The 65,069-nt window shown below is 32.3% G+C and overlaps 10 protein-coding genes across 12 annotated transcripts; 4 read left to right on the top strand and 6 right to left on the bottom strand.

The window, feature by feature from the left end:
- Positions 1-789: 789 nt before the first annotated feature.
- Positions 790-1,383, top strand: LOC11425229 (two-component response regulator 24). Its single transcript, XM_003628648.1, has 2 exons — positions 790-1,008; positions 1,168-1,383. Exons 1-2 carry the CDS (start codon positions 790-792, stop codon positions 1,381-1,383), a joined length of 435 nt encoding a protein of 144 aa, XP_003628696.1.
- A 6,084-nt stretch (positions 1,384-7,467) lies between these two features.
- LOC11419490 (protein DETOXIFICATION 41) lies at positions 7,468-12,297 on the top strand. 2 transcript variants are annotated; one of them, XM_003628649.2, is made up of 8 exons: positions 7,468-7,943; positions 8,040-8,584; positions 8,838-8,927; positions 9,816-9,872; positions 9,981-10,219; positions 11,622-11,740; positions 11,850-11,936; positions 12,099-12,297. In XM_003628649.2, the coding sequence occupies exons 1-8, from the start codon at positions 7,617-7,619 to the stop codon at positions 12,162-12,164; spliced, it is 1,530 nt and encodes a 509-aa protein (XP_003628697.1). In that variant the 5' UTR covers positions 7,468-7,616; the 3' UTR covers positions 12,165-12,297. The 2 variants fall into 2 exon arrangements, with proteins under 2 accessions (XP_003628697.1, XP_039685342.1); XM_039829408.1 differs by lacking the exon at positions 8,838-8,927.
- Positions 12,298-12,741: 444 nt separating this feature from the next.
- LOC11437961 (transcription factor SRM1) lies at positions 12,742-17,209 on the top strand. The gene is made up of 3 exons (XM_003628650.3): positions 12,742-13,638; positions 13,769-14,123; positions 16,412-17,209. Exons 2-3 carry the CDS (start codon positions 13,783-13,785, stop codon positions 16,941-16,943), a joined length of 873 nt encoding a protein of 290 aa, XP_003628698.1. The 5' UTR covers positions 12,742-13,638; positions 13,769-13,782; the 3' UTR covers positions 16,944-17,209.
- A 1,642-nt stretch (positions 17,210-18,851) lies between these two features.
- LOC11410005 (F-box protein At2g21930) lies at positions 18,852-23,949 on the bottom strand. Its single transcript, XM_003628631.3, has 2 exons — positions 22,670-23,949; positions 18,852-19,218 (listed from the first exon to the last, which is right to left on the bottom strand). The coding sequence occupies exon 1, from the start codon at positions 23,871-23,873 to the stop codon at positions 22,677-22,679; it is 1,197 nt and encodes a 398-aa protein (XP_003628679.1). The 5' UTR covers positions 23,874-23,949; the 3' UTR covers positions 18,852-19,218; positions 22,670-22,676.
- A 5,443-nt stretch (positions 23,950-29,392) lies between these two features.
- Positions 29,393-30,529, bottom strand: LOC11407461 (F-box protein CPR1). Its single transcript, XM_024773029.1, has 2 exons — positions 30,408-30,529; positions 29,393-30,296 (listed from the first exon to the last, which is right to left on the bottom strand). The coding sequence occupies exons 1-2, from the start codon at positions 30,527-30,529 to the stop codon at positions 29,393-29,395; spliced, it is 1,026 nt and encodes a 341-aa protein (XP_024628797.1).
- Positions 30,530-34,793: 4,264 nt separating this feature from the next.
- On the bottom strand, positions 34,794-39,023 carry LOC11406393 (putative F-box protein At3g16210). Its single transcript, XM_024773028.1, has 4 exons — positions 37,994-39,023; positions 35,226-35,324; positions 35,052-35,118; positions 34,794-34,893 (listed from the first exon to the last, which is right to left on the bottom strand). Exons 1-4 carry the CDS (start codon positions 39,021-39,023, stop codon positions 34,794-34,796), a joined length of 1,296 nt encoding a protein of 431 aa, XP_024628796.1.
- Positions 39,024-45,978: 6,955 nt separating this feature from the next.
- LOC11411030 (putative F-box protein At3g16210) lies at positions 45,979-47,772 on the bottom strand. The gene is made up of 2 exons (XM_003628625.3): positions 46,524-47,772; positions 45,979-45,995 (listed from the first exon to the last, which is right to left on the bottom strand). Exons 1-2 carry the CDS (start codon positions 47,770-47,772, stop codon positions 45,979-45,981), a joined length of 1,266 nt encoding a protein of 421 aa, XP_003628673.3.
- A 4,517-nt stretch (positions 47,773-52,289) lies between these two features.
- LOC11410004 (probable serine/threonine-protein kinase PBL28) lies at positions 52,290-54,547 on the bottom strand. Its single transcript, XM_003628624.4, has 7 exons — positions 54,369-54,547; positions 54,069-54,256; positions 53,667-53,856; positions 53,143-53,306; positions 52,958-53,062; positions 52,747-52,869; positions 52,290-52,671 (listed from the first exon to the last, which is right to left on the bottom strand). Exons 1-7 carry the CDS (start codon positions 54,436-54,438, stop codon positions 52,435-52,437), a joined length of 1,077 nt encoding a protein of 358 aa, XP_003628672.1. The 5' UTR covers positions 54,439-54,547; the 3' UTR covers positions 52,290-52,434.
- A 2,339-nt stretch (positions 54,548-56,886) lies between these two features.
- On the top strand, positions 56,887-61,167 carry LOC11411029 (putative pentatricopeptide repeat-containing protein At3g49142). 2 transcript variants are annotated; one of them, XM_039828452.1, is made up of 3 exons: positions 56,887-59,192; positions 59,638-59,724; positions 60,727-61,167. In XM_039828452.1, the coding sequence occupies exon 1, from the start codon at positions 56,988-56,990 to the stop codon at positions 59,055-59,057; it is 2,070 nt and encodes a 689-aa protein (XP_039684386.1). In that variant the 5' UTR covers positions 56,887-56,987; the 3' UTR covers positions 59,058-59,192; positions 59,638-59,724; positions 60,727-61,167. The 2 variants fall into 2 exon arrangements, with proteins under 2 accessions (XP_039684386.1, XP_024628795.2); XM_024773027.2 differs by having other exon boundaries at positions 59,638-59,733.
- A 2,021-nt stretch (positions 61,168-63,188) lies between these two features.
- On the bottom strand, positions 63,189-64,853 carry LOC11416626 (cytochrome P450 89A2). The gene has a single exon (XM_003628622.4). It carries the CDS (start codon positions 64,809-64,811, stop codon positions 63,312-63,314), a length of 1,500 nt encoding a protein of 499 aa, XP_003628670.1. The 5' UTR covers positions 64,812-64,853; the 3' UTR covers positions 63,189-63,311.
- Between the last annotated feature and the right edge of the window lie 216 nt (positions 64,854-65,069).

Genomic DNA, 65,069 nt, shown 5'->3' with positions numbered 1-65,069 from the left:
GTTTCATATAATGACACACCAACAATCATGCTTGATATACCCATTAATCCAAGTTTTTTTTTTTTAAAATGACAAACATTACTCCCCCGTCCTAAAATAAGTGAGTCATTTGGAATAAAATATCATCTTAAAATAACTGATTCATTTCACTTTTCAATACAATATTAATTACTATTTTTTTTTCCGATTATATACCATATAGTTAATACTATTTTTATCATTCTCAATTCAACATCCTCCACTTTGCATTTATGATAATGACGAATGCATCAATACTTGACAAAATCACTCAAAATTATTTCTCTCTCTTATTCACTTATATTTTTATCTTAATATGTATGAAATGAATAAAAAAACTCACTTATTAGGAGACGAAGGGAGTAGTAGTTAGTTTATTAGGTTAATATATTACTCTTTGTACGGGTTAGAACTCAGAACCTCCAACTCTTTTAAAAATATATTCACTATGAATTGGATTTTTATTTTGTACAAACAAAGAATTAGAGTTATTTGCATTATATATATAGATGCTAATAATGCTATATCAAATGCTACAGCCTCAAAAAGTATTAGCAAGGACCACCCATCCAATTTAGAAACTCTTGTTGTAGATCATTACAATTCAGTATGAGAATCAAACAAAATGTTGAAAAAAAATTAGATTTGGTGCGTATAAATGGGAAAACACTCATCTGTTTGTACCTATGTATTTTACTACTTTTCATCACTAACTTTACCTATCTCCAAACCACCATCTCTTCCTCCTCCTCCTAAAGACCAAAACCGAATATGGCATCACCATCTCAAAACTTTGCATCCAAGTTAACAGCACTTGTTGTGGATGATGATGCAATGACCCGAAGAATTCATCAAATGACGTTGAGTAACTTAGGAGTTAACAACACTTGTGTGAAAAACGGAAAAGAAGCAGTGGAAATTCATCAGTATGGTAAAAAATTTGACCTAATCCTGATGGATAAGGATATGCCTGAGATGAATGGAACTGAGGTATACTTTATTTATATTACATCCCAATTTTTACATTTATATATAAGTATGCATGCACGAATTCATTCTTGTGTTTTATTTTTGTTATAGAAGAAAATATATGCATGCATGCATGCATGCATGAGTTCATTCTTGTCTTTTTATGTGTTTATTATATAGGCAACAAAGCAACTACGCTTGATGGGGATATCTAGCACCATTGTTGGTGTATCTTCACACTCTATGGAAGAGAAGGAAATAGTGGTAAAATTTATGGAAGCAGGACTCGACGAATATCTAGAGAAACCATTGGATAAGGCAAAACTCAATTCCATTCTTCATGCCGTTGAAAAAATAAAAGAAAAAGAAAATTCCATTCCTCACAAGATTGAATGAACAAAAGTACAATGAATGCAAGGAATTGAATAACATGTAGTTTCATATTCCTTGTATTTTTCCTTTCCCAATTTAATGGTTATAGTTTTAAATTCTTTGTTTACTTCTATTGGTGAAACATGATGTACTAGTATCTTAATGGTTGTAGTTTCAAATCCTTTGTGAGTGAAAAATATTATGCTGCTAAAGAATTAGTTTGACAATGCTTTCTACTCAGATGGATGCTTTTCTATTGAGTGTAACAATATCAAATTGTTCTCAAATTATCTATAAATAGTTTAATTATACGTAGGTATATTTTTGGCTAAAGAGTCTAAAATAAAAGGGTAATATATGCTTATATATTCATGTATGTAAACACAAGTTAATTACAACAGATGAGCTGTTGAGTGAAATGTTCTAGGAGGAATTCTAAGAGCACTCTAAATAAGACTTAGATGAAAATACACTATTCAAAATCATCCATCCCGAGGTGCCTCCTAAGTGCCCCTTTTATAGCCCTGGATTTGTTGACTTAATGGGCATTTCTTTGGTCACTCAGACCCATTAATTTGTGATCCAAAGCCTCCCATTGGTTGTCTGGTTTGAGTGCGGTTGCGCGTGATCTAGGCTGCAACTCGTCCATACAGAACATGTGAAGTTAAGACGCGCTTTCAAAGACGTTGATCGTTTGTACAAGACATGTGAAATCAAAGCATGCATATTATTGAGCTAGGACCACAAGTTTATCTCATAGAGTGCTTTATGGTGAGCTTAGTGTAGTTCATATAACTTGAATAGTCGAACCAGTGTCGAATGAATGCGAGTTGATCAGCTGGCATGACTTGAACTGTCAAAGCAGTGACGAGTGGAGACGAGCTGAGCTGGCATGACTTAAACAGTCAAACCAGTGTTGAGATGAGACGAGTTAAGCTGACGTGACTTGAACGGCAAACCAATGCTTATAGAGGAGACGAGCTAAGCTGGCATGACTTGAAAAGTCAAACTAGTGCTAAGAGGAGACGAGCTAAGCTGACATGACTTGAACAATCAAATTAGTGCTGAGAGGAGACGAGTTAAGCTGTCATGACTTGAACAGTCAGGTAAAATATTACAAGTTACATGGTATGGTCTGTCCATGCCAGTCCATAGTTTACCAAGCGTTAATCTTATTAAGGCGCAGACGTTTGTTCTATATTCGGTCGACCTATACAGTCCACCAAGCGCATACGTTAAGCCTGTACAATGCATGCAAGGAATTGAATAACATGTAGTTTCATATTCCTTGTATTTTTCCTTTCCCCATTTGGTACTTCCGTCTACTTAATGGTTATAGTTTCAAATTCTTTGTCTACTTCTATTGGTGAAACATGGTGTACTAGTATCTTAATGGTTGTAGTTTCAAATCCTCTGTGAGTGAAAAATATTATGCTGCTAAAGAATTAGTGCAACAATGCTTTCTACTGAGATGGATGCTTTTCTATTGAGTGTAACAATATCATATTGTTCTCAAATTATCTATAAGTAGTTTAATTATATGTATGTATATTTTTTGGCTAAAGAGTTTAAAATAAAAGGGTTATATATGCTTATCGAAAGAAAAAAAAAGGAGTAACATATGTTGATGTGTTTCCTCCCCTGTGATTAATTTGTAAATATGTAGCAATTTTTTCTGTTTGACCTCCTCTCCCATTCTTTTTCTCCATATATGCATCGTTCGTGTTCTTTTGTAACTTGTAAGTCTATGATAGAAGAAAGGCATCATTATCCCCGTGAGCTTAGCTCAGTTGATAGGGATATTGCATATTATATGCAGGAGTCGGGATTCGAACCCCGGACACTCAATTTCTCCACAATTAAATTGTGCGAGCTCTAGCCACTAGGCTACTTAACAAAAAAAAAGAAGAAGAAAGGCATCATTACTAACATTGTAAAGATTTTTTTATAGATTTGATTAGTTATAAATGAAAGGGATGAGTCATATACAAGATTCCATTCCAAAGAAATGGAGATTGGGATGAGTCAAAAAGTTTCAAACAAGTACGAGAGTACTTCTGCAAATTGTTACACATTAATTTCTTTTCATTCTTTTTGTGCTATTTTTATCTTATCATCTCTTTAAATTAAATGTTAAGAGAAAAATTCTCGAGGCTTAATTTCTTATTTGTTTGAGAGTTATTATTATTTTTTAGATAAGTACAAAGTGTACTAACCCCTAAACCGGAAAAAAAAGGACTCTATCAAATTATTTTGTTTGTATTTCTTAAATATGCAAACACCTTTACTAAACTTCGAGTAACACTTCCATGATTTCCTTATAGTTAAAAAAAAATCAAAAAAAGTTGTTGTCCTTCATGATCATCTCTATCAAATTCTAACCATGTGTCATCCCCCATCCCTCATACCATAAAGTTTACGGTACAAATTGATTTGGTGTTTCCCGCTAAAGATAAAAATTTCCTCCATTGCAATCAATTATTGATCCATTCAAACAAAGCAATCAATTATTGATGTATGATTAGATAGAATTTCCCTAGATAATAATAATAATATTGTATATGGGAACATGATTTTACACTTTTACCAAATAAAACCTGGTATCAAATTTGTAGAGCTTCAGAAAATGGGTCTACAGATTTTTAATGCATGAGTTAAAAAATCAACATAAGAATTAAAAAAACGTGCATTGTTAACAATTAGTAGAAAAGAAAAAAGTTAATGGCAACCTAAGGTTTTCTAATTATTATCTTAAATAAAATGCAGTGTTTTAATTGCTATGTATGGAAACTCTAGTATAAAATGTAGTGTTTTAATTGCTATGTATGGAAACTCTAGTTGGGGCATAACATTGGAGCACTTCAATCGGATTTCTTAAAAGATATTTGGTGGATGGGACTATGGACAGATGATAATATATTCAGAGAGGACTAAATGTAGGGATCTCTTACTCTTTGTTCCTTTTAATGACGGAAGGTTTTAGTGATTTGATGAGAAATACTTTGGATTTAATTTTTTGAAGGGTTTTAAGTTGATAAAAAAGGGTGCCTATTTCCCCATCTACTATATTCAGATAACACTTTGTGTATAGGTGAAGCATTTAGGGATAATCTTTGGATTTTAAAGTCTCTTTTGAAATGTATTAAGGGTTAAATGTTAACTTTTGGAAAGTTGTTTTGTGGGGGTTAGTGTATCGAGGGAATTTATGGAGATAATTTGTGATTTTTTGAATTGTAGCGAGGATTCTCTCCCTTTTATTTATTTGGGGCTTCCAATTGAACCCTAGAAAGCTAACGATTTGAGAACCTTTGTTGAATAAATTGAGGCAAAGACTGGATTCTTAGATAAATAGATATGCTAATCTTGGTGTCCACATTGTTTTGATCAATTCAATATTAAATTTATTTATGAAGATACCGACTTTCGTGTAGAGGAAGATAGTCTACATTTAAAAGTAGATTCTTTGGCGCAAAGTAAGATAAGACTGTAAAATTTGTTGGGTAAATTGGGATATGGTCTTACAACTTGGACCAAATGAGGGTTTTGGTGTGAGAGATGTTCGGATGGTTAATTTGAGTCTTTTAACGAAATGAATTTGGCGGTTGATTCAAAATGAACAATCCCTTTAAAAAGAGGCACTTGTTGGGAATTATGGGGAGAGGATTCAATCTTTTTGGCCTTATTTCATTTCAACTTGGTGGAAGGACTTAGCATCTTTGGAGGATACAGTGTGGTTTGATTGGTTCATGAGAGAGGTGATTTGAAATATGGGTAATGGTAGGTTGAAAAGATTTTAGAGGGATAGTTGGGTACCCCACTATATATATGATCAATTTCCTCGTTTGTACCCCACTAATAGCGTAACACACACTATTTGGGTGATACCGATCAAAATCAGTATAATAAACAATTTCAATTGTTTTTTTTTTTTTGAACTCGAATAAATTGTTTTCATTCATAAAAATAAGGCAATTTCTTATTTACTTATATTAATAAAAGGTGGATAGAGATTACTAGTAAGAGTTGACACCAATCAAAAAATTATTTGTATTTAGCCGCTATATTAACATAAATAGATAAATAAATGATTAGATTTGTGCCAACTTAGATGAGTGACCTCTGCTCACCTTTTATTAATGGGTAATGTAATTGTCACATAAAAGAGTTATGATATATTTACATCATTTTGTTGCAACTTTCTCAACAACATAGAAATACTAGTTGTCAAAATACCTCTATAATATATTGGCATAGTGTATAGAGGCTTTTTTTCCTTTTGTTTTTACGAAAGTACCCATGCATACATAGATTTGTCAAAATAATTATTGTAAAATAAATGTTAAAATATCATTTATCCACCTAAAATCTTATCAATATTTGCTTTTCATTTTTTTTTTACAACGGAAATCAATTACATATACCTCATACCTTGTTTTCCACAAAAAGGTAACTTTAATAACGCTTCTATTTCTTACACTTACTACTAAAAAAGAATGTAACTAATGATTAAGCATTGTATTTCTAGGATGAATGTTATTCCAGCAATCAAAATTTGATAACTTATTTTTAGGATGAAGTTATTTCATTTTGACCGTTTCAATAACATTGAACCTAACCTATTTGACAACCGTATAAAAATATACAATTTATTATAGCTATTGATTTGATTTAGGGAGAGAGAAAAAACTAATTAAAAAATGAAGTAGTATCTATACAGTTATATAAATACACTGTTAGACAACTAAATGATTATTCAAATAACATTTCACTATTTTTATAAACTTGTTTTGTAAGGTTGCATCTAAAAAAATAAACTTGTTTTGTAAGAAAAGTTGGACCGGAATCTCTAGAAGAGCTTTTCTTGACCTTATTTTTAATGTTATTTCTCACCTATTTGTACACTATTCATTTTGTAAATAAATAATAATAAGACCTTTTTGATAATTCTTTTGTTGCTTTTAATAATACTTTTACTTATTTTTTTTATTATTGTATCCATATTTATTATACACATTTTTTTTCGTAATCAACAGTAAATTGTAGTGATTTGTCTTCTGGATTTTGATGGGTTGATAGTCTTTGCTTCGAGACCGAAAGTTACTTTTTAGATTCAAGTTTTTGAGTTGGTTATGGTGTCTTCTCCGATGGATCAAGAGTTGAGAGTTGACTTTGTGATTTGTTTCTTGAAGGCTAGTAAGCTGATCGCTTTGCTTCGAGATCGGGAGTTAGTTTCTAGACTCAAGTTTTTGAGTTTGTTATGGTGTCTTATCTGACGGATCGAATATCGATGGTTGGTGAAATCCAAACAAGTGTTGGAACAGGTTTTGTACAAGTATTTATTCGGGTTCAGTTATGGAAAGATAAGGTAATGTGATATTATATGTGGCTTTGATCCAGTTTGAAGTTTTTTTTTAAATTTTTTTTTTTATGGGGTTTTGGTGTGAGTAGCGGGCAATGGGAGTTTGGAAGGTGTTTTTGAGGTCATTTACGATGGAGTTGAGGGTTTGACTCAAGTTTGGTTTCTATTGTTGTGTAGGGGTTTGATTTTGATTTTGGTGTTGGCTTGATTATTGATTTTTGTAGTATGAGATGTATTTTTATTTTTTTTTATTTTTTATATTTCGTCTATATACGACGTTATTTGTTATGTTGTTTCAATCTTGTTGGTTTCTTTTCATCTTCTGCAAGGACTTGATTATTTGTAAAATTTTGTCGTTTAAAAAACCAATAAATATTAATATAAAAATATAAACTAACTTAAGTAAAAATAAATAAATAAATATAAACTAACTTAAAAGTGAAATTGGTAAAATGATTAATTATTTTATTAACAAATTTAATTATACTACTAGCGAGTTTCTTAACTATCGCAACTTAGTCAAAAGAATCCAATATTTAAAGCCAAAAGTAATAAAGAGAGTAGTTTGGGCATTAACTAATGCCTTGAATTCTCCACACATTTATGCATCAATTGTACAAAAAATCGTTATGATTGTAATAATGATGATAATTTTGGTACACCACCAAACTTTATGAATCAATTTCACCAAAGAAAATCGTTATAATTATACTCCCAAATAGGCATTGTGATGATAACGTTAGTACACCCAAACCAACAAATTCTTATTACTGATAGCATCACTACACCAACAAACTCTTGAGTTTTCAAAATAAGTGACCCCCATAATGAATAAAGCATGGTTACCAAAATATAAAAAGAGAAGAAAACCTAGCATATAGCTTCATATTAATTTATCATGGCTTCTACAGAAAATTACCAGCCTTTGATCACTGCTGTTGAGGATGAAGAGTGGTCAAACCCTAATGTGGTTATGAGAGATTTATCTTCGGAGAGGGTGGAAGAGATTCTTGGAAGAAGAATTTCAGTAGTTGGGTGGTTGAAGCTTATAGCATGGGAGTCAAGGCTACTTTGGTATCTATCTGGAGCATCTATCGTTGTATCTGCATTTTGTTTCATGTTTTCCACTGTCACTCTTATGTTTACTGGCCATTTGGGTTCTTTACCTCTTGCTGGTGCTTCCATTGCTTGTATTGGTATTCAAGGTTTAGCCTTTGGAATTATGGTGCGTACATATACTTTTGTTTACTTAGCGTTTATTTATTCAAAGTTGAAAACCCTAATTAACACAATATAAAATATTTGTGATCCTTGTTGCCAGATAGGTATGGCTAGTGCTGTACAAACGTATTGTGGGCAAACATATGGAGCAAAGAGATACAATGCAATGGGTATTATATTTCAAAAAGCCCTAATATTGCACTTGGGAGCAGCAATGATCCTTTCATTTCTCTATTGGTATTGTGGTCCAATTCTCAAAGCTATGGGTCAGGCTGAAGAAATAGCACAAGAAGGTCAAATATTTGCTCATGGATTAATTCCTCAACTATATGCACTTGCATTGAGTTACCCTATGCAAAGATTCCTCCAAGCTCAAAACATAGTTAACCCTCTTGCATACATGGTGTTTGGAGTGTTTTGCTTGCACATATTACTCAATTGGGTTGTGATTTATGTTTTGGGCTATGGAGTTTTTGAAGCTGCTTTGACTCTCAGTTTTTCTTGGTGGGTTTTTGCATTAATGAATGGATTTTATATTCTTCTAAGTCCATCTTGTAAGGAAAGTTGGACAGGTTTCTCTAGGAGAGCTTTCATAGGGATATGGCCTTATTTCAAGATCACTATTGCTTCTGCTGTTATGTTGTGGTATGCATCTCTCTCTCTCACCAATTTGTCCACTATTCATTTTGTAAATAATAACAATATAATACACCGTCATTTTCTTTTTTATAAAAGATACATTTAGGTCCATAAAAATTAATGTATGTGATTCAAAATTTGGAGAATAAAAATAAAATCCTAATAATGGTAATGTTAATTTTAATTTTTCTCTATTATCAAATTTATTATTTTACCATCAACTTTTAATCTAGTCTAGCTATTATAAACGAGAATGTAGTTTGGAGATATGGTGTAGCCGAGCAATGATCCTTTTATCAGGACTTCTACCTGCAGATCCTACCATTTCTCTAGATTCTATTTCTATATGGTATGTTCAACCTTACTATCTTTTTTCTATTAAGACCTTTTTTATTTTTTTTGTTAAAGAGTCTATTGGTGAAAACTCACACCTAGAGATGATAATGGGTATCCTATGAGTAGGTACTACGGTGTCCTTCCTTATACCCACATTTGTAAAAAATACCCGTACATTTGTCCGTATTCTCGTGGGCAACAACTTTAGTGCCCTTCCCCATGCCCTATGAGTACCTAAGTGCCCATACCCACACCCATTACACGCACTTTAACTATGAAAAGACAATAAAAACATCACAATTGATATAAAACTATGGTCCAATTTTTTAAATTAACTCATAAAATAGTACAAATCGTAATATTTAGTCAAATAAAAATCATCCAAAATATCCCTAAAAAATTGTACATCGACAGGATGGAGCTGTTATTGTGTTAAGTACTTTTTTGATTTAGGTTTAGACTTAAATAACTAAATAAATTAATTAATTATACACAAAAAATAAATAAATTATTTATGATATTATACAAATATGTATATGCGGGGTTGCGGGCTGGGTAATATAGTACCTTTACCTGCGTCCATACCCATTTAAATTTGTGGGTATTACCCGGACCCGTCCCCAGATCCATGAAAGGGGGGTTTTACCCTACCTATTGTAGGTATTTTTTGCGGGTATCCATCAAGTCTGGGTCCAATTGACATCCCTATTCACACCAAGCATTGAGAATGTGGATTTGAATATGCACCCAACATATCAAATGTTTGTGTATCCTTTTATGGAGATATATTTTTTTTTTTATCTTTTAATTCAATTATTAGGTTGTAGACTAAATTACTTTTGAAAATTATAAGTATATCTATTAATTTAAATGCTCTCACCATATCAAAATAAACTTTCAGCATGAACTATTGGATTTGGGACATGAGCTTTATGTTGGGCCTATGTTCAGCCACCAGGTTTGTGACTCAAACATAACTCCATATATACAATTAATTTTAGATTGTATTTTTAAAAGAATAGATTACAAAAAATTTAACGTAAATGTGCGTCCCTTAAATTTGCAGTGTTAGAGTAAGTAATGAATTGGGAGCAGCACATCCAAGACTAGCAAGATTTTCAGTAATAGTTGTGAATGGGACTAGCCTTCTCATCAGCATAGTATTCTCTGCACTTATTCTAATATTTCGAGTTTCATTAAGCAAACTCTTCACAAATGATTCTACACTCATTGAGGCTGTATCCCATTTGATCCCATTGCTTGCCATATCTGTTCTCTTAAATGGAATTCAACCTATACTCTCAGGTAATTAATAATCAAACTCTTCAATATTATTTTCATTGATTTTGAAAATTCATTTTTACTAGACTCTCTTCTATCTATGACAATTGTTTAGTACATGAGTTTTTCATATCTTTTTTTACAATTCGATATGTAAATTTTTTAAAATTGAAGATGTTTTCTAAAAGTAAACGAGACCTAAGATGATTTTGCCTCAAGAACTGATTATACATAAAGCTAGAATTAATGGTTTTTGGCTCTAGAAGATATTTTTTACATACAAATTTATTGTTCAATTTACTTTTGGATGAATCTATCTGAATATAAATCACTTTATATTTACCCCACTTTTAGTTAGAATCAATTTTATCAAATCAATTCACTCAAAATCAATTCTTGTTATCGCAAGACTAAACACCACTAAGTGTGTGTACTTGTTGCGGAGTATATGAACAATACTTTAATGATTTTAGTTTATTTTGATGAAGAATAATAGATTAATGGTTAAAGTAAATTATTTTAATAAAAGAAAATGATTGATTACAAAAAGATAGAAACAAAATGAGTTGATTGGAATCCGGTGATATCTTGTCATCTCTCTTGACTCTTTACTTTTAAAAAAGAAAAAGGAAAAGAAAATAAGCTAAACTTGAACGGGATGAGTCTTTGAACACCTTCCATTTATAAACAACGTTCATGCTAACTTCTATTCTCACAATTCACAATACATTCCACTCTTCATTGCCTTAATCTACGGCTGCAAATTCGCCAATAAACACATTTCCGCTTCCCACAACAGAAACACCACCACCATATCATGGTTAAAGCCATGAGCAACTCATCTCATTGCCTTAATGCCATTGTGACGACAAGATCTTTGAACAAGTGTTTATAAGTGAGGGTCAGTCATCACTGCACAAGTCAGTTTTGTTGGATTGTGTTAGCTAGACTCACTCAGAAATTTTAAGATGGTGTCAAACTGCATCTAAGATTCGTTGGACCATTTATTGTCAATTTTTCACTGTATTTTAGTGAATAAAAACCTAAAGTAAAGTTTCATGTTATTGGGTGTTCCTAAGGAAATCAGAAAAGGAAAAAGAAGCCAAATTTAAATCTTCATGATTAAGAAAATGAAGAAGTGTAACAAATACGACGTATAAATATTATTTTTACATTTTTCTAGGCAAATGTATTGTCCAAAAGGCAGTGAAAGTGAATAAAAATGCAATGTAGCAAAGAATCAAAGTCTTTTTTTTTTAGGAATCAAAATTCACAAATCAATCAATCCAGTACCACAAAATTATGTATTTTTTTTATATAAAAAAAAAAGTAATATTAAAGATAATATAAGTAGTTATCTCCCTAAAGGGAGAAAATGAAAAAAAATTTAAATCAAAGTTTCTTATATTTTCTTTGGACATTGTAGGTGTGGCTATTGGAAGTGGATGGCAGGATTTGGTAGCTTATGTTAACTTGGCTGCTTATTATCTTGTTGGTCTCCCCATTGGTTGTGTCCTAGGTTTTAAAACAAGTTTGGGTGTAGCAGTAAGTTGAAAATACTTTAATATATTTAAAATAAAATGGAGACATTTTAATTTGTACCTTAACTTATGATTAATAGAGGGTACACATACTTGGCTTTATATTTTTGTAGGGCATGTGGTGGGGCATGATTGTTGGCATTTTACTTCAAACATTGATTCTTATCATTCTTACAGTAAGAACAGATTGGGACAAAGAGGTAACAGGTTTAATTGTTATTATCAAATAAACTTGCTTTCTGCATAGGTTAATTGCTTAGTTTAAATAGTTCTTTGTGAATAAATTTTTTTGGCAATAATATTTTTAATATTTTATTTGAAATCGGTTCTTTTTTTTGCATCTTCAATTTTTGTGATTATAGGTTGAAAAAGCTATTGCTCGTGTAAACTCTGAAGCTGGAAAACTAGACTTAGTTGACAATATCTAAATTAAGAGGCAACTTGTAAATGGAGACATTACCATTTTTTATGTAGGCAGTGAATTATGGGCTGTTCTTGTTTAATTTCCTCAACGTCAGTTATTATCTTCACTTATATCTTAATTAGTATATTTCACTTATATCTTAATTATCTTCTAAAAGTCAATGTTAGGTGAAAGATTGATTTAAAGCATAAATATAATCGAAGGATAAAAATAATAATTTGATTATCGACAATGGAGTATATTTTTCTTTTTGTTACTAGGTTACCTCTATAGGAGAGAGTCCTATTCGAAGTTTATTGGCACTACAAGAAATATTTTATTAATGAAAAAAAGAATGTTTGTTAAATAATTTTTATTTAATTATAAAAATGCATCCAAAATTATAATTTAATCATATTTAATATTTCTTAAAAAATTATTTAATTAAAAAGAAATTTTTATAAAAAAAGTTCCATAATAGTTTTAGAAAAATAAACAATCCTGCTCCATTACACCGTTAAATATGAAAATTTATTTATTTCATAAATAAAAAAATGTACAACCTTTTTTACATAAGCTAGCAAGTAGGTCATAACATAGTTTTAACATGAATGGCTCGCGTTCTTGGGAGAACAAAAGGGGTCTACATGAAAATAATGGAGAATAATATGGACAAAAATCCAGAACTTGCTTGCTATAATGGAGTCATGTGTTCTAAACGCAATACTAAAGTTTTAAAGTTCCACACAATGATGAAGAGAAAAAAACGTACGTTTTTAAAGTCTCACACCAATAAAATTACGGTTCTCAAAACATTTAATACATTATGAACTAAATGTAAATCTTTTTTCTTCACTTCGAAATTAAGTTGTTTGATTTTGAATTGATATGAATACTTTTGAGTGCAAGCTCATCATGGTATTTGCACTATTTCCTTAGTAAAGCAAACTTGAAATCCTTTGTTATTGCACTATTTCCCACAATTTCTCTCTTGGTGTTTTCATCCAATGTATATATTGTTCATTGACTAGCTGAGAATAATAGGATCACATTTTGACTAGGTTTTGAATATCCTATTCAAGTTTAATGTGGATTTAAAGAAGTCAGACCAGACGTGCATTTGAAGAAATTTACAGCTGTTCCAAACACAACATTAATAATCCGAAATTCGGTTGATTAACTAAGAGCGAAAATTGCTCTAAATTATTAAAATTACCATTACTATAAACCCAATTATGCAAAAATATTTGTTGAAACACCATATATAAAAAGGAGAGATGAAATGAAATTCTTCAAATCTAAACCGAATCCAATCCAATTATTAAAAAAACACATAAACCTAATCCATTTTATTTTGATGGGCCCCATTAACTAAAGATATATAAATAGCATCATTTAAAACCCTAAAACATTCAAACTCACAACTTTTCGAGTCGCATTCAACTCGTCACTGAGAAACTAGTTTCAATCGCAATCAACAGTAACAAATTCCGACCTAGGTTTTTCTTCTTCGCTTATTTCTCAATTTTCTCTTTCAATCATTCTAGTTCTTTTGTTTATAATCACTGCACTATGTAATCTAAACTTATTCTTTTGATTTTGAATTTTGAATCAAAATCACGATTGAAGTAATTCACAGAATAATGGATGAAGTGGGTAGCAGCTGTGAGTGGAGCAGAGATCAAGACAAAGCATTTGAAAATACATTGGCGAATTATCCCGAGGACGCTGTGGATCGATGGGAGAAAATTGCGGCTGATGTGCCCGGGAAAACTTTAGAAGAGATTAAACGTCACTATGTGGTTTTGTTTGATGATATCAACCACATTGAATCTGGTTTTGTGCCTCTGCCAGATTATGATTCTTTTTCAAAGAGCTCAACAACGTGTGCTGGTGAAGGAGGAGCTGTGAAAAAGGGAACTAAGGCTTCGAGTTCTTATCAAGAACGGCGAAAGGGTGTTCCTTGGACGGAAGATGAACATAGGTTAGTTTATCCTTACTTTGTAACTATTATAATTAAATACTGGTGAATAAATGAATATAGCATACGTACTAGGTTTAAATATGATTTTAGTCCTTGCAACTATAATGTTTTTTGGTTTTAGTCTTGTAAGTTTTTTTTTTATTGGATTAAATCTCTGCAAATTCAAAAGTATTGCTTTTAGTTCTTGATGTTAGCTTATTGGGTCACGTGACATGATTTTATTGGGTCATGTATGACGTTAGAGACTAAAAGCAATCATTTTTGAATTTACTGGGACAGAATCTAAACAAAAAAACTTAGGGAGGCTAAAACCAAAAAACACTATAACTATTAATTGCATTGATTAAAATCATATTAAACCTTTATTTTATTTAAATATACTCTTGAGGTTTTGGAGCTTAGATGTGTCGGTGTTATAATTGTGGATTGAGGAAAATAGCCATGACGGATTGCGGTAACAGATTTTTGGACAACCACCATATCCAATTGGTAAAAGGCATCATAGTGTTTTATGGTGGATATGGATGATTAAAATGACGGATTTTTGGCTTTCCCCCATCAATAACACTGGCTACATTGTTATAGTCGCTATTTGACAACACCTTGTACTTAATAGTGTAGCACAAAATCATAGCAATTTGTTCAAATTCTGCTATGCTATATAGTGATATAGTGCCACTAAAGCCGCTATTTGACGATACTGATATATACATCCTAAGCTATGTTAGCTGTGCCTTAAAATTTTTCAACGGATCTTTGTTAGAGAAGTTTTCAATTTTGTTATGCCAGTTAACCACTGTGACTGTTTTACTAAACCATTGTATCTGGTTCTCCTTTACCAGTACGTAGCATTTATCTAAGGTTTTAGGTGAGAATGAAGTAAATAAAACTATGGATTTAATGAGGACTTGAATGAATTGAGTTCTGCTAGTTCCATCATCCATGTTAGAAGGGATTGTGATTACTATGTTACTGTAATAAATTCTTCTGATGTGGTCCTCTGTGATCCAATGTATTTATTAGAACTTACTACACTTCTAATGACGGTTGACTCAACTAGTAGGATTAGATAGTGTTGGGTAAAGCGTTTTGGGTTCAAATCCTAGTGGTCCTTGATTGGTAGGTCATTTGGAGGTACTTCTCTAAGTGTTCGCTGAACCGTGAGGCATGTTCTCTAAGTGTTCACTGAACCGTGAGGCATGCATTTGAATTAGGCAATAACCTAGAATTAAAACATCAATGAAAATGTTTGGGGTTCTAAAATTTTTATTCATAAAGAGAAAAGTGATATCAAAATGAAAACATGAACATCCTTAATGATTTTAGTGGTTTGTTTCTCCTAATACTAACACAATATCCTAGAATGTTCTACTCATCATGTACACATTAGAATTTAGTGTGCCTCGTTTAGACTTTGATACATTGATATAGGATTTATGATAATTTGCCTCCAATGTTGCCGCGAGTTACACTGGATTGTTTTGCTGGATTTTGTTATGGGTTTACTCCAATCTTTGGAAAAGTTACTAATATCAGATCTGTGAAACAATGGTGTCAGGAGATTGTTTGACAACGTAATGTAGAACAATGTATTGCTGGCTGTTAGAAACATTTGATGAGTTTGTTTCTTACAAATACCAATATCATTTAATGGCGTGGCGGATTTTTTGACAACCACCATAGACAATTTGTGCAAGGACGCTTGCTATGGGGGTGCTATCGGCTGCATTGCTTTTTTTTTTTTTACGGCGGATTTTGCCATTCTGACGTCGACGAAACTGATTAGAATTAGTTTGTTGACTAAATTTAGAGTTACTGGTTAAGAAAAGCTCTCATTTTAGCATTTGATCATCTTTGTAGATGGTGACTTTGAATATGATTATTATACACGAGTCTCCATCTTTTTGCTGGATCTTAGCATAAAAACTTTTCTAACATGGGAAAGTTTGAATTAGGAAGTTTGGTAAATACTGATAAATAAGGACTAGAATTGGGTAAGTTTAACATATACTAAACGCAGAAGTTTTTTACTAGGTTGGAAGCTCGGTTATTGATGTTTTTCTTTGTCTGCTCATGATAGTGCTAAAATGATTACATTACCTCTGACAAGTAACTAATAGTACCTCTCAGATCTTTTTGGTTTTAAGTTTGATGTTCAGCCATTAGATGATTATCTGTAACATTAATTGCAGACATTAGTTATATGGCTGTCAATAGCATATTAATCACAACTATTATTATTATTGTTGTTGTTGTTGTTTTTAAGTATTTTCAAGTTTGTTGAACAGGCTATTTCTTCAAGGCCTGGAGAACCATGGATGGGGTGACTGGCGAAGTATATCAAGGTACAGTGTGGTGACAAGAACACCTACACAAGTAGCAAGCCATGCTCAGAAATACAAAATTCGTCAGGATTCAATGAAAGAGAAGAAAGAAAGAAGGCGATCCAGCATACATGATGTCACCTTTGTCAAAAATGGAGACATTTCAGCACCTCAAGGACCAATTACCGGTCAAGCAAGCAATTCTGCTGCAAATTCTGCTGGACAATCAGCCGAACAAGCTCCTCCAGTCCCACCTGCTGGAATCAAAACTCTTGATAATCCTCCATCCCCACCTGCTGGAATACACGCTGCTCCTAGGATCGGGCAACCTATAGGAGGACCAGTTGTATCTGCAGTTGGTACTACAGTGAATTTGACTGCTCCCGGAGACATGGATTATGGTCTTGGACCAGTTTCTGAGACAGTTATGCCAGGGGTACCAATGAACCTGGGTCCTATGACATATGCCATGCTACATACATATGCTCAATCATGAAGTGGTTATAAGAGGCGCAGTGTACATGCATAGAAAGAACATTTAGTTTTTAATTCTTTTTATATTCGTACATTGTTGCTTGTATCCAAGCTAGAGTTTTTTTGCTCATTCAATTATTTTGAATAAGACATGAATATTTGACATCCTTAGCATAGGACTGCATTTAAGTAAAAAATAATTGTGAATATTTAGATTGTTATTAATTATTTTTACCGAATGATTTAAATTGTTATTACAGATAATCATATAAAGCGATTCGTGATGTATATGAAGTTCGTATGGCTTTAAATTTTTAAGGTTTATTATTATACTTTGAATCTGATGGTTGGCCGCATATCTGTCAGAGTATTTCAATTAGTAAAATTGACAATTCTTATACTTGTAGGGGGCAATTCTTATGGTTGGCAGCATTTTTTTATTGATTTTTCCCTTCCTAATCCAAGCACTGTATTTTTGTTATTTATCGTCCTTTTACCAAATCAAGTAAATACATCTGCAAAGAAGTCTTTATAAGGCTTGACCAATTCTCACTTTTAGAGTTTAGTTAGTTCTAAAGCTCAAATTTTCAGATGATAGCAAAGTTTGTCCTAAATATGTTATTGAGTCATCCATATTTTTATGCTCTAAACGTTGCAAGGGCTGAATTGGTAGATTCCAATGGTGACTGGCGGATCAACGAGTTGCAGGATTGGCTGTCGATGTTTTTGTGAACAGAATTTGTGATATTCCTCCGCCTGGTATCGAGTACGGGCAGGATATATGCTGAGTGGTTTTGGGTCTGATCCTAACTCATAGACTAGATTGTGGGAAATTGGTGTTCTGGAGAGAATTCGGTGTTTTAAATGGTTGCTCGAACATGATCGAGTGTTGACTAATAGACTACTGGTAGGTTGAGTTCTATGCATCTGGGAGCAGCGCTGTGTTCATTGCAAAGAGACTGTCAAAACGTCGCTGCATGTCATGCATGACTGTCCGATTGCGATGGCTGTTCGGCTTAGCAGTGGTCAGTCGAGCCACTGGGATATGTTCTTTGCTGCAAATTTTTAAAGGACCTTTTGTGAGCAGAATCTGTCATAATCAAAGTTTTGTTGTTGACCTAATGAGGGAAACACTGCAGTAACTTCAGAGCCATTTAGTACTTTCTACTAAAACTGCCTTGTTGATTTAAACCTAAAACTTTAATCTGTGTTTAGACTATCGTATAAATGGTATCTTCAGAAGTTACCCAAGGTCTTACTCCCAATGCCACAATATTAAAGAAAGTTGTAAAGTTTGTACCAAAAAAAAAAAAAAAAAGTTGTAAAGCCTAAATGGAAACTAAAGATAGAGATGAAGAATATGATAGAGAAAAGCCTAATAAAGAAAGATTTGATTATGGAATGGTAACTATAAAGAAAGAGTTTCCTAAGAACTTACCTAAAAGTACGTCAAAGGAAATTGAAGGATTGAATATTAAGATGCAAGAATAAAAAAAAATGTGGTGAGCAAAGAGACTGAATATTTTGTGGAACAGGGTGAAGGTGGAAGATTAAAAAAGATAGATGTGGAAACAAATAAAGGAAATGATGCAAGAGGAAATTGAGAAGAGTGCGAATGGAATTAAGGAAATAATCGTGAAAGAAATTAGAAATAAAAAATTGAGTCCATTGATCAGTTAAGTGAGGAAGAGGATGTTAATATTGGAATATTTGATGGAAGAAAAACACGAAGTTTCAAGAGATGGTGCGAAAAACGAAAAGTTTGCAAAGGTGAATGAGACTATACTGAAGTAAGGGAGGAACCAGAGATTATAATGAAGAATAATGATAAACAATGTTTGCAAAAAGAGATGAGTGAATTAAGAAATGTAGAATGTAAAACAGAAAAGGATTTCACACAAGAACAACAAGTTGAAGTGCAAGAGAAATATCAAAAACAACATCAACAAATTTCAATGATAGTGCATGATGAAAGGGAAAATAAACCACAACAAGTGAATATTGAGGAAAATAACGATGCATTACTAGGAGTGGTAAAAACGAACCAAACCATTACACTAAAGTTTGCATCTGCCAAAGTTTCCTAAAAAGAACCAAAACATTCACAGAAAGCTAAGTTGCTTGCTTCTGTCAAAGTTTGTTAAACGAACCGAACCATTACACTACAAAGTTTGCGTACGCCAAAGTTACTAGGAATGGTAAAAAAGAACTCAACCATTACAACTTGTTCATAACTCGTCTTTGGACCATAAAGTAAAAGGAACAAGAAGCTTTCCATGTTCATCTTTGTGAAGATCCTGCATAAAGAAAAAGCAACATATAAGTCAATGATGAAATCTAATATATACATATTGCAAACTTTCCCTTTGATAATCTACAGATTGTAAGTCCAAACTAATCCACACAAAAGGGATAATTAAACACATCAAAATAGATAAATATATCAATGCTGATTAAATGTTTGGCATCACGTGATTCAACAAGCTTAATTGTGTATACACTGACTGAGATACAGATGCTAAATTGCTAATCCTCATCCACACATACAACATTATTGATTGATGAATGAATAAGAACAAAACAAGCTTCTACATAATTATAAGGAATGATTGAGAACTGAGAAGCCATCAGAAACCTTAATGCACAAGCTCTCTCAATCAGCGACAAATGCTTATATTAGTCGAATAAAATTGCTAACAATATTATTACCATATGAAGAAGCAAGAACGATAGCATTAAAAAATGCAACAGAGAATATCTATGAAGAGTCAAAACAACAGCAAAAACAAAAAGGCACATCAGTAATATTTAACAATGAACTAATTCCATTATAGTAGCAGCCATTAATTAATGAAGCATTTAACAATGATAGGCACATCGATAACCAAAATCAAGCATACCCATAAAAACCAAAATCAAGACATAACTATGAAATAGATGCAAAAACACAAACTAACTAAGAAACCAAAAATCAAGCATACAAGGAGTGAACTAGTGGAAGTGCATAGCATAGATTTTCAAGTATGTTATTTATCCGCTATTTAACCACATGAAATCCCATGTTTCTGGACCTCTCATCAGAACTCAATCCAAAGGCAACATAACTCTCAAGAACTTGGTAGCGTATGGTGTGTATCCTTTACAACTTAGTACCGTTCATAATTTCTTCACTTCTGATGGAGTTGTTTGTCTATAAGCACTTGGTTACAAAAGAACACCAGTAACTATATAAGCACTTTATAACTATGTTGTAAAGTGTATCCTGTACAATTTCCGTTTCAAACGTACTATTGGATCCAAACATAAAGTTACAGTTTCTCAGGCATTTACCGTACATATACACATTTAAGTGCTCGTTTCATAACGCATCAGAAACATTTTTCTCGCGTTCTTAACGATTTCCCACCGCGATAATTTCAAAGCTACAAATTGTCAAAGTGAAGAAACACGCACGGTGGTGGACGATAGCAACGCAGAAACAAACACAAACTAATTTTATGATGCACCAAAGTTACAGACTTACGTGGTACGAACATATATCATACTAACTACTAAGATTCCTCAAGAAGAGCAAGCAAGAGTTATATATTAGACTTATCGTGATAGACAAAGAAGCTGCATTGAGTCACGTACACTTACTACTAACATAGTTATATTTCAGAAGAAAGTGATATTGATAGCTTGCTTAATAAATTGATAATATGCATAACTACTGAGAATAAGTTTAAATGCTTAATAAAATCTTCAGTTATAGGAAGAGGTTTTAAACTTAAATGTCGCAATGAAAATCATATATTTTAGGGGATGCTGCAAGTGAACCAGACAATAAATAAGTTTAAATGCAGGAAATAAATTGAAAAGGATTTCCCAATTTATCTTCAAAATACTAACTAGATTTGTATGCAGAGATTTCAGGTTTAATCAATCTATCTGTTTCATAACCACTGCTATCATGCAACGGTTTTCGACCATGTTCAGTTGATAAAAATTACTGTGTTAGTTTTTTGATGATGAAAAGCTCAACTCTGTTATTTCTTAAAGGACCTTTTGTGAGCAGAATCTTTTTATAATTAAAGCTTTGTAGTTGACCTAACGAGGGAAACTCTGCAGCAACTCCAGAGCCATTTATTGTTTACTACTCAAGGTGGCTAGTTGATTTGAACCTAAAACTCTGATCTGTGTTTAAACTAGGTTCCTTAGCTAAAAATTTAGTACTTCCATGCTTTGATCCATCTTATAATTCTCACATTTAAGATTTATACTTCAAATGGCTCATCTGATGGTAAGTGTAAGGCAGGCCATGCTGACATGTAATATTGAAAAATACTAAAATAAAGCTGCCATTCAATAGAAAAAAGGCCATGCTGACATGGACTCCATCATATAAATGGAATCTTCACAAGTTGCACCTAAAGTCTTACTCCCTATGAGATAGAAAAAAGCCTAATAAAGAAGGATTTGATGATGCAATGATAACCAAATTCTTTAATACCAGCAATCAAGCACAAAATATAATAGCAAGTGCTGGAAATTCCGCGTTCATTGTTTTGGATGTCCGACTTTTAAGATGAGGGGCGTCACTACTATTCAGCTTTATGTGGCTCAAACCAGTACACTCTGATATCATCGTAGAGTTTGAATTTGGCCTAACTCAACCTTACAAAAATGGATTGTAAGGTATGCGGAATGTCACTCTTTATAAAGACTATTCATAACCTTATCTTTTTTCTGTGGCACATGGGTTTTTCTAGGAAGGAATAGCGATGGACAAAGAAGTTGTGGTGAGTCTCGTAAACTTCCCAAAATAGTTATACTGCAGAAGTGATATTGACTGCTTACTTAATAGTTGATAATATGTAAAACTACTGCGAATAATTTTAAATGCCTATATTGGAATTAATATTTTGTAGGATAAGGATTTTATAGAAAGATGTTTTAAACTTTAATGTCACAATGAAAATCATATATATTTTAGGGGATGCTGCAAGTGAACTAGACAATAAATAAGTTTAAATGCAGGAAATAAATTGAAAAGGATTTCCCAATTTATTTTCAAAATACTAACTAGATTTGTATGCAGAGATATAAGGTTTAATAGTCTATCTGTCTAATAATTACAGCTACCATGCAACGGTTTTCTTCCGTGTTCAGTTGATAAAGATGACCGTATTAGTTTTCTGATTAGAGGAAAAGCTCAACTTTGGCACATTTTTAAAGGACCTTTTGTGAGCAGAATCATATACTTCGATCTGTGTTTAGACTAGGTTCCTTAGCAAAAATAAAAAATAAAATCAGTATTTCCATGCTTTGAACCATCTACAGTTTTCACTTATCATAGAAATAGAATCTTCACAAGTTATCTAAAGTCTGACTCCCTATGCCACAGTATTAAAACAGAATGGGGGAAAATTCCTGGTAACATTTGAAGCAATGAAGGCATCAGAAATTGAACAAATTGCAGCCGACCAAATTCCTAGTAACATTGGAGCACTAAAATCACCAAAAATCAGTCACACATGCTATAGTAATTGTATACCGTAAAATGCAATTAGTAGTAACTGGTAACGACATGCAACCAAAGACCCATATATTGTTAGCAGTGAGGGCAATGACAGGGTATACATATAAAATTAATTGAGACCCCTAAACTGAAAGAGAAGCCTAATAACTCTAGACAAATCGGCAGCATAATCTACGGTGTACAAAATTAACTAGTAAAAACTCGCAAAAACAGTTAACTATTTATACCTTCAGCTCAATGACGATGGGTGCTCTTTCTCTTTTTTGAAAGGATCTGGTCGGTTTCCTTGTAAAATACGATTTGCTGAATATTCTCTTTTGCTCCAAAATCAATTACCCTCTCAATCATCCCGGAAGTTAAATCAAAACGAGCTACTTTACCATCTTTTTCATTTCCTTTGAAAAATATAACACCCTTCTTACCAGCAGCAATAGGATTCTTAATGGAAGGCGAAGATGCAACATTGAAAAATGTGGTCCATGAATTTTGGACACCGATTTGACCCAAAATTGATATGCTAAAAGACATAGGATCAGCATGTTGTGTGATCATAGCAACAGACCCATTTAACACCATCAATTTCAAAGACGATTCAGTTACATCTGCATCCACTGGTGTAAGTGCCGAGTTGAATGCCTCCAAGTTGAATGACACAAGAAAAAGTTGACTATTTGTTTCTTTTCTGCCTAGCCAATGACAAACACCATCCAAGCAGACCTCCAAACCATTAGGGTTATACTGAAGAAATGGAAGACGAACACCATCTAATGGTTTCCATTTGTTACTCTTCAGACTATACACTTGCCAAAACGAGTCAGTTTGATCTAAACTACCATCAGAGTAAACGTTATCATTAATCACATATTGAACGACATTGAAATCACGATGAACAGTGTCATAACCAAATCCATGAACACAAATATTAGGGATGCAGTCATCTATACCACCTAGATCCTCAGCATAGTTAGTAGGAAGAACACGCTTTTCATTATTTGAAGGGTTCCACAGTATTATATTTTTCTGATTGTAAACATCATAAAGACAAATAACACCGTCAACAGCAGAACCTAAAATACCAAGATGCTTATTATAATCAACAAATTGAGATGGCAGATTCACCATATTCAAAGGCTTAAACTTGTCACCAGAAAGCAAGCTCAAATTCTTGGAATTGATGTTGAAGAGTAGTCCCACATCATCACCATTATTACCATGATATTTAGAAACGAGATTCTTGCAGAACATTTTCAAGAAATCGGGGTTTTCAAACAATCCAGACCAAGACTTGCGAACAGTGGAAAAACGGTTGATAGATTTAATGGGGAGTTTAGAGAGAATGGAAAAATGAATGCGTTCAGTTGCTTTGTTCTCACTTGATGGATCGGCCATTGGAGGAACCATCACCTTCTCAGATCTCGGAGCTTCCGCCATAGAAGGTTCTCGAACGAGTTTGTTATGAAGAATGTTAGAATGAATTTGAGTGGGAATGGATTAGATATAGTAGTTAGTTAGTTAGTAATGAAACGGTGTGTGTGTTTAACGAAGATGTAATAATCATTATTAGTGATGTGGCACGTAAACATTTCAATTAAATATATAAATAATTAATTTTATGTTTTAATTATTTTATTTTTGACTTAATTACTGTTTTGGCCCCCTAAGTATCCAAATGTTGTGATTTTGATCTAAAAAAAATAACTACTTTCGAGTCCTATGTGTTTACCCCCTTTTGCAATTTTAGCTAGAGGTGTTCATGGGTTGGGTCGGCCCAAAAAAATCCGTCAAACCCACCCAAAAAAGTGGGTTGTGTTGGGTGATTGGGTGAATATGGTTTTTAAAAATGATAAACCCATAGATATTCATCTTCATTGGTCAGTGGGTCTTCCTTGAAGCATCGAACCAAGGTTGTTTGTCATTGTGGTGTTAATTCCCCGTTAGTCACTGCTTGGATTGAAGAAAATCCTGGGAGGAGGTTTCATGGATGTGGGAAAATATTTTGTGAGAAGAAAATGCAATTTTTTTAGGTGGTATGATCCTGAGGTGCTTGGCTTAATTACTGTTTTGGCCCCCTAAGTATCCAAATGTTGCGATTTTGGTCTTAAAAAAATAACTACTTTCGAGTCCTCTATGTTTACCCCCTTTTGCAATTTTAGCTAGGAGTGTTTATGGGTTGGATCAACCCAAAAAAACCCATCAAATCCACCCAAAAAAGTGGGTTGGGTTCGGTGATTGGTTGAGTTAGGTGATTGGATGACTGCTAACCTAGTTGGGATATTATTTAATTATAAAAACATATTTCTTTCAAGGATATTGTTTTTTGGTAAGCAATCATGGAGGATTTTTGTTGATGTTCATTGTTGTTGGTGGTGATGGATGATAATTTGTTGGTTAATGTTGGGGGCGGGGGACTAGGCCAAGACCCTCAGAAAAATAATTGTGCAACCATGAATATAAAGAAATTGATAGTTCGGTAAACCTACACGGTCACGGAAAAAATCAGCCAACAAAGACGAAGGCAGTCTAACCAAACAGTACGCACAACCGCATACCCATACTCAACTATTTTATCCGCACAACTATTTCCCTCCCATAAATATGAGAGGAAATAGCTTGAAGGCCCAAATGAAAAGAATTATGACAACGGTTCCGTTGACGGAAAGAAACAAAGTCAACATTCTTAAAGTCCTGAACCGCTGAAGTCGAATCGCTTTCTATCCAAATATTGTGCCAAGAGTGGGAAGCCCCATATCCCAAAGCAAGAATAGTACCTGTCTGTTCCGCCTCAAAAACAAACAAATCACCAAGATTGCTTGCAAAACTGCCAAGATAAATCCCTATATATACGGTCCCTGAAAATACCTCCACAGGAAGCCAAACTCCACACGGGGGTATGGAGTTCTAGTGGGTTTGGGAGGAGGTATTGCGGTTTCTTCTTCAATTGTTATTTCTTCACGTTTTGTCTTCTAGTTGTTGCTCAACCGAATCATCAGGAATTTCTTCTTCAGGACGGGGTTCTTCTTCGATAAAGATTAAAGGAGGTTCTTCCGTTATCCACTTTTTCTTAGTTTCTAAAGGCGTTAGAACCTTTCTACTTCTTAATTCAACACCCATCCCAGTATGGCATGTATTTTTAGTAGCATTAAACAAATCTTGCATGTTGTGCAGCTTAATTTCCATGTTCGAGATTCTATTTTGAAAAACAAAATCGATCTCTTTCGTTCTATTAGTAATGGCGGAAAGAATGCATTGTGCATCTTTCAAGAATGTGAGAAAAGAGTTCTTTAAAGAGAAGCATAATGCCCCAATGCATGTGGAAGTGCCACGTGTACAGTTAATTGCCACGTCATATGATTTAATAGCCAAAACAAACAGAGGGGGTTAATTTGACTAACGTTTGACAATTTCAAGGGTGTTTTTCAAGTTTCTTAAAAGCGAGGATTTTTTACAAAAATTACAATTTCAGAGAGTTTTTACCTATTCACTCATTTCAACAACCTTCATTCCTCAATTTCTTTACCTTATTCATCATCCCTTTGGTGCGTAGGATATGATAGAAACATGATAGGATAAAAGGTTGGATAAGGATATGATATGATAGTGACAGGATATTTATTTTATTTTATTTTATTTTTTATCGCTGATCAACAAACATTAGAAAATTGTTATATTATTTTTTGGGTTAAATATGTTTTTGGTTCATATAAATATATCAACTTTTCGTTTTAGTCCCTATAAAATTTTAAATCACTACTTTTGGTCCCTATTTTAAAGTAAATTTTAGTATTTTTTAATGAAATTGTACATAAATGTGTAGAATATTGTAAAAACATTTCCTAAAAAAATATTAGAATTTTTCAAGTAAACATAAATTATATATGAATTTTTTAACCATAAATAATATAAAAATTCATATTAAATTCATGTTTTGTTAAAAAATTCTAAATTCTTTTGGGAGAGATTATTATAATATTATCATATCCTATCTTCCTATCCTCCGCACCAAATGACCCTAGGAAATGTTTAATTTATATAGAAAAGGTTTAATTTATCCCTTTCCTATTGGTGCACCAAACAAGAAATTTGAGTAGGATATGATAATTTTATCATATCCTGTCTCCCTATCCTGCGCACCAAACGATCCTAGTAACTTTTAAAAAATGGACTATGAGTGCAACTCCTCCAAGTAATAATTGTCCAGAAAAGAACACTTACCCTTAGCTTCAAAATCTAACTATACCATTATTACAATTCTAGTTGCAAATTAGATTGGAAACACATGCTAGTAACATTAATTAAAACAATCACGACCACTGCATCAAAATAGCAAAATCATTACATTACAAAATCTTTGATTCAAATAACAAGAAATATAACGAAACAATTAGTTATTTAGTCTCAAGTGGTTTAGAATGAGAAGAAGAACCAATTGATGCAATTGTTTATCAGTTTCAAGCTTCCTACAAAGTCCCTAGTGAAGATGAAAAACAACCGGGAAAACAAATTATTTTTATATAAGGGATTACATAATTATTTTTTCTACGGAAGCAATTAAAGAATTTTGTTCCTCATAATTATTTTTATACAAGGGATTACAAATTATTTTTTTAGTAGCTACATACTTCTGATCAATAAAGAAAACAAGGCAGCAATATGCATCAACAGCCATGCATATATAAAGGAACTCATCTACCAGTTAATAGCCTCTTCCATGGCATACATGTACTGTTATCCTTAAAAACATGCAATTATAGAATAAATCACTTTTGAAGTACAGAATGTGAGAGGAGAAAATTTCACATAATTTATAGACTGTAATTTCTAAATTTTCCATTACATTTCAGAAACTTGTGCATGATGCTTGAAAACTCAAATTCAATCTTTTAAAGTCTAGTATCCATTCGCCATCTAAAATTTCTTTAACTTGATTGACTGCAATCAAATCGCTTGTACAAGCCGGTGTAATTTACCTCGAACATATAAGTAAACAAAAAGAGAGATCAAAAGCAAACATGGTTACAGAGATATGGTATGAAGAATATACTAAGGTTAAAGCAGATATGTTTTATTCATTATTGTAGAGCAGTAGAGACCCTCCTGCTATGGCGACGACAAAGAGGTGCTCTTTGAGTTGATAGTGACGTCTCCAGCATCTTTTAAGGAGTCATAGCTTACATATATAGTTTTCTTTCAACATTGTGAATGAGGGAGGCATGAAGCCTCTTATTTACAGTGTGGGGAGTTGGTTCAGATTCAGAATCATAGGATGGTGCAGTCTCTCTTGACCGAATCCAGTGCATATGTAAAAAGGGGGTACTTAGTCAAAGTGCCATATACACATGACCTTTTAATATCAGATAAGGGGGAGATGTTCCTCCTGCTCGCCCTTGTGCCGAGCTCGTGATTATTCGGCCTACTATCGCATGCTTCTCACGGATTGGGTTTTTTATTACGGTAAAATTAGATTGGAAAAACTTTCCAAATTATAAATGATTTCTACATGAAAATTGAGAGAATTCAAAAAAGACCCTGCAAACAATTTGAATCGAAAGAAGAACATCATACAATAGAAAAAAGATAAGAGCGTGGAAATAAAAATGGTAAAGAAAGATTCTTAAGCCAATAATTTCTTTCTTATACACTTGATAGTAAATATAATATGGGAAACGCCTATTTGCATTGCAACGACTTCATAATATTCAACTTGTAATAAAATCCTAAATTCTAATAATTGTACTTATAACTCTCTTGGGACCTTTAAACTTGGGAAAGAAAAATTAACTAATTACATTTTTGGCCAATCGGAAGAAAGTTTTTCGAATAAATTGGCGAGTCACAATCAAATTCCCCTTTAACACTCATAACTCAACCTTACAAAAATGTATTGTAAGGTACGTGGGATGTCACTCTTTATAAAAAGACTAATCATAACCTTATCTTTTTTCTGTGGCACATGGGTTTTTCTAGGAAGGAATAGCGATGGACAAAGAAGTTGTGGTGAGTCTTGTAAACTTCCCAAAATAGTTGTACTGCAGAGGTGATATTGATTGCTTACTTAATAGTTGATAATATGCAAAACTACTGAGAATAATTTTAAATGCCTAAATTGAAATTAATATTTTGTAGGATAAGGATTTTTTAGGAAGATGTTTTAAACTTTAAGGTCACAATGAAAATCATATATATTTTAGGGGATGCTGCAAGTGAATCAGACAGTAAATAAATTTAAATGCAGGAAGTTAGTTGAAAAGGATTACCCTATTTATCTTCTAATTACTAACTAGATTTGTATGCAGAGATATAAGGTTTAATCAGTCTATCTGTCTAATAACTACTGCTACCATGCAACGGTTTTCTTCCGTGTTCAGTTGATAAAGATGACTGTATTAGTTTTCTGATTAGAGGAAAAGTTCAACTTTGGCACATTTTTAAAGGACCTTCTGTGAGCAGAATCATATACTTTGATCTGTGTTTAGACTAGGTTCCTTACCAAAAAATAAAAAATAAAATCAGTATTTCCATGCTTTGAACCATCTACAGTTTTCACTTATCATAAAAATAGAATCGTCAGAAGTTATCTAAAATCTGACTGACTCCCTATGACACAATATTAAAACAGAATGGGGGAAAATTCCTAGTAACATTTGAACAAATTGCAGCCGACCAAATTCCTAGTAACATTGAATCACTAAAATCACCAAAAATCAGTCACACATGCCATAGTAATTGCATACCGTAAAATGCAATAAGTAGTAACTGGTAACGACATGCAACCAAAGACCCATATATTGTTAGCAGTGAGGGCAATGACAGGGTATACATATGAAGTTAATTGAGACCCCTAAACTCAAAGAGAAGCCTAATAACTCCAGACAAATTGGCAGCATAAACTATGGTGCACAAAATTAACTAGTAAAAACTCGCAAAAACAGTTAACCATTTATACCTTCAGCTCAATGACGACCGGTGTTCTTTCTGTTCTTGTAAAATACGATTTGCTGAATATTCTTTTTTGCTCCAAAATCAATTTCCTTCTCAATCATCCTGGTAGTTAAATCAAAACAAGCTACTCTACCATTGTTTTCATCTCCTTTGAAGAATATAACACCCTTCTTCCCAGCTGAGATAGGATCCTTAAAAGAAGGCAAAGATGCAACATTGAAAAGTTTTGTCCATGATTCTTTGACACCAATTTTACCCAAAATTGATATGCTAAAAGACATAGGATCAGCATGTTGGTTGATCATAGCAACAGACCCATTTAACACCACCAATTTCAAAGACTGTTCAGTTACACCTACATCGACAGGTGCAGCTGCAACTGAAAACTTATAATTGGTCAAGTTGAATGACACGAGATAAAGTTGACCATATGCGACTCTGCCCAACCAATGGCAAAAACCATCCAAGTAAACCTCCAAACCATTAGGGTAATACTGATGAAATGGAATCTGATTACCACTAGGTATGTTAAGTTTTGTCCACGTGTTACTGCGGAGACAATACACTTGCCAAAAGGAGATGGTTTCATGATAGCCAAAGTACTTCACAAGTTGAATGACCTTGAAATCATGATTAGCAGCGTCATAACCAAATCCATGAACCTGAAAATTAGGGACGAAGTCTTCGTCTCGAGACCCTAGGTCCTCGGCATAGTCAGTAGGAAGGACTCTATATTGACCACTAACATCAGGGTTCCACAAGATTATATTTTTCTGATTGCCAACAATATAGAGACAAAGAACACCCTGAATAGCAGAACCTAAAATATGAAAATGCCTAGCATCAAATGCAGATGGCAGATTCATATCCAATTCTTTTTCATCCTGAAAATTGTCACCAGAACGCAAATACAACCTATCGTTGATGTTAAAGAGAGGTTTCACATCATCATCATCATCATGAGATTTGGAAACAAGATTGTTGAAGAAATTTTGTTAGAAACTAGGTTTTTCAAACTCTTGAGACCAAGATTTGCAAGCAGAAGAAAATCGCTTGATAGATTTAAGAGGAAGCTTGGAGAGAACAGAGAAAGCAATGTCATTAGTAACAAACGTACCATTACTCTTGCCAGTTGGTGGATTTGCCATTGAAGGAGTTCTTGAGCTCTTGAAGTGTTTGTGTGTGTGTGTGTTGTAACCGTTTCTTCTCAGATCTTCTTCAAGAGTGAGTCTTTCTTTGCAAGAGAAAAGATGTAGCGAATGAAAAGGTGTTTGTAATACTTTCTTTTCTTTTCTTATTTTTAATAAACTCTGTTGTAACCAAAATAATAATAATAATAATATTAATCTTTCTATTTTAAAATATGTATCATTTTTTCACATGGGCAAATATGTAATTTAAAAAATATAAAAATTAAAAGCTATCAAAATTACAAGAATATAATAAATATTAATTTAAAATGTTAACAAATTAAATTTAGTTTTATTGCAAGGCTATATTTGTAATTTGCATATCCCTCCATAAAGTTCGATAAGGACCATCGCGTGGACCTGTCTCATCACGACATAGGAATGATAGCCCTTCGAGGCAATCTGGACCAGACACTCTGGATCTGAGGCTATCTTATCACAATCTATTCATAGCTACCACTTAAGGAATCCAACTGTCCCTTGAGGATAGCTGTCCAAGCATAGGTTCAAGGACAAAAACCCTAAGATTACACTATAAATGTACTAACTTCGAGGCATTGATTCATGTATGCTTACTTTTATCCGAATATACCTATCATCCATGGAAATTACTAACTTGACGGTCAGAGCGTGTGCATGTACATTGCCCCCATTTATCTGAAAAAGAAGGCTACTACGGACCAAAGTACCCTACTCGAAGGCTCTTTAACGCCATCACGTTAGGGATGTTAGGTCTATAAGGATCATTTAAGACTTTTGCGATATTGTCAGTGAGGAGAGAGAAGAGTGTCTTAGGGAAGAAAGAGAAAAATATTTGTTAGAGGGTAGATCTTAAGATATTGTGGAACACAAAATCTAACGATAAACATCAATTTCAATGTATGGTCTTTTGTGGATCACGTATAGTGATCCACTATAGAAAAATAAGTTATTTCACATCTATTTTGTTTTTTCTTTCGTGATTTCCTTGTCTTAGTGCGACAAAAAAAATACATAAATACATTATCTTTTAGTTCTAATAAGATTAAATGCATATTTAACATTTTTTTTACTAAAATAAATGATAATCATTCATTCAAATTGATTGAGTACATCGATACAATGCAAATTTGCTAAAAACAAAATGGATGAATTTGTGAACAAACTCACAACATCCATGTCAACAGCGTAAAACGACAAAGATTATTGTCAAAGTATATAACAAAATTTTTGTTTTTTTTTAAGTAAAAACATAATGTATATTTTAGCAATAGAATTTTTAGTCTAAAATTTTCTTTAGTATTCAAGGGACCAAAATTGATGACGGAAAATTTGAACAAATGCTAACAATCTTGATGAAAAATTATTATGTTTGTTTGTATAATTTTGATTACAATTTTAAATTTTAATTGAAATTATTCTTGTCAAAGTATATAACAAAATTATTTATTAACTCGATCGACGTATTTTAGTTTGTTTGTATATATAATAAAATAAAATAACGATAATTTATTGTTTATTCGAATAACAATTAGGATCATGATAACATAAATATATAAATTACTTCTTATCTAAAGGAAAAATCATATGACTGCGATAAAAAAATATTTTTATAAACTAAAATTTTTTCTTTAAAATAAAAACCAACATTTTTGCTTTAAAAAAAAAAGGGTTAATGATGTTTTACCCCCTGTAATATAGGTCATTTTTTGTAATCCCTCCAGTAAAATATTTTTTTTGATTTACCCTGTAAAAAAAAAAAATTTGGAATACCCCCCAATAGGTCATAAAAAAACGAAAAAACTTCTGGAAAAAAAAAATAAAGTCGTTTTTTTATGACCAAATTTACAGAGGGTTAAATCAAAAAAAAAAAATTTACAGGAGGGAAAACCAAAAATGACATATATTACAAGGGGTAAAGCACCATTAACCCAAAAAACAAAACTACAATTTTTGTACAGTCTCTCTATCTTCTTGTATTTTTCTTTTTGAATTTTCAAAAACTCTTCTTGATAAAGCAATTGTTTATCAGTTTCAAGCTTCCTTCAAAAGCATCTAGTTCAAGAGTGAATATGGAAAACAACAAGGGATTACATAATATCTTTTTCTTCAGTAGCTACTTCTGATGAATGAGAAAAACAAGGCATCAACTGCATAAAGGAACTGCATTAGGATTGAAAATTTCATCTACCAGCTAACACAATGTGAACAACAGTATTTAACACAACATCAGCAAATAAATTAAATGTTTTGTATATTTAATAAATCACTTTTGAAGCACAGATTGGCAGAGGCGGAAATTTCACATTATTTATAGACTGTATTTACTTCGAACATATGAGAAAAGCAGATACATAGTTACAAAGATATGGCATGAAGAATGTACTGATCGATGAGGTTAAATCAGATACATTTTATTTGGTTGCACTCGCGGCCTATGCCCTAGGACCGGCCCTATATGTATTATATCTCATCACCCACCAATAACACAATCCATTCAAGTACACCTTACGACCTTTACCTCCAGGCATATCCTCTAAATCAAGTCTCTTCCAAGAGTGACTGCTTACGCTATAAATCTCCCAAAAAGAGCGTGGCCTTGTTGGTATATAAGTCCAGTTAAATTTGTCAGTAGGTTTATAATGATAAGTATCAACATAACGGATAATCTTATAGTCGCCATTGGCATGGTCATAACAACATTATATGTTGGGTATTTGTATTAGTTGCATTATTGTTAAAACAAATATCCTTGTTTGTGTTGTTAGAACCAATCTTCTAACATGTGTTTAGGCATATCCGTAAGATGTTGGATATGATGTTCCAACATCATGGCACGGTTCAGTGTGTCTAGGTTCATGCCTATTTGTACGTGCGCCACTTATGGTTTAAGGAAACAATATTTCCTTATCTTATTGACCAAGCAACGCGCATATCTTTACAAAAATCAGTTGTGAAATATTCCTAAAGTAGTATTTATATTTTATGAAATATTTGTTATTGTTTTGGACGATACTAAAGATGTTCCGACATTTTAGGACTTCCATATTTGTCGTTGATTCTATTTTGCAGATTAGCTGAACCGATATGCTTTGTTCTAAAGCCCAAACTAAAGTATTTGACCCGAGCTACTTCAGCATATAAGTGAGACTTCAAGACCTAATGAACTATTCAAGTCGTCATTCTAAAAGTTTAGATATCTGGAAAGAGGAAAAGTCAACCCAAAATTAATCTTTAATACTTGCGAAAAGACGGGGCAATCACGTGCCCGTCTTTCCGCTCTTTTTACTGCACTAAAATTTGAAAATTATGAACTATGTTTTTTTCTTTTTAAAGTTTGATTTTGATTAAAACCAAAAATGTAAATGTTTGTTGCTTTCTAGTTCTAACAAACCAAATTAAATGAGTGTAACAAACACAAATGTCCACTTTTTTCCTTTATCATTTAAAATGTGTAACAAACTAAATGAGTGTATCTATACTTATTTTTCATTATAACAATTATACCCTTAAACAATAATTTTTCTATAATAAAGATTGTTGTTGGTGTCATTAAAAAAATAACAACTTAGTTTATATTTTTTTGTTATATTGTTGGTTTTATTCAAATAGATAATCATTGTTAGTTTGATTTGTTTTTTTTTTTTTTTGATAGTTTGATTTGTTATAATTTGAAAACAAAAAACATTTATATTTTACTTTTAATCGAAATTAAAAATTTATAAAAAAAAAAAAACACCATTGATAATTTTCAAAGGTTAGCGCAGTAAAAAAACAGAAAGATGGACACGTGAGTGCCTATCTTTTCGCTAGTTATATATGAAGAAAACAATATCTTTTAGCTCTTTTGAGCTGACTTTTTCAGTTACCAATTATGTCCTCAATTTTCAATTTAAATAACTTTTTTTTATAAGGCCAGAGCATAAAAACAACAAGAAAGAGAATAGGTGATATATCATCTATATTGTAATCTTGTGTCTAGTGCTCATATATATTATTAAAAAAAGAAAAAAGAAATACAGGAAAAAAATTGGGGGGACATAGACCTAACCCAATAAAAACACACAAATGTGCATGACAACCCGAACATGCATTACAAGCAATATAAACCACACATAAAATGCCTCCGATGATTAATCCTAAGTAAACAAAGGTCAGCTATTTGGTGTATGAAAAGAACCAACAACTCCCTGCAACGAGGCAACAAGCAACAGAGACTCATTCAGGTCCAATTAGTCCAATGTCAATCATACGAATGACGAGGATTCCAAAGCAGTCTGAAGTCAGCCACAATGACTGCGACATATATTAAAAGCATCGATGCATCACCATATCTCTGAAACCTGCATAACTCAACAGCTCTGAATCATAATCAACGAAATCAAAGACATGACCACATATATGACACCAAAGTAACCTTGTGAATAATGGTGTATGAATCAACTGTCAACACAGAAGAATTCACGAACCAATAGCCCTTGCAATCACACAGCAGCTATACCAGCCCTTTCGAGCCCAAAACCATATGTATCCTCCGACACAAGGAGTTGCCGAAGGACATACCGGATCTGAAATATAACAGGATATGAGAACATAACCTTTAAACCAACCAAATCCATGATAACAAGACCAAGCTTTTAACGAAGAACACGTTTTGTGAATCAAACACACAAACAATCATTGAGCTGAAACCGACCACCACAACCATCAACAGGCCGCAGTAGTTTTGGAAAGCCAACGTGCAGATCCGCGACGGCGGCTGCTTGAAAAACCCCTTACAAAGACCAGAAAATCGCCATCACCGTTCAACGAATCAAGAATCAAAGGAGGTACGAAGAAGATCTGGTGGTGGTGTTGCAGAGAGTGGTGGTTCTTCCAAGAAAACAATTCCATAAAAAATTCAATCAAAAATCAAGTTTTCATTCACCAAAAATATAATTTTCAATTTAAATAACATCTAACAAATAGATAAGAATAAATTTAAATATTAAAAAAATGTAACAAACACGATATAGATATTCTTGTTTTTAACACTCATAAACTAATGTGTATTTTTTATAAATAAATAAAAACTACGATATATAATCTTGCCCGCACCGATTAAAATTTTTGGATCCATCATTGCCCGTATGTGGGACAAATTGGTCCAACCGGGGTAAACAAAATATATTGTATGTTGTTTTCTCTTATCATTTATTTTTGTTGCTTGAATATTATTGTGGTTTTCTCAGTAGCGAAGCTACCACTGTTTTTATGAGGGGGCCAAATATAAAGAAAAGAATAAATTAAACACTAATATATAAAACCTAATTAATTTTACTCATATTTAATGAAATTGCAACAAAGAAAATAAAAGCTAACAATAGTTATTTATTTGACCAAAAAGAAAAATAGTTATTTATAAAAGTTGAACTCTAAGGAGTTTTTAAACTAAATAGATTATCAATATTTTTATAATACCATCTCTATTTTAACCAACAAAATTGTTTGGAGTGACCAAATAATATCTTAATGGGGTAGCTATATACATACCTAAGTTAAAGGGTTAAATATGTTTTTGGTCCCTATAAATATGTCAAATTTTCGTTTTAGTCCCTCTAAAATTCTCCTTCAACTTTTAGTCCCTATAAAATTTTCAATCTTCACTTTTGGTCCCTCTTTTAAAGTAAACTCATATGTAGAATTCATATTTTTTAATAAAATTTTCCAGAAATATTCAAAATATTACAAGAATACTCCAAAAAAAATTTAGAATTTTTTAACAAAATATGAATTTAATATGAATTTATATATGTTTTACGGTTAAAAATTCATATTTAATTTGTGTTTTGTTAAAAAATTCTAATTTTTTTTAGAATATTATACACATTTCTGCGCAATTTCATTAGAAAAATACAAAAATTAAATTAAAAATAGGGACCAAAAGTAGTGATTGAAAATTTTATAAGGACTAAAAGTTGAAGGAAAATTTTAGAGGGACTAAAACGAAAAATTGACATATTTATAGGGACCAAAAACATATTTAACCCTAAGTTAAATATTCAAGATTTTTCTTCTTCTTTTGGGATAGCCAATGCTAACCCATGGTACTGAAGCCCTTCGCCGCTGGTTTTGCTTCACACTTAAATCTAGGTTTGATGTTGTTGTTACTGCTTGAAACTACTCTTATTTTAGTTGCTACTTCATTTTGCTCCACGCATCTAAGTTTATTGTGGAATTTTAAGTTCGAATTCATAACATAAAAAACTGCATTAGGATGGAAAAATCTTCTACCTGATAACAAAATGTGAAAAACAGTATTTAAAACAACATTGGCAAATTCCCTAAAATAAAAATAAAAAAACAACAACATTGGCAAATAAGAGAAATTATACGGTTCAATCATCTTATGGTCCCGTTTTTGTTAAAAAAAATACTTTAAACATTTTCTAACGGAAACTAGAACAAAGTAAAATACATCTAAATGTCTTTCTGTGGCTATTAAAATCACGTTTTAATATTTCCTTTCGAGTTTAAAGTGAATCCAATAAAATTGGGTTTTATTTTTAAGAAATAGAAAACTAAAAAAAATATTTAATTGCGATTTCAAGAGCCAAAATTAGGTCGATAGATATATATATTTTAATATATAAACTGGTGTTCCTTAAAAAAAAAAAAAAAATATTGTTTAGTGTCTTCTTGAAGAAAAACATAACCAAACTGAATCGGAACCGAACCCACTTCCAACAAATAACTCCAATTATCAATTATCCTCAGCGTGTAACTGCGGAGACCGATCAAGTTTTGTGGAACTCGACGAACACTCTGTGAGAGTTTTAACGTTGATGTATGTTCAATGCTAGATTCGAACTCAAGGTTTTGGTTAACCTACAGGAGACTCTTATAAATTACATCCTTGTAATTTCAAACTCCTCACACTTTTGGTTCCTATAATTTCAGATTCCTCCACTTTTAATCCCTCATTTTACGTGTCATGTATGCAGATTCTGCTGACGTGGTGGAATGAGGGATCAAAAGTGGAAAAATTTGAAATTACAGGGACAAAATCTAAATCTTTTTTTTTTACATGGACTAAAACCGGAATTCGCTAATATTATATATATGAAATGAGGTATTTACCCTTTAGTTTAAATGAGTCCCTTTACGCCAGAAACTTGTGCATGATATCTTTTAAAGTCGGATATCCATTGACCACTCTAAAATTTCTAGGCAATCAAATGGCATAAAGTAGATATTATACTTAAAACCCTCTTGGATAAAAGCTTTGAACTTGGGAATGAAAAAATAATTAATTTTTTTTCCGACCAATCGGAAGAAAGTTTTTCTGATAAATTTCAAAGTCACAATATAAAGACTCCCCTTTAACACCAAAATCATCAATTCTTTGGGTATTTAAATCAAAACAAGTTAGTCCATCATCATCTTTAACGAAGAATAGATCACCTTTTTTTCCTGCTCCAAGAGGACGCCAAACATTAGGCAAGGGTCCGACTATGAAGAGTTTAGTCCATGATTCTCTATGACCAGGTTCACCCAAAACATATATGTGAAAAGCTGCTGTCTTTACATGCTTTAAGATCATAGCAACAAACCCATTTAACACCACCAAGTCTAAGTATCTCCTGCCCATATCCACCCATTCATCATGATATCTATCTTGCATATCCAAGGGTAACAGTGTAGTAGAAAACATCTCAGTGCTCAAGTTAAAAGAAACCATGTAATTATCATCTCTCATCGCCCACCAATGACATAATCCATTCAAGTACACCTTACGACCTGTACCTCTAGCCATATCGTCTAAATCAAGTCTCTTCCAAGAGTGATTTCTTATGCTATAAATCTCCCAAAAAGGGTGTGGCTTCATTGGCATATAAGTCCAGTCAACTTTGTCATAAGGTATATAATTATAAGTATGAACATAACGAATGATCTTATAGTCATCATTAACATGGTCATAACCACATCCATGAACAACAAACCAAGGAGTAGAAGAAGGTAAAACTTGAGCAGGGCTTCGAGCAACAGTCTCCAATTGCTTAGTATCTAGATTCCATAATGCAACCCTTGCATGACGAATATCAGAAAAGCAAATAATATCGTTAAATCCAGAATCAAACAAATAAATCTCATCCGCGTCCAGTGGAAGTGAATCTGGCCATTTCAATTCAAAACTGTTCTCAAATTTGTCGCCAGAAACCAAATACAACTCTGAACCATCATCTTGGGGACATGGCCATATCTCCTTTATATTTAGAAAGAGATAAGTGTTGTTGTACAATGACTGATGCATAGATATGAAATTTTTGCGGAACATATTCATAAAACTAGGGTTTTCAAATAAAAGAGACCATGATTTGCACGCACAAGTAAACCGCTTGAGAGATTTGAGGGATAGTTTAGAGAAAATAATGAAGGAAACATCTTCAGGAATATATAAGCTACTGCTAACCTTTTCATTGTTTGGAGCCATTGATTTCTCACTCAAACTTCTCCAAGGTGCCGCCAATCAATTCCAACATACGTTCCCTTCCCACAATAATCCCTAAAGGAAACCGTGGCTATAAAAAAAAAGGTAGCACTCGATTAAAACAAGGAACTTTTATTTTGTGATAGATGAAACAACTGAGGTTGAAAATAAGGGTTTTCACGTTGTGTTGAAGAAAAGAAAAAAAAAAGGAAACCCTGTTTTTTCGAATAAAATAAGTGTTTTACTCTCTTTTTGACAAGTTCCACAACAAACAAAACTCTCTTTTTCACCGGGAGTTAGTTTACGGTGGCTAAATATTTATACGAGATTAAACAATGTTATCGTTTTTTTTTTTAGAGAAATAATGGTATCTTTTAATTTAAAGGATTGTAAAAAAAAGTTAAAGGGTTAATTAAGTAAATTATTGTGATGAATCAATACTATATATTTATATCTATACTATATATAAAAAAACAACTATTTCAAATATTATAGTTTGACTTTTTCTTTTCAAATATGCTCTCAATTTTCAATACAAATAAAACTTGAAACAAATAAATAAAAATAAATTTAAATATTAACAAATATGTAACAAATAGGATATCAATATATGTGTGTGTATATATCTCAACAATGTGTGTATGTGTGTAACGAATAGGATATCAATGTGAGAATAAAAAATGCAAGGACCAAAAACAATTTTTTTTTACAGGAACTAAAACTAAAATGAGGCATATTTGCATGGACTAAAACCATATTTTAGCCTTAAATTTTTAAATTTTTAAATATTAATGAAAATGATTGATATATAGATTTATAACAAAATTATTTTTGAACTCAACATATTTTAGTTTGCCTGCATATAAAATTAAGATAAAATAATGATCATTTATTGTTTATTTCAATAGTAATTAGTAACATCATAACATAAATGTATAAATGACATGTTATGATAAAAAAAATATCTTTAAAAACTACATTTTTTGTAAAGTCTCCATCTTCTCCTTCTATTTTCTCTTCTTTAATGAGAACTTTTGTTAAATTTTGAGAAATTCCTTTTGATAAAGCTACATATAATTGATCATGACTGAAAACATGTCGTGGAAGATCGATTTCGTCATTGAGAATGGTCTACCCTTGTGACTTATTTATGGTAATAGAAAAACTTAGTCTAATGGGAAACTGTTTTCTACTAAGCAAAAAGGGAAGTCCTGAACTCGCATTTGTTTTTAATTTAATTCTGGGAAAGAATGCTCTTTTTCCAGCATTGCTTTTTGTTAGGATTTCCACATCCAACATATTCTTAAAGAAACCACGACATAACAATCGTGTCCCATTACACAGACCATATCTAAGGTCTATGTTTCGCAACAACATCAAAGTTTTTACCTTTAAAATATGTGGTGGAATACTTCATTGAGCAATTGAATTTAGGAATTCCTGTTGATATGGTAGTGTAGCTAGCCTTTTGTTTCTTTCTACCCGATTTATCTATCTTTAATCCACCGGTTCTATTTACACTTCAATTTGATTTTTTTCTTTTATACTGTGATTATGAATTATGATATTAATTACTCCTCGCATATGAATCACATACACTCCTCATATTAAATGTGTCTGAACACGTGTTGCATCCGGATCCACAAATATAATTACCCTAAATTATGTGATTTTCTCAAATTATCAACATTATTGGCGTGTCAGTATCTGTGTTGTATCTGATGTCGTTGTTCGTATCCATACTTCTTAGTAGTCCTCTCTTTTAATGGCCTCTCAGATGGTGGTTTGAATGTAACCAAAAACAAAAGATGGTGGTTTAAACTTTCTAGTGTTTCTATTTTTAGTTGTTGGTAACAGAGTGTGATTATGGTTTAACAATTTTGAATTATTTAAATGGTTTTAACACTTTGATTTCATTAGATTTGGTTGGATATTGGATGGGGGCTATGGGAGCAGTGTATCAATTGTATACATGCAGAACGTTTTGGAATCACAAAGAAAAAAGTGATGCTTTTATTCCTTTAAACGGCAGTGGAAGGAGCTTAACGCCAAGAAATGTTATTGCTTATTTTCCCGTTATTTAATAATAATTAAAAAAACGGTTCAGTTTAGATAAAAAAAAAGTCACGCTATCATAGTTTGTATAAGCAACTATAAATCTGTAAAGTCAAATAATCCTTAAAATTAATCGTAAACAGTTTGAATCATAATCACTTATAAACCAACAAAGTCAAATATAGTTGTTTAAAAAAAAAAAAAAACAAAGTCAAATATAATCCATTAGATTAATCGACTTTGATTAGTTGTAACATGAAAGAAAAAGAGAAAAACTTAAGAGGGCTAAGAAAGGTTGAGAAAAACTAAGCAATGCGGGAACGAACCATTAACCGTGAGAACCCTACTTATTAATATTTAATATAGTGCTAACAAATCTTTTTCTAAAATATTTTGAGTCCTAATCTTTTTTTAAGAGTATTTAAAGTCCAATGTAATTAACATTATTTTTTGATCACGTTGTTACTAATTTTTTTTTCAGAAGATTCAAAGTTCAATATTTAACATTTTTTTTGCTTACATTTGTTATGATCTTTTTTTTTTTTAGAGTATTTAAAGTCCAATCTTTAACATTATTATTTTTTGCTCACGTTTGTTACTAATATTTGTTTTAGAGGATTTAAAGTCAAATCTTCAACATGATTTTTTTTCTCACGTTTGTTACTAATATTTTATTAGAGGATTTTTTCCTCACATTTGTTACTAATATTTTTTTTTAGAGAATTTAAAGTCCAATCTTTAACAATTTTTTTGCTCACGTTTGTTACTAATATATTTTTTAGAGGATTTAAAGTCCAATCTTTAACAATATTTTTTTGTCACATTTGTTTCTAGTTTTTTTTTTAAAGGATTTAAAGACTAATATTTACCATTATTTTTTGCTCACGTTTGTTACAATTGATCAAAGGTTAAGGAAGAGTAGCTTAATAAAATAGTAAAATAATATGGAAATACTGTTTTTTGTGGAAGGGATATTAAAATACTAGACAATCTTTGTCGGTTATATTAAGGGGAACAACACAGATGTACAACATAAAATCGGCTGATAAAAATAACATGAGTTTTAGTTTTTTGTGAGTTTGATCTATGGTTAACGAGGACGATTAGTCACATGGATTAGTAATTCATATGTTATTTTAAAATTGGCTCTAATACCTTATAAACTAAAAACAACTTATAAGGAATTGTGTGTAAGTTTTCTCCTTCAATTAAAATTTATTATTATCTATTTGTTACATGTGTTATTTGTATTTAAAATTATAATTAAAAATTAAGGGTATTTTTGGAAAGAAAAGTTCAACCCAAAAATGTGTTGAAAGGGTAGTTTTCTTTATCATGTATTTATAAAATAAATACATGATATTATCTATACTTCTATACTATGTATAAAGAAAACTACCCCTTTCAGCATTTTTGGGTTGGATTTTTCTTTCCAAAATTACCCTCAATTTTCAATACAAACAACACATGTAACAAATAGATAAGAATAGACATATTTTTCCCTTGTTGTAAATGCTTTTAAGTTTTCTTCTTCTATCCCTTGACAAGTCAGAAACATGGGATAATGTTAGAGTCCTTCTTAGAAACATGTGTCGTATAGTTTTTCATATTTATAGGGAGGGAAGTCAAGTTGCATATTCGCTTGTAAACTTTGGTTTAACTATGGATTCCTTTGTTATTTGGGATCATGTTCCTTTGTTTGCAAGTGAATCACTTGGTAGGAACAAAACTGGTTTTCCTAACTTTTGATTTTCCACTCCTTGAGGAAGTTTTGGTCTGATCTCATTCCTCCTTTTTGTACTCTATCTTTATTTATATATTTTGAGGGTTGTTTGCACTTTGCAATACCCTAGTTAAAAAAAAAATTAGATAAGAATAAATTTAAACATTAAAATAAATGTAACAAACACGATATAAATATATATATTTTTTGTTTTTTTCCTTTATCATTTAAAAAGTGTAACAAACTATATGAATATATTTATACTTACTTTTTCTTCATTTCAATTATACCCTTAAACAACTTTTTCTATAATAAAATTGTTGTTGGTGTCATTAAAAAAAAAATTAGATTATTATTTTTTTGTTATATTGTATTATTGTTGGTGTCGTTGAAATAGATAATCATATTTAGTTTAATTTTTATTAAAATTTGAAATCAACAAACATTTATATTTTTTTAAGTTTTAATCAAAATCAAAATCTCATAAAAAAAAAACACCGTTCATAATTTTTAAACATTCGCGCAATAAATAGAGCGGTTCGCTAGCTAGTGTAGCATAAATATCTCAATAAACTAAATATATTTTATATTTTTGTTTTGTTTTTGTTATATCTTATCTTTTAAAACTTAATTTTTATAATTGCATAAATTATCTATTACTTCTTTTTATTTATCTTTTAGCATCATTTTTTTAACCAAAAAAAGAGGTGCAGTAAAGAGCTGCAACCCCAAAATGTGTATATATATCCAAAAAAAAAAGGAGAGATACAAAAGGACTTGAGTAATTTAGGTTGGAAAAATTAAATCACTTTTAGTACAAAATTTTGCAAAATAAAAGTTTAGATTCTTCTACAATCTTTAGTTGAAGCCTTTTTTGAGTAAAAATCCTTGTTATGATCATCATATAAATACTAAAATTGGTAATAAAGAGAGAATGAATCAAAAAGAAAATGAAGAAAAAAATATCAAGAGGCTTTGTTAATAATGATCCATACATGTAGAATTGAGTGAAGGAAGTGAATCTAAAAATTGGCAGAACAGGCATAAAAAGATTGACGAGATAAAATGAAGGATAAAATAGAATATAAATTAGTGCACATTAATACTAATTACGTACACAGTGAGGAACACATTCGAACCTTGTTATGTTTAATCACTTCTTAATGCTAGCAAATCATTTTTTGATAGCCTCATGAGGAAGAACAACATTAGATCATGTCTGTCTTGTATTGAACACACCACCGTAACAGTACAAAACTGTATAAGAACATTAACAGATAATAATTCCATGATTTCGCTACGTCAAGTCCAATTAAGTTACCTTGATTTCGTTTTTTATAGTTTTTTGTCGAAAGCTTCCGGCATTTATGCAGGTAATAATTCCATGATCTATTCAGCTTTTGAATAGAATAGCTAGATCAAAATGAGACAAAGCATAAAAGAATTGTAACATGATTAAAACTCAAAATAGAAAAATCGATTAAAAAGAAATACAAATTCCATGCCTTTCGTTCTTCCAACACCAATATTGGTTGAAAACAGATGCAGAAAAATGAAAATTGCAGACCAGCCCCTCCACGGATCAACTACTGCCTGAACAGACCTAAACTGAGAAATTTTATAATCTAGGCTATTTTATTTAAAGCTTAGCCAATTCCAAGACGACAATTTTACTTCCTCAATCATCTTTTCAATGCATATTTCCTTGTTTTGGAATATTTTATTGTTTCTTGCCGTCCAAATGCTCCATACGCAGGCGAGCCACATCACTCTAACTCTCTTTGAATAGGATCTACCGCTATCAATCAAACCACAAACTGATCTAGCTAAGCCAAACAATCGTTGTGCAAAGCAGAATGGATTCCAAACCAATTGCAGGTTTTGTACCAAACTTTAGCGAATACCAGACACTAAAAAAATAAGGGACTAATCGATTCTTCTCCTCTAAAATTTCCCACTCCTTGCAGCATCTCCTGATTAATCACTCCACTTCTATATAAATTATCTTCTGTAGCAATCTTATTGTGAAACAATCTCCACACCAATATCGATATCTTTGAAGGAATTGCTTTATGCCAACGGCAGGTTGGAAACACTTGATGCTCCAGATAATAAAACCTTGTAAGCTTCTTTTGCTGTGTAACCTTCTAATCATTTTTTAGCAACATACACTGATTTTACTTTAATGCTAGTTATCAACGGTTAGTTTTATTAAAGTCCTGGAGGAACCTATCTTGCACAACTCCCTAGTTTCTGCAATTTATAATTTTTTAGCTCTTAGAATTTGGGCCTTCAACAACTCATCACGTCCAACACTTTATAATGTGGTGGCTCACCGGCAAAACCCCGTTACACTTAAAACTAGACACTTATACAGCATGAACATATGGATGATAACATATTTGGGACAAGATTATAAGGACTTCTTTGACCAAGTATTTAGTTGATTTGGTATATGCACGATTAATAAAAATGCTGCCAACAGTTTGAGATCAGCATTCTACATTTGTAGGGACTAGAGATACAATATTAACACGCCTACAAGTATAAGAATTTTCAACTTCACTATTGAAATACTCTGGTTTATACAGCCATAAGATATGAAGTTTATTTCCTAATAATAATAATAATATTAATAATAAAAACTTAAAAATTTAAAGCCATGTTAACTTAATTCCTCTACATTACAAATCACTTTATATGTCTATCTATAATAAAAATCTGAATCTCAGTAAAAAAAACTACCAATCTAAACCTCTACAGGTAAAGTTACTTCAATGCTGTCATATGCCAAGGAAGTCAAATATTCAATGTCTTATTTGAAAATTGAAACAACTCAAAAGTTACCTAAAGTCTTACTCCCAATGCCACAGTTTTAAAACAGAATTGAAGAAATTCACCCGGCAATCTAAATGCATATGTATGGACATAATTTGTTTTGTTAAAAATATAGAACCATTTGAAGCAATGAAGGTATCGATAATAACAAATATAGAACCATTACATAAAAAAAGTTTTCTTCTACCAAAGTTTCCTAAAAAAGAACCGAAACATTCACACAAAACTAAGCTGCGTGCTTCTGCCAAAGTTTGTTCAAAAGAACCTAACCATTACACAATAAAGTTTGTCTATGCCAAAGTTCTAGAAGTGGTCAAATTAAACCTTGCATATCTTCGATGTTTAACTTTGTGAAGATTCTGCATAAAGAAAAAGCAACATATAAGTCACAGATTGAAAACTTTCGCCTTGATAATCTACAGATTGCAAGTGCTAACTAAATCCAAACAAAAATGTAGAAAGTAAAACAGAAAAAGAGTTTCCTATACTTCATTTGCATCAGTTAGTTATAGTTTATCAGGCATATACCGAACATATACACATCAAGTGCTTATTTAGTAACATATCAGAAACATATTTCTTCTGTTCCTAACGATTACCAACGGCAATAATTTCAAAGCTACAAAATGTGAAAGTGAAGGAACGCACATAGTGGTGGACAATTGCAACGCGGAAACAAAAATAGATTAATTTTATGGTACACTAAAGTTACTGACTTGCCAACATATATTCTACTAAGAGATATGATATTCCTTAAGAAGAGCAAGCCACAGTTATATGATATAGACTTATGGAGCACTAAAAATCAGTCCCATATGTTATAGAAAAAAAGTAAGCAGAATTAATTGGTAAAAGCTTTAACAGAAAAAGCAGTTAACTATTTATACCTTCAAGTAGACAGGTGTTCTTTCTCTTTTCTGAAAGAGAACGATCGCTCTCCTTGTAAAGCACGATTTGGCGAATATTCTTTCCTGCTCCAAAATTAAGTTCCTCAACCGCCCCGGTAGTTAAATCGTAACAAGCTACCTTTCCATCCTTTTCATATGCTTTAAAGAATATAACGCCCTTTTTCCCAGCTGCTATAGAATCCTTCATGGAAGGCAGAGGTGAAACATTGACCAGTTTTGTCCATGTTTCTTTCATACCAATCTCACCCAAAATATATATGCTAAAAGAAAACGGATCGGTATGCTGTATAATCATAGCAACAGAGCCATGTATCACCACCAACTTTAGAAAGAGTTCCGTTACATCAAAGTCGTACTCATCATAGTAACGGACCCATTTATTATCCAAGGGTGTATTTGTTAAAAACTTATTCTTGGCCAAATTGAATGAGACAAGATAAAGTTGATCATCTTCGCTGATTCTGCCCAGCCAATAGCACACATTATCCAAGTAAACTTCCATACCATCGTAAGGCTTATAATGAAGAAAGGGAACACTGAAAGCAACTTCAATCTTTGTATGCTTGTTATTTACCAGACTATACACCTGCCAAAAGGAGTTGCTTTGATCTCTACTACCAAGACATTTAACACCATTGTTAACCACATATTGTATAACCTTGAAATCTTGATGAACATGGTCATAACCAAATCCATGAACAAGAACGTTAGAGATACAGTTCTCAGCATGGTTGGTAGGAAGGACATGTTTTTGGCCATTAACAGGATTCCACACTATGACATTATTCTGATTGCTAACTTCGTATAGACAGATAACACCATGAATAGCTGAACCTAATATGGAAAGATTCTTGTTAAGGAATGAAGATGGAAACTCCATCTCCAATTCAGATTCAATCTTAAAGTGCTCACCTGAGCATAGATACAGCCTAGGGCTCAAAGTCATATTTGTGTTAAATAAAAGCTTCACATCAGGATGATCATTGTAATGAGATTCTGAAGCCAAAAACATGTTTAGGAAAGCAGGGTTTTCATGCAAATGATACCAAGATCTGTGAACAGAAGAAAATCGGTTGACGGATTTAAATGGAAGATTAGAAAGAACAGAGAAATGAAGGTCTCTGGGAATATGGTTAGTAACTCTGTTCTCACTAGCTGGGTTTTCCATAGAAGGGGTAGTTGGATTTTGCATTGCCGGAAGAATCTTATCTGATTTTTTATCCTCCATAAAAGAGGTTATTGAAGTCTTCTTGAAACAGAGTCTTGGGAAGAAATGTAATGTGAGTGAGAATGAATAGTTAAAGATGAATGCTGCAGTATTAGATGGTGCTGCAGTATTAGATGGTGGTGTGTGTTCACATGGAAAGGTGGATTACTTTCCCATCATGGGAAGGGTGAATTTGGACCATAGATATCTTAATAAACAAATTGAATGGCTAAGATTGATCACCTATAACCCTTTTATAACTTTTTGATTTTCATCCTTTAACAAAAATTTGTCAGACCCCACCTATAGGGAAAATGTTATTTTAATTAGGCAAATTATATGGTACACCCACTATATTTGAGTGTACCGGTACACTCACTCTTTAAATTCATAGTTAAATGAGTTGTTTTTTGAAGGAATTTTTTTTTTTTATCATTTATAATTATAATAACTAAATTTTATTCATCAAAAGTGTCAACGAAATAATTTTTTATTTTTTTAAATTTTTATCACTTATAATTGAAAACATTCATTATTTTTTACGATAATATGTAAAAAAAGTTACTATGATTCCTATAAATAATTAAATAATGTTTTTTATTATGAAATGTTGTTCTATAAAATATAAATATTGACAAATAGCTATTTACTACATAAAATATTATTGTTCATTTATAAAATTAAGAAGCAGGAGTACTGGTACACCTCATTTTGTGAGTGTAATCCCCTTGTAAAATGAAGATTCTTTGGTTTACACCCCTGATGTCATCTGACTGGATTAATGAGCTGATGTGGCACGCTGACTGTGTAGTAATTGGTGAAATGGCATTGACACGTCATAATTTTTAATTTTTAAAATTATGTTAAAAAGATGAAATACCTAAAATACCCTTAATGATAAATTAAAAAAAAAAAAATCTCATTTCTTTTTCTCTCTTCTTCTCCAGCGTAATCCCCTTCTCTCTTCTTCCTTCTCTTATCTCCCACCTTCTCTGTTTATCTTCTTTCTTTTCTTCTTCCTTCTATTATCTTCATCATTCTCTTCTCTATTCTCTTCTTCCTTCTATTCTATCCCACTTTCTCTCTTTTTGTTATTCCTTTTCTTCTTCCTTCTCTTCTCTTTTCTCTTCTCTCTATTTCTTTTCTTCCAGATCATACCCTCCACCCCTCCAATCAAGAAACAGCAACACAGTCAAGAAATTGAAAGAGAGGATTTTCGAATTTTGAAAGAGAGAATTTTTGAATATGGGTTTTTGATTCTTCATACATGGAATTGATTTTTAACCACTTGGGTTTGATTTTCGATTGGAAGAGGAAGCAATCTGGGTTGATTTTTAATTTGATGATTTGTTTTTAAAGAAGTTGTTGTTGTTGTTTTACGTTGAAGTTGTTGTTGTTTCCGAATCAAATTTCATTTGATTTTGTTTTTCTGGTTTGGAATTGGGTTAAAGAAGAATTTTGTGTTGTTGTTGTTGTTAATGATGTGTTGTAATTGATGTGTTGTTGATGCTTGATCCAAAAATTGAAAATTGATGAGAAGGGGATGGATTGGAACAACCAGGAAAGAAGAGAAGAAGAGATTGTTGTGTTGTTGTTGTGTTGATGTTGTGTTGCTGGAAAAAAGATGAGATAGAAAAAAGAGGGTGAGGAAGAAGATGAAGATGAAAAAGAAATAAAAAAACAAACAATTAAGTTTTTAATAAGTCCATTAATCATTTTTTTGTCTCAAGTGCAATTCCAAACAAAACCAATGGCAACCTGTTTGACTTGCTATTGCAGGTAAAAAACCACATTTCCCATGGTGGGAAGGGATTGCCCTTCCCATGTGAAATGCTACCTTAGTGGGTCATGTATCACTCTCTCTCTTACATTCTTTTTGTGGTTACTTTTGCCCTCACTCTCTTAAATTCTTCATTGTTATAAATTTTGAAAATTTGCAATTTGGTCCTCAAACTTTCCAAAATTTTCAATTTGACCCCTATAAATTTATAAAAAATTGCAAATTGACCCCTAATTTCATTTTTCAAATTTGGCCCAATTTTTTTTTATTTTTATAAAAGTTGGAAAAAAATGACGACAATAATTTTTTTTTTATTACTTCATCCAAACAATAACATTTAAGAACGAAAGCAATTGAATTCCCTAGAATTCTAAATCTTCAAAATTTCTCAATTACCCCATCCAAACACACTCACATAGTGTGTGTTTGGATGAGGGAATGTTTTGAGGGAATTCAAATACTTTGAGGTGAATTCCATTGTTTGGATAATAATTTGAAGAATTTTCAAAATGATGGAAATTTATGAAGTATTTTATTCAAGTCAAATTTAGAGAATTTGAAATGACACTTTAAAGCTAAGAATTTCAAAACTCTTTATTGTTATAATTTTTCAAATTTTGCGTTTTGGTCCTCATATTTTTCAAAATTTTCAATTTGACCCCAAAAATTGCAAATTGGCCCCTCAAAATTTTCAAAAATTATAATTTGACCACCCCTAAAGTTTTTGAAATTTACATATTGACCCCTAATTTCAATTTTCAAATTTGGCGATAAAAATTAAAATTTATAAAAGTTGCCCAAAAATATTGATAGTGAAATTTTTTATTACTCCATCCAAACAAAAGTATTGAGAAATGAAAGTAGTTTAATTGAATCATTTAAATTGCCTAGAATTTTAAATTCTTTAAAATTTATCAATTACTTTATCCAAACACACTAGGAAATACAAATACATAGTCTCTAATAGTACTCCAGACATTGTCCGTCCATAATATACGAAGTACTTCTCCAATTTAGGTCGAATGAGACCAAACACCTTCTTTTGAAGACTTGAACACCTTAAAATGTTAATTTATTTATTTTTTTTGAGCTAAGAGTGTGCACAATATTATAGAGTTGAGGGAGATCCCAATTAAAATGGATTCTCATAGCAGAATATATTTTATACATGGGATGTATCCCGGGGAAGAGGAAGAATACTTTTTGTTTTTAACAAATAAAAATAGAATATATTAACACCAACAAAGTAGTCTTTTTAGCATAAGACATATTAAAAAAGACCATTAAAATTTACAATAAACCATCCAAGAAATAAGATAAAAAGACAAAATTAACTGATGTCTAAACAAGTAAACGTCAATCACCAATTATAATAGCCTAAAACAAAATTTTCATTTTTAGCCGTCAACCACCAAAAGGAATAAAATGAGTTGTAAAAGGTAGCGTCTCACTTTCAAACCACATATCGAATAAATGAACTGAATAAAATGATCTGATTGATTAAGGAGTAAGAGATGAAAGGATTGAATTAAAACTTTCAAATTATAACGAGTGGTTGTGATTGACCTGGTTGTTTAAAAACCAAACCTTTTATTTTTTGGGGAATGCTTGCTTGACCTACCCCCAACAATATCCCAGGACTGTTTCAAAATTGTCGTCTTTCATGGAGTAAACAAAATCAAAGTTGTGTGATTTGATTCCAATGTTTGAATGGATGTGCTACATTTGATTTCATGTCAAGAAAATATACATATGATTAATCTTGTATATCTTAATATGTTATACCCTTTCATTGTGTATTTTCTTTACCCGCTATTTTAATGGGTGGCAGCGGTTAGAGCTGTTAAAAATGGGTCGGGTTAATGGCTGGTTCATTAATCTATATTTTGGACCGGACCAGAATTTCGGGTCGGTCCATTATCAATATTTTGATTTTGATTTTTTAGACATTTTTTTTATTTATTATGTTAATTCATAATAAATTCAAAGTTTTTTATTTATAAAAAATGCATAAATATATGCAAGGTCCTGGGTTCGAACCCCAGACACCACCAAAAAAATAATAAATTCAAAGTTTTGTACAATATTTTGCCAAACAGCTTTTAACTTAAAAATAATTTAGAACTAAAAAAAAATAAAGACACCAAACAACTTTAGCCTTTTTCTTAAAGAGCTTTATCTTAACTTTATTTTAAAGTAGCTTTTAGATCGAAAAAAAGTCTGGCCAAACGGTACCTAAGTAGAGCCTTAGAAGTACTTTTTACTAGTACTATGGCTTAATCAGTCAAGGAAAAATGGTGTGATGGAGTATCGTAGTTTATGATTAGATTCTCCTTCTATATATCTTATGATAAGTGTCATGATCAGAATACATTTTTAGTATTTATTTTTTTATTTTATTTTTTTTGGTAATATTCTCAATCAAGTAAAAAACCACATATTATTTTTAGTCAATATTCTCATAATGTACTATTATAAATTATCAATATAAATAAATAATTATCTTCTAAAAAAGATAGTCCTTCAAACGACATTGGTACACTAACGTAGAATGAATGAAAGCTAAGTTGAGTTTGCCATGGTCTACATACCCGTGGAAAAAAGGGTGTTGCTAAATATTTGCCAGGGACGATAATTGTAAGGCACTAATCTAAGTTCATTTAACTATGTGACAAATCAAATTGCTTTCAGAAATTCAATCATTCCAAAATCAAAACCGACATAGAAAATTGGTAAAATGGTAAATTAAATACTTATTTGACTTTATGTACAACCATGACAAATATTTCTTGGTCACACCATTCAGTTCGATATCTAAACATGAACAAAAGAACCTACTACAAAAAATAGAATAGTTTAATTTGTTCAAATCGATAGGAAACCATGGTTACACATTTTTAACACTAGAGCATTCTTAAGCTATGCATAACCATTCCCAAGCCTTTTGTATTTGTATAGATAATCATTTGAATTTCTTTGACACAATCTTTCATTGAAGGTCTCTCGTTACTCTCAGGATGGACACATCGCGATGCAAGATTGGCAAACATGGATATTGATTCAATGGTGTAAGAATTTCGAGCCATCTCTGCATCAATCATCTTACGGATCATCTTGCCGTCATTCAATAAGTGCCTAACCTATAAATCCATGTCAAATATATTAAAACCATCGATCCAATAAAATCAATTGTGAAGGCAACTTTTAACACCTACCTGTAGTACAAGGTTTTGATCATTTGGACCCTGGTTTAGATCTACAGCGCGACGTCCTGTCAAAAGCTCCAGAAGAACAACACCATAAGCATAAACATCACTTTGTAGAGTTAGTTTCCCAGTCTGCTCATGGAATAAAATGGTCGTCAATATCACTTTAATAAGCCATAAGAACAAAACTTTTTTGCAAATGAAATTTAGCTATGCATACCGATGTATACTCGGGGTCAAAATACCCAAATGTGCCGAGTACTCCGGCAGTTACATGTATCTCTTGTCCTTCTGGCATTAGCTTTGCAAACCCGAAATCTGATATCTACAAAATGGTTGTTGATTTTTACTCATAGAAGATTATGGATAGTAAACACGACGTTGTTAGGAGTTAAGTATTTGTACCTTTGCTTCAAAATTGGAATCTAAAAGAACATTGGTGGATTTGAAATCTCTATGAACAATAGGAATTCCAACACAAGAACTTGAGTGAAGATAAGCAAGCCCTTTTGCAGCTCCTAATGCCACTCTTAGTCTTTCAGGCCAATCCATTTTTCTTTCCCTGATTCCTATAATTAGATAGATAGTGGTTAGATACGCGAAGAATAAATCAGCATTTTAGTCCTCGAAATAATAAAGTTAGAATTATTTAGTCCCTCAAATTTATGAAATAGAAAATTAGTACCTTAAACGAAGGAGCCTCAATCAATTTAGTCCTTCCATCTAAATATCTCTTTAGTGAACATCTATCAAAACTAATGAATAAATTGACTGTTCAACTTAAAAGACTACATTTACTATTTCAGAAATTCGAAGGACTAAATTGACTTACCCTTACAATTCCAAGAATTAAAATACTGATTTACTAAAAAGCTTAATTTAATGTAAGAAATTTTCGAGATCATGTAGATTTTGGGTACATGACATACCATTCAAATGATCTTGCAGGTTTCCATTTTGCATATATTCATATACTAGGAATCTATGCTTCCCATCAGCACAATACCCTATCAAAGAAACAAGATTTGGGTGGTCGAGCCTGCTTAATATGTCAACTTCTACACGAAATTCACGCTCTCCCTCAATTGCAGGCATTTCCATTTTCTTTATTGCTACAACCTTCATTTGGAGAAACATTTACATACTATGATTCAGTGACAGCACTTCCAAGATATATTATTATCATTATTTAAAAATTGCAGCTGCAATATAACAGTTTTAGAACTCTCTGCAGCAACACTGCAATTGTGGTTGCATCAGTCATATTTGTCTGCATTTTATTGCAATATGAAGATTGCAGTGTTACCACAGCCGCAATTTAAAACCATTACCTCTCCTGACTTCAAAGTGCCCTTGTAGACCCTTCCAAATCCTCCTTTTCCGATAAGATTATCATCACTGAATGAATATGTTGCACTTTCCATCTCCTTGAGTGTGAAAACATTTGATCCATGCCTCCTTTTAGTAGGTTGTGGTGTTTGATCTTCAAGTTGCCAAACCTCTGCAGGTTTATAAATCCCTGAAAGATATTGAATGTGTAAAATGTTACAAAGTTAATCGTGCAACGAAAGACCACTTAGTACAGCCTTACGTGCAACATGATAAATAGAGAAAGGAAAATGAATTAATACAAGGGTCTGAATGATCTCGAGACTTGCTTCGCCGCCGTTTGTTCCAAGCTGAGACCAAACCAAATGGCATGGTGATTGGTGACTATATGGTGATAGAAACTAACAAACCAAATACTCAATAAATATTGATTCTCCCTTATAAAAGATAGTTACATGAAGTTAATCACATTGTGATAGTATACTTGGTATGCATTTGAGAGAGTTTTTCCCTTATGAAAGTACTTTTATAAATGGATTTAATTTGTATACACCATCCATGTATGCATCCAATCATATTCAATTATTACACTGACGGTGTGTACCAACTAAATGTATGGGAATCTTGTATGGAGTGAATGTGGAGAAAGTGTGAAGTTAGATTAGAAGAATACTTCATAATACATCCTTCACCAACATGGATTTTTATGAGAAAGCAACACAAGAATTTGAGTTATATAATTTAAGAAAAAGAGAAAAACTGAGAAAAAGAAAAGTTGAAACTGTTTACTTTGATAAAGGAATTTGAAACGGCATCCACATTTTTCAGTTTCATATATACTATGTACATTTTACTTTATTTGAAGAGATTGAAAATACATTATATGATGTTAAGAGACTTTTCATTAGCTCTCTCCTTCACTATTCATCATAAATATTTAGTAACTTGTTCCTCAATCTTTCTATTGTTCTTCTTGTATGGTGTGTAACCGTCATTGTTACTAAAGTTTATCATCATTAGCAATTGATTAGATTTTGAATTATGTTTAGGCTCAATGAACAATATTGATGTAGGGTCCGAAAACCCAATCAATACCTTTTCAGTCAGTTATCATCTGCATTAAATCTATATATAATTAAGAGGTGAAAATATGTTTGTATAAACTTTGTCTTAAAATAAAATTCATTTTAATGGAGATGGGTTGAGATGGATTAGTGCTACTCTAGGGTTATTAGTTTTGAGGGAAATGAAGAATTGTATGTTTAGAGTTACTTTGAAATTTCGACAAAATCATAATCATTGTGGTACCATGATTTTGCCGAAATTCCAAAGTACAGCTTTTGCAACATCATGATGACCGTAATTCCAACAAATCTACTGTAAATCCAACATATTCAAAGAAGGTGGAAAATCATGTCATATGCTCTTCCTATTTTGTGTTATATATTTTCTTAAAATTTCTAATATCCACTTAGCCATTTGACAAGATGTTATGTTATTAAAATTTGTCAACTCATGAAAATCAAAAAAAGTAAATGCATAGTTGCTCAAAAAAAGTCGTAGTAGCCAAAATCAAGCAATTTTTATTTTATTTTCTGAAAAAGTAGAAAACAAAAAAAAAAATTAAATATACTATCTTTTACAACTTACACACATTTTAAAAATACACATTAATATAAAATATAATATAATTTAGAGTAGAGTTTGATTTATAAATATCCACAGTGTACAAAAAGTTTATAGATATATTCAATGATGTGTTGTTACATCAATGAATAAAGTATGAGATATTATATATTTTTAACACATTCAATAATTTGACAACATTTTTAATTTATGTGTAATGCTTTTGCGCACTAGCGATATATATATATAATTTTTTTTTTAAAAAAAGTGATATATATAAATTAAACTCTTGTATTTAACATAGTAAATTTTTTATTAAAATAAAACATAGTAAAAAAAATCTGGGTCAAAAAACATAGTAAATTTGATGTTTAACATAGTAAATTGACTTCTATTGTGGGTTCCTATCATAGGTATCTATGATCTATGAAGCCCAGATACATGATACGATACAACACTCATAGATCGATACGGGAAAATTTTAAAATTCAAGATATGATACGGCTGGGATACTTCAATAAAAAAAATTAAATTTAAACTACATATTAGAACTCAAATTACAAAATATGGACTAAAACTCAAATGCAAAAAAATTGGCGCAAAACCTAGACCAAACTGACATAGAAAAACGATAAGGCACAACAAAAAAATTGTCTCCACACAACAATCAACAATAACATCGTTCTCAAACAAACAAAGAGACACAAAACGGACAGCGGCAACAATAGAAATATAAATGTAAGTAATATTGATAATAAAGAAAGCGACAATTAATCACTTACATATATTACTCTCTTCGTCCCAAATTGTAAGACGTTTTGGCCATTTCACACGTATTAAGAAATGTAATTAATATTGCGTGGGGAACAAAAATTATGAGTTGCTTTACAAAATTATCCCTAATAAATGGTATGGAAAAGATAAATGAAATAATTGAAAGAAGAGAGAGTAATTAATAGTTAAGGATATAATAGAAAAAGTAACATAAATATTTCATTGGTATTGTAAAGTGACATATAATTTGGGACAAATTTTTTTTCAAAGCGACATACAATTTAGGACGGAGGGAGTATAAATAAAAATCATCGTTACTTAGTCCAATTATATATATACCAAATATAATAGAAACAGCCCGCATAAGTTGGTTTTCCACTGCGCCATCCCTCGTATCTAGATGTATCTGATACGTATATGGGCTTCATAGTCTATGATAAACGATCCTTATTCACCATTGGATCGAAAGTCTTACAGTACCTTATTATATTCTCTTCATACCTGAATATTCAACTATATGCATGGTGTTTTTCCCTCTACTATATACTACGAAAATATCGTTATTCATGATTGACAGAGATATATGTAAAATGCTACCATTTCATAAACTATCTCGTCACATTTCTGAATTACAAGCATTACTTTCTTCATTCAACAAATCCTCACAAGCTTTGGAACTTCTAGCAAAAGCACTAGACCAAAACCCAGATATCAAAACTTTGAAAAAGCTTCACACCATGATTTTTTATCTTAATTCACATCAAAATCCATCTCTAGGAATCAAACTAATGAGATCATATGCTGCTTGTGGAGAACCCGGGTTGACACGCAAGGTGTTCGATGAAATGTCTGATAGAAATGTTGTTTTCTATAATGTTATGATTAGAAGCTATGTGAATAATCATAGGTATGATGATGGGTTGCTTGTGTTTAGGGAGATGGTTAATGGAGGGTTTAGACCCGATAATTATACTTACCCGTGTGTTCTTAAAGCTTGTTCTTGTTCGGAAAATTTGAGATATGGGTTGTTGATTCATGGAGATGTGTTGAAGGTTGGGTTGGATTTTAATTTGTTTGTTGGGAACGGTCTAATTGCGATGTATGGGAAATGTGGGTGTTTGTTTGAGGCGCGGCGTGTGTTTGATGAAATGATATGGAAGGATGTTGTTTCATGGAACTCGATGGTTGCGGGGTATGCACATAATATGCGATTTGATGATGCGTTGGAGATTTGTAGGGAAATGGAGGATTATGGACAAAAACCAGATGGATGTACGATGGCTAGTCTCATGCCAGCTGTAGCCAACACTTCGTCGGAGAATGTTTTGTATGTTGAGAAGATATTTGTGAATTTGGAGAGGAAGAATTTGATATCGTGGAATGTGATGATAAGAGTTTATATGAAAAACTCGTTGCCTACACAAGCTGTGGATTTGTATTTGCAAATGGAGAAATGCAGAGTGGAACCGGATGCAATCACATTTGCTAGTGTTCTTCCAGCATGTGGGGATCTTTCGGCATTGTTGTTAGGAAGGAGGATTCATGAATATGTTGAGAAGAAGAAATTATGTCCAAATTTGCTACTGGAGAATTCTTTGATAGACATGTATGCTAGGTGTGGATGTTTAGACGATGCAAAAAGAGTGTTTGACAGAATGAAGTTCCGCGATGTTGCTTCATGGACTTCGTTGATATCTGCTTATGGTATGACCGGGCAAGGCTGTAATGCTGTGGCACTCTTCACAGAAATGCTAAATTCAGGTCAAGCTCCAGATTCTATCGCATTTGTCGCAATTCTCTCGGCTTGTAGCCATTCAGGATTATTGGATGAAGGGAGGATTTACTTTAAACAGATGACAGATGATTATAGAATAACACCAAGAATCGAACACTATGCTTGTTTGGTTGATCTATTAGGACGAGCCGGGCGTGTAGACGAGGCTTATAATATTATCAAACAAATGCCAATTGAGCCAAATGAAAGAGTTTGGGCGACACTGCTTAGCTCTTGTAGGGTGTTTACAAACATGGATATTGGGATTTTAGCAGCTGACAACCTACTTCAATTGGCTCCTGAGCAATCAGGTTACTATGTGTTGTTATCTAATATTTATGCAAAGGCTGGTAGATGGAAAGAAGTGACAGAAATTCGGTCAGTAATGAAGAGGAAAAAAATTCGAAAAACTCCTGGCATCAGTAATGTGGAGCTAAACAATCAGGTCCATACATTTCTTGCGGGTGACACATCGCATCCGCAGTCAAAGGAAATATATGAAGAGCTAGGTGTGCTAGTTGCAAAGATGAAAGAGTTAGGATATGTACCTGAGACAGATTCAGCACTTCATGATGTGGAGGAAGAGGATAAGGAAGGCCATCTGGCTGTTCATAGTGAAAAGCTAGCTATTGTCTTTGCTCTTTTGAATACACAAGAGTATCAAATCAGAATTACCAAAAACCTTCGTGTCTGTGGAGATTGCCATATTGCTGCTAAGTTAATCTCCAAAATAGTTGAGCGGGAAATTATTGTTAGAGATACTAATAGATTCCACCATTTTAAGGATGGTGTATGCTCTTGTGGTGATTATTGGTGAGGGTTCTAATGAAAATTTAACGGAACACGCCACTATAAATACTAGAATTTTGCAATTTTCCGTGAAATTTGGTTGTGCATATTTTATTGTTAGTTGATGTCAAGCCTGGTGACTGCTATTGGAGCTTAGGTGCAGGTACAGTACTTCTTGGAACAATTTCCTTTGAAGTAAGAATTAAACATTAATTGGCATATTGTGAATTTATTTACGAACACTGAAATTTTTAATTTGAATCACTTCGTATGATGATTAAATGATTTGTGTGCATTTATAAGCATATTTTGATGGTCTGCTTCTCGGATTGTTTTGTTTATAAATAATGAGTCATGAACTCTTCATATCTTATCCATCACATTAAAAGTGAACAAATTTCAGAGGATCAAAATTCACTTTCCATTCTTTTGATCAAACATATGCTCAAATGGAGAGGTGGAAATGTCTCATAAAAGGTGATTCCAAAGTTAATAGGGAATACAAGTTGCAACAACATGGTTCATGTAGTAATAATTAAGAATATCAATGTTTGATATTTAGCAAATAATTAACACAGCACGTGTTTATTGATGAACATATGTTGCAGATATGCATGATTTGGAGGAGTACCAGCCGCAGCGTTAGAATAATGTATCTTGAGGAAAGACAGTTGAAGCAATAACCTTCTGCAAAGGTAATTAAGGTTAGTTCACTTGAGTCTTGACTCTTGATCAATCTTCTATTGTAATTGTTATCGTGATTCATGTCGAAAAAAATAACTCAAACTATATATAGTCGAAGGGAAAAGGAGTGGGCGTTACTGTAATAATAATAGTTGAACGTGAAATTTTTGTTAGAGATGCTAATAATAGTTGAACGTATAATTGTTATCGTGATTCATGTCGAGAAAAATAACTCAAACTATATATAGTCGACGGGAAAAGGAGGGGGCGTTACTGTAATAAACTTTGGAGTTGGGAGTACAAGAACAGTAGTAAAGCGGTTTTCTGTTGGCAACTTTTAGTAGCTTTCTCTTCTAAATCCAGAAGAGAACTCTATGCAATGCTTCTCTTTTTCTTTTTCCTTTTTTGCTGCATGTTTGTATATTTGAATTGATATTATTATTTTTATTATTATTATTATTATTATTATTATTATTATTATTATTATTATTATTATTATTATTATTATTTTTATGTATATTTGAATTGATATTTTTTTTATTATTATTATTATTATTATTATTATTATTTTATTTTATTTTTTTCCATCCATTATTTTTTATTTTTTATTTTGGAATGAAAACATACTATATTAGAAAGAAAGGATTAAGGCCCAAATCTTGAGTATTCCAATCCACTAATTTTGAATCATAGTTATTTAATCTCTGAAACTACTTGCTGCAGTTAACAACAGTCAACAAATTCAGCATTGTTAGTCTCGATAATTTCTTTGACATGGATTTTAATTATTACTTTTCATATCACTGGAGGAACTTAGTAGGGACATTAACTAGTTCTTGCCTTTGTTTGAATCCAAATGTTACGTTTCCCTTTTCTTCTAATCAATAGTACCAATTCACTTTTTTTGTTGAGTAATATGAAATTAATGTAATTTTTCAAGATTAAATTTCAATGTTGTTTATGTTACACAATATTTCTACTGGTTGTTTGAATGTATATGCTATCTATTACAGGATGCATATATCTCTGGCATGCTTTCTTGAAGAATTACTGATCCATCAAATAAAGAGCAGATTGAACAGTGAATGGTATACATCAAGACAAATCCAGCTCTGAAACATATTTTACAAAGAGGAGTGATATTTGTACAACTCTTGTGACAACTACTTTTCTCCTCTTTTTATTGGACAAAAACAATGGAGAGAGAAAGAAGAAGAGAGAAAATAAAAACACATGTGAGTATGAGAGAGGGTTGTTTCAAAATTACATGAGATAGTGACTGGTTAGTGTCTTACTGTTGAGATGAGGTTTAATGACCTTTTTAAATCATCTTTTATTGTTTTGCCATTTCCAAAGTTATAGCTAGACCAGATTTAGGGGTATAATCAAGATTGTAAAACTCAATGGAGCTTCCATAAACTGAACTCATATAATTGACTCTAAATATTCCATTACTTGAAGTTGTATTAGTTTACCATGCAGAAAGACATACAATACAAGTTAACTTATTTTTGTAAAGATAGTATACTTGTAAGCTTTTATGAGTTAACTTGAGAGTTTAATTAGTATGGATGATTTCTTCAACTAGTAATAACATCACGCCTCTGCAGAAAAACAACTGCTCGGCTGAATGTTTATCGTCAAATCATTCTCTTTCTGTCTGTGTGTATGAGCATGTATTTTTCCATCCTTTTCTTTTAGGCTAGACCCACTTGATAAGTACAAGAACAGCTCCTATTGCGAGTCTTGAATCCTAAACCTCAGATTTCTGATTTGGATTTGGGAAGATTTTGCCGTGGTGAGTGTCTTGGCCTATGATTTTTTTCATATTTAAATCAGTTTATTTCAAATAAACTAATTTGCCTCGTAGTCTCATACAACATTTAAATTGTAATTATGCGCTATGAATACACGATGATTTTCTTTGTTTGGCCAAGTAAATGACCAATGCATTTGATTCACATTTCAGCTCTTAATTTACACTGTGGTTGTTGCATTTTGTATACATAATGTGCACTAACATCACTTAACAGTTAATCAAAATTTGTTCATAATAGACATCGAGCAAAATGTGTATTAAAAGTTACATAGTATCAAAATTATAGAACATATTAGTAGTGTTTACAGAGGCATTGCGAATCCATAATATGATGTGTCAAAACTGAGTTATGATATGCTTGGAACAAACTTTTCCTAAGCAGATCCACATTGAATAGTTGGCCACATTCAAAACTCTTAATCATTGTCAAATTGTTCTTGCCAACAGGTTGGAATGTAGTTTCTCCATGCAGTTACGGTCCACGGAGATGGTTGTTAAATGTTTTCAGTCATCCTATTCCTACAGTATTTGGATAGATTGTATCAGTATTTGGATAGATTATTCACAATCATAAGGAAAAATCATTGAAATATAGCAGTACATACAGAACAGTGTGATTGTGGTTACTTAAAGGCCTATAGAGCATTGACATTGAGTTCAGTGGTTTTTCCATTCCTATCATACTCTTATCATTGGAAATTTAACTTAAATGGGTGGTGTGTATTCCTATAACTACCCCCATTTGAGCTACACCCAAGTTCTCAAATGCATACACTTGCCTTTACAAATGTCATTTTGAAATTTTAAAATGAGAGCAATATGATTAAAATACGAAAAAAGCTGAAACCACTTTGACTTGGAAGGAAATGGAAAGGTGTTGGATAGTGTAAAATGGGGAATACAGGCAGAGATCTCTGTCCTTTTGGGTAGGGTGTAGCAGAGAGTTAAATAAATGAGAAATTACAACGACAAATCTTTTGATAACTTTCTCTCTCATACTCATATTATACTCTTATTCTCTCTCTTTATTTTTTTCTTTCCATTGTTTTTTGACCAATGAAAAGAGAGAAAAAAGAAGTTGTCACATAAGCATAAATTGTCTAAAATGAGTTGTTCAAATATCACAACTCTAAATAAATCTGTGATAAACCGATGGGTATTAAACCTCCTTACATATTAGTGTTGTGTTGATGAAACATAGTGACTAAGAAACCTGAACCGTAGTTGTGATCGAATGAATTAGTGGGATTCTAGTTTAATTTGAAAAACGGTGATCTGTTTTAAAAGCTGAAAGCTAAAAGTGGTTAAGCTGAGAATGTGGTTGGTTTCACCTTTACATGCCTTGGAAATGTTTCTTTTTCATTTTATTCATACTCATCAGATTAGGAGGCTCTCGATGTCGGACAAGCGTCAACGTCCGATACCGACTATGATTACACTTAATTATATTATTTTCTTAAATTATCATAAGTGTTCGTGTCGTGTTCGGTGTTTGTGTGTCCGTACTTCATAGATCTTCGACAACCCTTCTTTCTCATAAAAATGAAAGATGGTGATTCTAAAGCACATCCTAGTTTTGTTTATTCCAACCTAAATATTGTAAATCGGCATTCTCATCTCACATTAATCGTTACACCTGAAGGGAAAAGAAATTAATAATTTCAATCAACAACAACTTTTTTCACATTATCAAGTAGTGTACATAGTATTCTTGACGGCTTTACCCGAATATATTTTGTTTTTATCACAGACAACATATTCATCTATAAATAAATGAGCCTAGATCCTAGGAGATATTTGAGCTTCCAATGGATATTTCATCACCATAGTAAATTCCTGTTTTTCTGACAAATCAACATTACTTTCTGGTAATGAAGTCTTCCATTCAAAGTTCCAAACTAAATTTGTCACAAAGTACTCTACATGGAGCATTGCCAAGTTATAGGCAGGACAAATCCTCCTTCCTGCTCCAAATGGCATCATCTTTATCTCATTTTGACCTGTAACATCAAATCCATTACTACTTTCCTCAAACCTATCTGGCTTGAATGCCATGGGATCCTCCCAAACACTTGGATCCCACCCAACCTCTGCCACCATAAAATTAACTGTCCCATTTTTAGGCACCAAGTAACCGTTAAAAATCACATCCTCGGTCACTGCATGTGGAATTAAGTAGTGAGAAGGAGGGTGGCGCCTTAACCCTTCTAAAATCACTGCCTTAAGATAAGGTAACTTTTCCAAATCTTCCTCTTTTACTTCTCTTTCCTCTCTATCACCAATTACAACTCCAATTTCCTCGACTATTCTTTGTTGCACATGTTTGTATTTGACCAAATTCGCCATAACCCACTCTAATGCAGTTGAAGTTGTATCTGTTCCGGCAGTGAGAAACTCCGAACACAGCGCAACAAGCTCATCGTCATCAAGCTTTCGTTTCTCCTCAGGCAACTCCAAATTCAACAAAGTATCGACGTAACAAATGGCACGTTCATGATCAAGATTATTTTTATTGCTTTCTTTTTCTCTCGCTCTTATTAGTTCAATAAATACATCCTTTTGATCCTTTTGAAGTTGCAAAAACTCATTCCAACGTTTTCGGAAAATCACGTGAGAGATCATTTTTGGAAAGAAATTTAGCACACCGAATTTTCCGGAGCTTATAATCCAAAGGCGTTGGATGTGCTTAATGGTTTCAATTTTCTCGCTGTCCACTTTATCACCAAAACACATAAAAACTAGTAAGCTAAAAATTGCATGATGTATGTGGTCAATGAACTTAATGGAATGACTTGATTCCGTTTCAGATTTTAATTGCTTGACAAGTGCTTCAAGGACACATTTGCGCGTGTTAGAGAAGGAATTGAACCGCGATGAGTGAAGCATTGTCGTGGCAAGATTATTGCGAAGAACGCGCCATGTGGGGCCGTAACAAGAGGAGGCGATGTTGAGTGGTTTGTTTAGGAAAAGGGCTTTAGGTCGGTCGGCAAAAATGGCGCCGTTTTGGACCAAGGCCTTGTGGACGAGGAAACGATCAGATATCGATATGTTAGGTGTAGACCAAAAGTGGAATGAGATGATAGGGCCATGTCTGGCATGAAGGTTGCGAAGAATTGGCTCGAGTTGTGGGAATGATTTCCGTAGCCATAGGATATCGGAAATGAAAGGAAAATGGAATGGTCCAGGAGGGAGTTGAATTGATTTGAGGGATCTTATACTTGTGATAATAAGTATTGAAAGACACATAAAAACAAGGATTATGAACCATGATGCCTCCATGTTTTAGTTTCAATTGGTTTTACAAGAATGATACATGTCACGTTATATTTATATATTTCATTACTCCAAGAATTGGTAATCAATTAAGCAATAATGTGATGTGTTGTTACTTTTGCGTGAGGCAACAAACTTAGGTTTAACAAATTCGTACGATATATACGATCTTACGTCCTCTGCCAGCGTCTCTGTACCACTATACTATACTTGTAGGACCCACCACCACGTATGGCTGAATTGCCAAGCCAAAGTCTTATGCAT

The sequence above is a fragment of the Medicago truncatula genome, chromosome 8, assembly GCF_003473485.1.
Source record: "Medicago truncatula cultivar Jemalong A17 chromosome 8, MtrunA17r5.0-ANR, whole genome shotgun sequence".
Classification (NCBI taxonomy): Eukaryota; Viridiplantae; Streptophyta; class Magnoliopsida; order Fabales; family Fabaceae; genus Medicago; species Medicago truncatula.
Note: the sequence above shows the minus strand (reverse complement) of the source record. Positions and strands in the feature narration are given on the sequence as shown.

Bases quoted from the DNA above. Each gene is read 5' to 3' on its own strand.
- LOC11419490 (XM_003628649.2), top strand. From the start codon at position 7,617: ATGGCTTCTACAGAAAATTACCAGCCTTTGATCACTGCTGTTGAGGAT. The intron at 8,928-9,815 runs GTATGTTCAACC...ATAAACTTTCAG, and splicing joins CTAGATTCTATTTCTATATG to CATGAACTATTGGATTTGGG. The intron at 11,937-12,098 runs GTAACAGGTTTA...TTGTGATTATAG, and splicing joins GAACAGATTGGGACAAAGAG to GTTGAAAAAGCTATTGCTCG.
- LOC11410005 (XM_003628631.3), bottom strand. From the start codon at position 23,873: ATGGCGGAAGCTCCGAGATCTGAGAAGGTGATGGTTCCTCCAATGGCC.
- LOC11406393 (XM_024773028.1), bottom strand. From the start codon at position 39,023: ATGGCTCCAAACAATGAAAAGGTTAGCAGTAGCTTATATATTCCTGAA. The intron at 35,325-37,993 runs GTGATCTATTCT...GGTCTTTGTAAG, and splicing joins TCTTGGAGCAGGAAAAAAAG to GGGTTTTTCAAGCAGCCGCC. The intron at 34,894-35,051 runs GTATAGCTGCTG...TGAGTTATGCAG, and splicing joins TTTTGGGCTCGAAAGGGCTG to GTTTCAGAGATATGGTGATG.
- LOC11410004 (XM_003628624.4), bottom strand. From the start codon at position 54,438: ATGCCATTTGGTTTGGTCTCAGCTTGGAACAAACGGCGGCGAAGCAAG. The intron at 53,307-53,666 runs GTATGTCATGTA...ATCTAATTATAG, and splicing joins CCTGCAAGATCATTTGAATG to GAATCAGGGAAAGAAAAATG. The intron at 53,063-53,142 runs GTACAAATACTT...ACCATTTTGTAG, and splicing joins ATTCCAATTTTGAAGCAAAG to ATATCAGATTTCGGGTTTGC.
- LOC11437961 (XM_003628650.3), top strand. From the start codon at position 13,783: ATGGATGAAGTGGGTAGCAGCTGTGAGTGGAGCAGAGATCAAGACAAA. The intron at 14,124-16,411 runs GTTAGTTTATCC...TTTGTTGAACAG, and splicing joins TGGACGGAAGATGAACATAG to GCTATTTCTTCAAGGCCTGG.
- LOC11407461 (XM_024773029.1), bottom strand. From the start codon at position 30,529: ATGGCAAATCCACCAACTGGCAAGAGTAATGGTACGTTTGTTACTAAT. The intron at 30,297-30,407 runs GTCTCAAGAGTT...CATCAACGATAG, and splicing joins TCTTCTGCTTGCAAATCTTG to GTTGTATTTGCGTTCTGGTG.
- LOC11411030 (XM_003628625.3), bottom strand. From the start codon at position 47,772: ATGGAGGATAAAAAATCAGATAAGATTCTTCCGGCAATGCAAAATCCA.
- LOC11416626 (XM_003628622.4), bottom strand. From the start codon at position 64,811: ATGGAGGCATCATGGTTCATAATCCTTGTTTTTATGTGTCTTTCAATA.
- LOC11411029 (XM_039828452.1), top strand. From the start codon at position 56,988: ATGGTGTTTTTCCCTCTACTATATACTACGAAAATATCGTTATTCATG.
- LOC11425229 (XM_003628648.1), top strand. From the start codon at position 790: ATGGCATCACCATCTCAAAACTTTGCATCCAAGTTAACAGCACTTGTT. The intron at 1,009-1,167 runs GTATACTTTATT...TTTATTATATAG, and splicing joins CTGAGATGAATGGAACTGAG to GCAACAAAGCAACTACGCTT.